This window comes from Bombyx mori, chromosome 1 (genome assembly GCF_030269925.1).
Source record: "Bombyx mori chromosome 1, ASM3026992v2".
Classification (NCBI taxonomy): Eukaryota; Metazoa; Arthropoda; class Insecta; order Lepidoptera; family Bombycidae; genus Bombyx; species Bombyx mori.
Window position 1 is genome coordinate 8,848,911 of NC_085107.1, and position 56,549 is coordinate 8,905,459.

At 32.5% G+C, this 56,549-nt stretch overlaps 4 protein-coding genes and 2 long non-coding RNA genes across 10 annotated transcripts in view; 4 read left to right on the plus strand and 2 right to left on the minus strand.

Moving 5' to 3' along the window:
- The first annotated feature begins 973 nt into the window (after positions 1–973).
- Positions 974–17,612, plus strand: LOC101741974 (uncharacterized). The gene is made up of 6 exons (XM_004929906.5): positions 974–1,401; positions 3,838–3,984; positions 4,069–5,361; positions 5,447–5,612; positions 5,695–5,893; positions 8,147–17,612. The coding sequence occupies exons 1-6, from the start codon at positions 1,276–1,278 to the stop codon at positions 8,262–8,264; spliced, it is 2,049 nt and encodes a 682-aa protein (XP_004929963.2). The 5' UTR covers positions 974–1,275; the 3' UTR covers positions 8,265–17,612.
- Positions 13,537–19,368, minus strand: LOC101737264 (uncharacterized). The gene is made up of 2 exons (XR_009973237.1): positions 19,009–19,368; positions 13,537–13,846 (listed from the first exon to the last, which is right to left on the minus strand). It is a non-coding gene; the product is annotated as an uncharacterized LOC101737264 (long non-coding RNA).
- Positions 19,369–20,282: 914 nt separating this feature from the next.
- Positions 20,283–34,097, plus strand: LOC101742114 (nuclear receptor subfamily 2 group E member 1). Of its 4 annotated transcripts, none has more exons than XM_021350450.3 (9): positions 20,299–20,358; positions 25,937–25,970; positions 26,356–26,492; positions 27,221–27,336; positions 30,687–31,133; positions 31,212–31,376; positions 31,462–31,872; positions 31,945–32,076; positions 32,205–34,097. In XM_021350450.3, exons 3-9 carry the CDS (start codon positions 26,368–26,370, stop codon positions 32,441–32,443), a joined length of 1,635 nt encoding a protein of 544 aa, XP_021206125.1. In that variant the 5' UTR covers positions 20,299–20,358; positions 25,937–25,970; positions 26,356–26,367; the 3' UTR covers positions 32,444–34,097. The 4 variants fall into 4 exon arrangements, with proteins under 4 accessions (XP_021206127.1, XP_021206125.1, XP_062527497.1 ...); XM_062671513.1 differs by having other exon boundaries at positions 20,302–20,489; XM_021350452.3 differs by lacking the exon at positions 25,937–25,970 and having other exon boundaries at positions 20,283–20,358.
- A 3,711-nt stretch (positions 34,098–37,808) lies between these two features.
- On the plus strand, positions 37,809–38,631 carry LOC134199781 (uncharacterized). Its single transcript, XR_009974403.1, has 2 exons — positions 37,809–38,204; positions 38,404–38,631. It is a non-coding gene; the product is annotated as an uncharacterized LOC134199781 (long non-coding RNA).
- A 2,465-nt stretch (positions 38,632–41,096) lies between these two features.
- Positions 41,097–52,248, plus strand: LOC101737363 (proton-coupled folate transporter). Of its 2 annotated transcripts, none has more exons than XM_004929792.4 (9): positions 41,097–41,403; positions 43,092–43,286; positions 43,880–44,054; positions 45,470–45,655; positions 45,757–46,047; positions 47,407–47,561; positions 47,761–47,929; positions 50,249–50,408; positions 51,095–52,248. In XM_004929792.4, the coding sequence occupies exons 1-9, from the start codon at positions 41,371–41,373 to the stop codon at positions 51,171–51,173; spliced, it is 1,443 nt and encodes a 480-aa protein (XP_004929849.1). In that variant the 5' UTR covers positions 41,097–41,370; the 3' UTR covers positions 51,174–52,248. The 2 variants fall into 2 exon arrangements, with proteins under 2 accessions (XP_004929849.1, XP_012548977.1); XM_012693523.4 differs by lacking the exon at positions 51,095–52,248 and adding an exon at positions 48,086–48,150 and having other exon boundaries at positions 50,249–50,392.
- A 105-nt stretch (positions 52,249–52,353) lies between these two features.
- The window catches only part of LOC101737505 (putative serine protease K12H4.7), a 9,646-nt gene continuing 5,450 nt past the window's right edge, over positions 52,354–56,549 (minus strand). The window contains exons 6-9 of the mRNA XM_062668756.1: positions 55,683–55,842; positions 55,314–55,446; positions 53,515–53,684; positions 52,354–52,865 (exon numbers count right to left, since the gene is read on the minus strand). Of these exons, the coding sequence (XP_062524740.1) occupies positions 52,759–52,865; positions 53,515–53,684; positions 55,314–55,446; positions 55,683–55,842 (570 nt within the window). The 3' untranslated portion in view covers positions 52,354–52,758. The remainder of the gene's footprint in view (positions 52,866–53,514; positions 53,685–55,313; positions 55,447–55,682; positions 55,843–56,549) is intronic.

A 56,549-nucleotide genomic window follows, 5' to 3' on the forward strand; every position in this document is an offset into this window, starting at 1 on the left:
ATACAAGTATCATAACTATATCCTATTGCATGGTAATGAATAATATCATTTTAACACGAAAGTTGTGCTCCTAAAATATTCTTAGAATAATTAGAAATCACTGAAATTTCTATATGCTTGTCAATATCATTAAAAATAACTGAATTTATTAAAACCACGCTAATCGTACTGTAACGACTAATTGGCCTTCACTGACATTTTTTTGTTGAAGTATTGTTGAAGTTTGTTGAAGTTTTCAATATTTTTTTGATCTAAATAAGAAATAATTAGACAGTATAAACGCACTTGATAACAAAACGCTAGTAAATACGGCCATTGCCAGCTGACTGACAAAACCGGCGCATGCGCAATGTAGGCTTGAGGTGATGGTTTGCTTCTTTCTTCTTCTTCTCCATCGCTCCCTCATTGCTGAGGATCGTGACTCCGTTTTAGCTTGTCGACTGTCAGCCTCCATCGGTTCCGGTCAGTTGCCTGGTGTAGTGCAGCGCTAAGTGGTCCGCTGGTTTGCTAGATATAATTTTTTTTTTTTTTTTTATATATAGCAACGAGAGGCAAACGAGCAAGACGGGTCACCTGATGGTAAGTGATTCACCGCCGCCCACGGTCACCAGCGTTAAATATAATATTAAAATAATTAATAATTGAGAATTCAATTGTTTTTATGATCGAACAATCACTAATAGTTGTCGAACAAACGATAATTGATCAAAATTAAATAATCTGAGCAATAAAATAAAAATTTCTAGTAAGGGTGATCATTTGTTTAATTAATCATAAATAGACAAAAGACGAACAAACAATTTTTACATTTGAACATTAACGAACAAACGACGAACAAATAACTAAAAATTAAAACTTTCCAAAAATCAAAAAAAGAGGGGCCAAATTCAGTAAGCCTTTCCCTACTATAAAGGTCTTTGAGGTACTTATATAAGCATTAACGTCAGTAGTGTCAATGTCTGGACTAAGGATGTTACTTCGAAAATTCATACTATACCTACCCATAATACCAAGAATTGTGTATAATCTATGATTAAGTGGTCGAATCCAGAAATGCCAGAAAGTGTGAACTTGGTGAGATTTGTAGTACGGTACCTATGTAATGTACCTATATAAAGTAATAAGAAAATACCCTAAGCTACTTGTAATATTAGACAGTGATGTGCAAAAAGGGCGCAGAAAATAAAAAAAAAATGATATATTTCATTTGCTTTTGAGATTTTCTGCATCATCTATGTTACATACAACAAATGAATTGAAAACTGCATTACGATAATGGAGTCACCACCGTTCTCGACACAGTCCGAAGCGCCTCCTTTAAGTGAAGACAGTGGATTACTGATTACAAGTGGTTCGTTTTCGAGCGACTCAGCTAGCGGATGGCATTACGTTGCTTCTGAGGTGAGCCAAGCTATTCATTAAACGTCAAATTTATCATCAGTGCTATTACAATTCATCTAACAATTATTCTTCGTATTTAAATAAATAGAAACTAAAAATTCTAAATCAATAATTACATAAAAGAAAATAGTAGAAATCAAGCTGCTTAAATAGTAATTTATTATTTACAGCTTTCTAGTAATGTACCTACTAGATATGTAATGAGAATGTAATATAATAATACAAGATCTGCATATTAATTAATTTAGAATCATTACTTACACTTGATACATTTACATAGAACTTGGTACAATATTTTTTTGTATTTCTGTATGAATTTAATCAACCCTTAAATGAGTCACTCTAAATATAGTAGTGTAGTTAGATTTATGCATGACCATTTGTGTCACTTTTTTTGTAAAATCAGCCATCAAGGAAGCTTTACCTGCTATGCATTTATGAAACAATATTCTTATTTGCCTGTACATTCCCATATTTTTTTCTTTGCTATGAGCTCAGATCGATATGTTACATGTTTTCTACACTGAGAATACTAATAGTTTTGTAAATCATGTCTGATAATTTTGATTCATCAATCAGACTGCTGATTGATTAGGATGCAAGCTTACCTTTTATTTGTTGAGTTAGTTGACTTGTAGACCTTCCTCTATTGCAATGTTAATTGATAGGGCTTTATAAATTAGAGAGTTATGAATAAATGAAGGGAATTTGTTGTTTGTCAATGGACATAGACTTATCCTCCTATTTACACTAAAGATAGCTTCTTGTCAAAACTACAAAAAACTCTTCAATTATGCTATGTAAAACCATGGAAAAAGAAATAAACTCATAATATGTGCTCAAAGCAGTCATTTACTCAAGTAAAACAAAAGATAAAAATCTCAGGAAATATAATATATTCCAAAAATATAATATTTTCTTCATTTAATTGTTTTTCAACGTTTTTAAAACATTACCGTTTGCATGTCTCATAAAAATTTATTTGTTTGATGTTGGTACCGCTAATTCGCTTTATTGGTACTGCTAATTTTGTTTGTCACTTGATCTTGACATTATTAAAAGTTAACTGAGAGATACTTTACTTAAACACATCACTGTTTTGTCATCGGACAGCAAAGTCAACACAATTACATATAAAGAGTCCAAAAAAAAAACTATAAAACTTATTTTATCAGTTCTAATGCATAAACTCACACACATAACAATAAACACGAGCTTTTGTTGCTTCTTTTCACAAAAACTACTCTGCTGTTGCACATGTACATATTAAGGGTACATATTTCTAAGTCCTACATCATGGCCAATAGTGTTGGCAAATGAATGAGACCCAAAAATGTTTTTAACAATATCCATATGTGAATAAGCAACCTTATACACATAGTATTTATAAATTTTCAAAAGTTCATTTATAAATCTTTTAAAACAGGTACCATGATAATTAATAGGGGGATAGATGAATTTGAATAATCAATTTTTAAAAACAAGATTTTTATTTTCAATTAAATTGTAAATTACTAAAATAATTATAACAATCCTTCTAAATTTAAAAAAAAATTAATAATAAAATTCAAATAATCAGCTGTCACAAGACAAAGCTATAATGTCCTTCGGACACCCATCACAAGGTTTTCTGACCATTCTCTGATTAACTACATCAAGGGCTACGCAAAGCGAATTATACTTAGTTTATTTATTTGCATTTTCAAAGCCTTTTTATTTATGTTAGAATTATTATTTTTAGTTTTATTATTGTAGTAGATAAGCAGATAAGCTTATGTTTTTATTGATGCTAAGCATGGTCCATAACACTCATCTTGTGTTTGGTTTATTATAAACCACCCAAGTAGGTACCATCAAGTTGCCTATTTTTGTAGCGAACCAGTCCTGTATTCCAGTTCGAAGGGCAGTAGTTATATAAAATACAATTTAGACATTATGTCTTAAGGTGGGCGGTGGTATTTGCATTGTGGTGTATATAGAATCTAATAGCTACTCAAGACCAGATGGGCTGTAGGCATATTAACAGATGTTTAAAATTAAAAATTTACCAGAAATATCTATAAGATCATAATAAAAGCAAAATGACAAAATTTTGTTCAGTAGAAATGACTAGATATTGATTTGACTAGTAGCAAAACTAATTCAAACCTGAAACCAAAATTTGAAACAAAAAATTAAAACTGAGGAAGCTTTTCTTCTAGTAATTCAGGCAATTAGAATAACAGATTGAATATGAATAATATTTTTCATTAATAACATATTTTCACACATGATCACAATGTTTTATGAGACTTAATGATTTGAATTTTGTAGCATTCTGTTTAGCTTCAGCGAATTTAATTCTTTCATTTTGCTCCTAGCTCCTTTATTTGAAATATAATGTGCACAACTGCGAGGTGTTATATAGCTGATATGTATTTTTATCTTGTTACACAGCTGCAAGAAAGTGACTTTGATGAAAAATCTCTGTCACTTTGTGAATCCACAGAAACATCAGAACGTATGTGTGACTTTTTTAACACTGTTAAAAAAGGTCCTGGCAAAGTAATTCTTACAACAATAGAACCACCTCCAGAGTTTCAGGTGAGCAGATTAATGTGTTAATATAGCATTATTATTAATACCATTCACAGGAATCATGTCTTTGTATTTGATTTTTGATTTTAGGATAATCCTGAAGAGAATGCTGAAGCAAAAACATGCACCACTGTCAATATACTGTCTCAACCTGCTGCATCCATTGAAAATTCCTCGAAGAATTTAAAAACTCAAAATTTAGATGTAGCTGCTAATATAAAACATGTTTCACCAATTTGCTCTAAAAAATCAAAGCCAGAAATGATGTATGAGCATCGTCAGTGCTTAAATCACAGATTTTCCAGTCCTAGGTTACTGCATCTTAGTCCATGCCGAGGAACTCGCCCTTCATCTAGAAGCTCAGTTTCCTCGCGTTTATCGAGTAGTCATAACTCACTTGTAACTCAGTTTCAAATTGACGACTCTAACTTCATAACACAAGCAATATCACATGATACACTTTCCACTGCAACTACAGATATAACAGACATGTACAATGTCCCTTTTGATAGTGATATTTACGCAGTGCCAATCGATATGATTCGTCCAGGTCAGTCAAATATAAAACATAAAAGCAAGAAAACAAACAGAAGCAATAAGAGACGAGTCAGAGTGATATCACAAAATACAAGCATCCCTCATGCTTCTATTGAAAAACATCACAAAGCAAAGGAATCCGTTAGACACAAAGAAATCAAAATTAAAAGACACAGTTTGCCCAGCTCTTCTTACAAACGAAACATTGTGGAGTCAGACACAGACTCCCTCCAACTAACTCTGCGTGAAATGAGAAAATATTTACACACACTTTATTCTAGTTCCAGTGATTCAGAATGTAGGAACACTGTAAGCAGGAAAAATAATACAGTTATAACCAGTGTTGGAGTACATGCAAAGCATGTAAACAAAGATGCAAACTCTAACATGTTTCACAAAGACAGCAATGAAATATCCAAATCTAATGATCCCTACAATCAGAGGAAATCAACTAAAAATTCTTGTGGGACTAACATGAAAAGTAAAAAGCAAAAAGATAATTTAGCAAAAGATATTGAAGTTGACAAAACTGAAAAACCAACTAAGAAAAATGCATCAAATCCAACTCAGAAACCGAAAATGTCGACAGTCAGAATCCTTTCAATTAATTTAAAACAGAGTTTCTGTAATTTATTTCGCTGGCGAAGGCAACCAGTCGTTGATAATGTGACTGAAGTAGAAAGACTTGGAAAACAAGGAAAAATTGATGAATCACCTCCAGCAGCTGTCCGTCGAGCACTGCCTCCACTGCCTCAAACACCACACACCTCCCATGCTTCTCGTAGAGCGACTAATGATGAAGAAACAATTATGGATTTTGCTAAATCCATTCAAAAAGTGAAAGATGTAAATAATTTAATATGAAATTGTGTAATTCATAAGTTTAAAATTTAAAATCACATGATTAAAAATATTCTTTTAAATATTTCAGTATGGCTGGTATTGGGGTCCTCTTTCTGTAGAAGCTGCTGAGAAAATACTGTCTAATGAACCTGATGGTTCATTCATAGTACGTGATAGTAGTGATGATCACTATATTTTTACTTTGACATTCAAATTAAATGGACTTAGGCACGTAAGAATTGAACATGATCAGGGTAAGATGAATTAGATGAATTATTTGTTTAAATATTGTAGATAATTTATTGTGATAAATAAAAATAAAAAGTTCTGTTTTAGGTAATTTTTGCTTCGGTGGTTGTACAATGTTTAAAGCACAAACGATAGTCGAATTTATTGAAAATGCTGTGGAAACATCTCGCAGTGGCCGCTATTTATTCTTCCTAAACTTGAGACCAGTTCTTGGCCCAGTTCGTGTGCAACTTCTTTACCCAGTGTCAAGATTCAAGCGAGTACAAAGCCTACAACATATGTGTAGGTAGGTAATCTAAAAAGTAGAGAATACGAGTTTATTCATTTACTTACTCTACTAGTTTAATTATAAATATTCTTTCTTTATATGAAACATTTATTACTGTGGTCTGGATTACTTTGTGTATTAATAATGAAGCTCATTCAAAATGATTTTTATCGATTGAAACCTGCATTTTCGCTATGAGAGAACTCGCCAATCTTAAGAAGTGATTTAGGGACTTAAAAGGGTCGTGGCGTTCAGAAAAAATTAAAAGAGACTATAAAGCATAATCAAGCGGCTTAAGATGGAGACGATCGCCAGTCTTCAGCTCGAATAAAAAGCCGCTCATTTCAATTCACGTTTGTGTGGATGCAGATTTATGATCCTGTATTAAGTATTTTCTGAAAGATAATCGATCATGGTTTCTTAAGAGAACTTAAGAGAACATGGTTTCTTAAGTAACCATCCACTCAAGAATCGTATATATATCACACCTGGAAACTTTTTAACGAAATATAGCTTAGTGGCTCTTTGATAACTAATGCATCAAACCATTACTGAAGCCGGATATTCCTCACTTTGTACAGACTAATTGAGACATTTACAGGCTTAAACTGGGCTGTTCTACTTATTGAATTGACGTTGATCAATAGTAGAAAATATTCTCATAGTAGTAACTACAGTCTTACTGTTAGCTCCTTTTACGTACTACTTGCCTAAGAAGTTGTTTTCATTTTACCAATATTATTTTTTTAATTATTTTGAATTATTTATTATTTTACTTAACAGTAATGAATACTTCATTTCTTTGAAGCTACAAGTACTAAGTCATATTTTTTGTCGTTTTTGTCACTGTTCTGGGTACCATATACCTACATTTACCTCTAGATAAAATATTTAGTTGCAAGACACGATTTCTTGGGATTCTTTCTGTCGCTGCTTTGATTGCCTTTAGTACGATACGGCAAGGACGGCCAAATTTTTTTTTTGTCTCTAGCAGTGAACTTTTCTTTACACTTTAATTTACACAATCGATTAATACCAAGCGAATGAGGAGGCTAAAAAATGCTCTGCTTAATGCAAAACGGTTTTCATGTTTATCTCATTCCATTTTAATATTGGAAATAAATTTAATAAGAATCAATGCGAAAGTACGAAAACAGTAAATACCTATTAATGAGTATGACAGTTTTCCGATTGCAATTGTATTTTTTATTGTAACAGTATTTATATTATTTCTTTGATGCGGCTTCACAGTTATAATCTACTTGAATTCAGTATGCTTAAATTTCAAATACAAATTTGAGTATACTTTTACACGATCGAGAAGTTAATAAACTCACACTAAGCACATAGGAGGAGGCAGGGATTCCGACCGAGTGTGCGTGATACTGACCGAGCGCATACAGATGCAATTGTAATACGTAACGAAAAGATCTAGCGTCCGCACTTTCTTTGTAAAATATCTCATTTCAATAAAGTAATAATATATTGTTCTTGATCTATTTATTACTATCTATCGAAACATTAACGTGGTCCTGCGACGCCGTGCCTAGTCCCAGTTTTAGCCCCAGCCAAACCGGAAAGAACGACCACTTCGCGGTAAATTTAGCGGTAGCCTAACCTACCCGCGTGGGATAACTTTTTTCAATAACTACGCATATTATGAATTTTCGAGCTTTATTTTTAATACATGATGTTTTTGTCATGAAAGTCGGTCGCAAACATATTGTTAAAAACAATTTTCTTGATACTGGCTTGCTGGATAAAAAAACATGTGTATAATGGGTTGCATCTGGCGTCTTATCATTAAATTCACGACGACTCCGAATATGGTACCACAAAAACGCAGATGTAAACAGGGTGGGCTCGCAGTATGCCTGAACGGTCGATTCGTTCATTTGTCGTCTATTTTATATACATATGAGAACGGTCAGTTCGTTCCTTGTCTGATTCGTGTACATACGTCTTATAGGAAGGCATTAAAAGTACTGCCTGCCGCCAATCACGTCCATCCTCGTTCCATTTCCTTCTTTTGTTTCTTTTCAAATCACCTGTCAAGTCTCTGTCTTAATCTATGTTCAGTTGTTGTAGGTTGTATGTACTGTCAAAGAGGTTACACGACACGACAATGCCCTTACTTGTAGGTTGTATGTCCTGTCAAAGAGGTTACACGCCACGACAATGCCCTTACACGCCAGTGATTACACAAATTTATAATACGTTTGCTATGTGATTTTTTTATAGCAGTATTCTAATGTACGTTTCCTATTTCAGGTTTGTGATATTGAAGTACGTACGCCGTGATCTTATTAGCAGCCTTCCACTGCCAAGGCGCCTCGTCGATTATTTGAGCGCCACTCATTATTACTCTGAGCTTCTGGCCGACATTTAAATATGTCAAATTAAAAACTAAAGTTAACCAAATCGTACGAAAATGTATTTAGATACGATCGATAATGGAATTTAATTTTTATGTTGCGCTTCAACATCACCTCAACCTTAAAAGTTGTAAAATATTTTACGCTAGTGATATTTATTTTTTGTAACGTTTTTTTTTATCGTAAATTTTGTTACTTTATTATAACGTTGAACGCGATTTTTCTGCTTTGTACTCAAAAAATAAAATGCAACTTTTGTCAATTCTCCAAAGTTAAGGTAGTTGGAAGCAATATTGAATAAACACTTTAAATCAGATTTAAATACAATTATGTATAATTTATCTGAAACGATATAAATGTCTAAAATCGTAGGTAGTAAACCGAGAAACCCGTATCTTAGTGTGAAATACGCCAAATGATAAATCTTTGGTCAGTGAAAAGATTTGTTTATGAATATGTACTTTCTCAGAGAATGTCTTTGAACTTTCGAAGTAATGAACGAGGAAGCTTCTTGAGGGTAGCGGTCCAAACTCTATTGAATGTTAGTGATAAATGTGACGGTTATATTAGTGTTTAGCGTAATCTACATCGTTCTGTCAATTTTGAAATCAAATAATATTCTTGAATATTATATTTTTACAAGCACCTTACTAGTTCTACGGAACGACAACATTCGTATAAGAGACAATTAATATAAATCACCTATGTATTTATGATACTAAAGCAGAGTCAAATTGTTTTTTACCGGCATCAATGGATTATCGTCTGTGTAAAAATTCACGAGGAATCCGTTTAGATCAAATTCATCGACAATAAGATGCTAAAGTGTAGTGTTTAAATATGTAACCTCCGTCTCGTAGACCTTCTATGAATGAGCTTGCAAAAGAAGCAATCGAGTCGTTGTAAGGCACCGGAAATCTGGGTATCGTGAATGTGACGTGCGTTGTTTTGGAAAGATTTATATGAGAATTTAGATTCGATGTATTCGTAATAAGAATGAGAACTCGTTTAAACATGAGAGTTTCATTCGCTGTGATGTTTACAAGATACAGAATAATGCGAGCGGTACTCCGTGAAATTTTCCGAAAAATTTGATTATGCTAACATTAAATTAATTTAGTTCGTGACAAGGTAAATCACCAAAATGTAAATGAATTGAATATCATACGTGGTAATAAATCAATGATCGATCCGTTTTTGATTTACGATATTTTTGACGAAAATTCACATTTTTTTAACTTTGCTTATTATTATAGCATGTATTTGAGAAAGAAAATTTTTACTTGTTTACAATATGAATATCCCCGGATGTTGAAATGCTATTTGGTTTACGCGACATTTATCGTTGTAATTAAAGGTTCGTTTTATTTGTTTTTAGTATCAACAATTCGATATTTTTAATCAAACTTCAATCAATTTTACCCCATTCAAATAGTTGAAGAATTTTTTTTGTTATGATATTTTTTTCAAATTTTAAACTTTAAATGGCTCCCCTGTAAACTTGCAAAAATGTCGGTTAAACCGAATAACTTTTCGCCCTTCGACTTGTTAAATGGTTTCAATGAAATTTCTGGAAGCGATGTTAAATTAAGAAGGAATGTAGCACGTAACATAGTTTAGGAAGTCGGATTAAATTTTTTTTTGTCCGAAAATTGAGAATGTGCGTTTCCGATTGAACGTGTCACAATTCTAGAGTCCACGCGTGTGATGCAAGCCCAGCTAGTAAGGTATTTACGAAACGGTAGAGTACCAAATCTTTTGGAAAAAAATCATAACTAAACAACAAATTGTAAGCAATATTACAACGACTGCCTTGTAAAGAAACAAATATATATTGTTGAATTGATTATTTATTTACCGTTGAACTCTACTTTTATATGAAGGTACTAGTTTTTTGAAAAATAATAATAATAATAATTAAATGAATGTGATTTAATTAGTAAGTCATACAATGGTAATTTTGCACGGTGATGACGTCGCTTTTAGGGATTTGATGTGTTTGTAATTAATATGAATTTGATCATTGAAGGTCGATGTAAAACGAATTCACCGTGCATGTACCGTAGTCGCCTTTATCTGAGTACAACTTTTTACTTATATGTCTAAATGGTTGATTGTAAACGTAAATAACGGTTAAGTAGATGTACGACCTCGCCTTTATAATTATTATTGAATTGAGAATGACTACTGGCGACGTTATCGATTTGATCACGAGACGTGATACAAATGGGAACTGAATAATGTCGTGAGGGTAGTTTCATGTCGTGTTACTTCGAAAATAGGTTATGCGTGCGAGACGCTTCATTCTAATTTTACACAAGCAATCGTCTATCACTGGTTTAACCTTAAGTATTTATTCATGATTTTGACATAATAATTGAATATTATTGAAAGAAATGAAGCGATTGAATAATTGCGAAACTTAAAAAAAAATGTCTAAAGTGCGGTCTGATTACGGGAGATTTTCGTAAAAATAATGTCACCACACTACGCGCTATATTAAAATTGGAACTAATGAAAATTAGCTTTGCCCTGTGTTAGATGAGTTAATTTTTTCGCACCAAAGATTATAGGAATAGATATATACATTAAGTAAGTTAATTACGTTGTGATTAGTACTATTTATCGATTAATAATGTCAGCTCTTATTTATTTCTAGCCACACGAACACCGATGCGACGTAGGCGATTTATGTATTTCAATGCCTTTATTACCACCGTGAATTTTTAAAAACTTTAAATACGTTATACGGCTATATTATAAGGTATTACAAATGAAAACATATCACCGTTTTGTATTTGTTGTAACGATTTAATAATTAGGATCATTGCATGAAATATTAGGTATAAACGTATAGTATGATGTGATTAACAGTAATATTTTGTGGTATAGAAAGGAATTTGTCGTGCTTGCTCACACTTTAGAAGTATAATAGCACGCTTTTTTTTTGTAGCTTGCTATTGTTGTAATAAATAAGACTACGGAACTATTCACGCGATTCAAATATTTAAATTGTTAAATATGCATCAAGCCTGGTGCTAATGTGAAATGGGATGAGCGGCGTTGTACCGTAGTTTGAGTTTTCATGCTTAAATTTGTAATGTGACGTAATAGTACAAATTCGTGTATTACGTATAAGAATGAACGCAGTGCACTTAGTATTCTATGTTTAACGGTTTAAATTATATTCTGCTCTCTTTACAATTATTGTCTAAATGGACCAATTAACGAAAACACCACTGTTTGTTGTGAAGTTCCAAGTGAGTTTATATATGAACGTGTAAATTAGCTAAAATGTACATATGAATTTGTGTATATAATTGTATAAGTAAATTATGAAATTCTTGCCAAATATTAACAAGAAATTTGGTGTAACGTAAATGTTGTTATAGAATTCTCGAAGCACTTAAACGTTAGTTGTTTCTCTACAAGAATTTAACGAAGTCCTTATTCGATTCATGAGGGCAGTATATAGTATCAATAAGTTTGTTTTCAAGATATAACAAAAAAGATCCAGTAAAAAATAACGCAATACAGGAATATATTGCAAAATATTGTGTTTTGACGACAGAAAAGTATAAAACAAAACAGTTTGGCCACGAAATTGGCAAAACAGTTTGGCCACGAAATTGGCAAAACTCTACCTATCCAATATTGCTCATAGTGTCCATTCGGATAAGTGCTTATATTATAAGATGATTTAGCGCCGGTGTGCAGATCTATGTATAGGATTGATCGAATCATAGTCCACACTGAGAAAAAAAAAATTGAAGTTTTTTTTTGATAGTTCTGATACATGAAGCAGTACGTACGTTGGCGTTTTATGAGTCACACAGAAAAAATCAAGAAATGTTGCTATGCGATCCGGACGACTCCGTGGAGTTTTATGTCGCATTGCAAAATTGCTAATCGATAATATAATCGGAAGTGTCTCATTTTTCAAACCAAATCCCAAAATTCACCACAAACGTAGTTTTTATGTGTGACGTCATTTGGGGCCAAACACGACAAGCAAGCCGTACTGCATACGTCATTACATCATCAGCAACCTACGAAAAGCGTTATTGGCGTTAGTTAGCATATTATATGCACTATAAATAGTATACGATCTAACATTATTTTATTCGTCATTTTGTAATATGTACAAAAATGTTATGAAATTTATACAATACAAAAATATCTTTTTCAAGTTCAAAGTTAAAGACGTGAAACCAAAATTCATGCAATTTTTTATTACATTTTACGCTGTTAAATAACCCGCACACCAGGATTTATGGTCTCTACTATATAATAGACATGCAAATTTTTTGGGAATGTCGAAATTTCGTACGGAAATAAAAATATTGACTAACCCTTACCATACAAACTGACCATCAAAATTAGGTATATTACGGAATAGTTTGTGGAGTTAATAATCATTAACATCTAAATAAACAAGAAAGTTTTGAAAGAAAAAGAAAAAAAACAACGAACATAATTATTGTTATTGGATTGGTATAACGCCAATCCATATAATTCGTGCAACGAAATTGTGCAAATTCGACGTAAGTTTTTTAAATGAATATGAATATTAATTGTAAAATAAATTAATATTGTAGAAAGGAATCTTAGATGTATTATTGGTGTGACCATATATTGGTTCGACGATTATCTTCGGCTATTTTTTACACCGATAAACTCACGGCCTTAATCGTTTATTAGACAATACAAATAAAACAGAGCCGTAATTAGACGCGTTTGGTGAATTTTCAATATATTTCTTCGCATTAGAAATAGACAGAGGCATTAGTACAGAGATGTGCAGGCTCACAACTTATCATAGGTAAACAAATATATCAATGTCTTGGGTTTCATTTTTATTACACTATGTATTTTTATTGCCGTTTTTGAATGTCAGAGGTATTTTCTTAGATCATTTATACCTACCTCAGAATCTTATTACGGTAAAGTCGCCTTCTAGTACACCGAGTATACAGCTTATTTAGTACAGTATACTGGGTGCTAGGAGACCGCTGCGGAAAACAAAGACAGATGATAGTACTAATGGCACTTTCGATGATGGGACGAAAAAAAATCGATCCTGATTTAAAAAAAAAAACATATTTTAAAACGATTTATTAGTATTATTTACGCTTCATCATGTTAGTACAGCTAAATGAAACGATAGTGTTATAAAAAAAACACGTGTGGCACTCGGAGACGGCCGCGGTAAAGCTATTGCATAGCATTTTTTATCAACTTATGCAATTATAAATCGACAATAATAATTTAATATTAAAACAACAATAAAATAAGATCACGCTATATTTATAAACATTAACAAAAGCAAAACATTAACTGTCCCCTTCACACTCATAACCTTGACCGCGCGAGGGAGAGATGGGCAGACCTTTTATGATGTGCATGCGGCAATGCGACGTCACGCCACGCGCTTATTCACAAACACTACACAAGCGCAACGTGTGAATGTGTTGAACGCGACCTACATAGTAGGCGTAGTGGGGGTGTCAGGTTATTTTCGTTACGGAATTTCTTGATTCAGTCGCAGCGCTCAAGGCCCGCGATAAAAGCTATGCAATAGCTTAAAAATACATTACTGAAAAAAAAAACCAGCAATGAAAAACAAAATCAAAAACAGCTTATGCTCGGATCGACGAACGCTCGGAAGCGGCGTTTCTTTTACACGCACAAAGGCACGGTGCGGCGCTGATACCGCGCTCCCCAAAATTTACAAATTGTAGGTACAAAATTTTCGTTTTCGGAAGCGGTCTCCTAATACCCAGTGTAAAATGGTAAGCTGAACTAAACCTGACCAAATGAATGATCACACTTTTATACATAGCGTAATAACAGTTATAGTGTAACGAAACGTGCGTGACCCGGTTTTGTCATTTCAAATTCACATTCAGGGGTTAGAGCCGGATTATTGACATTAATTAATGACATTGTTGACGGGAAGATATTGAAGCTCGTCTTACAAACGTGAGCACATAGAAAAATAAAACAGTAAATGCATTTAGATGACCAAAGACGTAGTGGGGCATTTTAGGAGCTTAGATCTGTGTAGTTACAGTGGAATAGATATAGTTACAGTGTTGTATGAAAATTATTAACTTCGTATAGTTCGAATAATAATATTTATAATATATATTTTCTTATCCATCTTGTTATGATCCTTCCGTTACGTACAAAATAAAAATAACCCGAGAAAACTCACGAGTTTCTTGTATTTGATACAATACAAATGTCAATTTAAGCGCATTCCCATTTTCATGTAAGAAATACTTACACTGTAGTAGAATATTTTTGTAATTGACTTACAAACACACTGACTTCGCTTTATATGTAAACAATAGTGTAACTTATAATAAAGTTGTGAAAATTTGCTGAGTGAATAGTAAACACATAATATTTAATCTGTAGGTTAATATTGTATCTTTATGTCGTATTAATATTAAGCATGATAAATATTAGGATGGTACAATTGTCTTAAAATGTAATCGCTTTTTAATTCACGTTTAGCACCAGGCTTTGAAAATTTTCTATGATTACATCGAACTTTTAGCCTTCGCGTTTGTACTCTTAATTTTCAGGAATTGATTTGTTTTAAACACGGTTTTGGCGTGGCTTTACAAGGGTTCAACTTTAATTTTAGCAGTTGAACGCGCACATGAGTACAAATAGAATTCTTGCCAGTATACATAACAATACATATATAATGCTATAATATAATAAATACTCTGTAGAAATAACGAGATACATACAGATTTTTTGCGGCAATGAGGTTCATTATAATGATTGATGTACTACTACTACCTATGTAATGATTGTTGAAACTAATAACATAATTAAACATTAGTCGCAAACATACCCATAAACAATTAATCTATAAGATTGTGCTATTTCTAAAACACAACTGAATAGATGAAATCAGAAGGATCAAAAGTCCGTCCTGAAAGAGAAAACGTCAGCAGGAGTAAGTTAAAAGAAAATAACACCGCCGTAGTACGCTGACTCTAAGCAAACCGTAAAGGTTATCAAATTAATCACATAACATATTTCATTTTATAAAATACTTATCATGGAATGCATATCACTGAAATAATTAAGAGCATCACATTGAACTATCACCGCACTGTTCGGTTTTTTATTTGCATTTTACATTAGCGTGACATACCTTATTACCACAGAAAATCTCTATGTACCTACATTTACATATAAATCGTGTTACTCGTCTAGTTAATATACGTTAGTGTATGTGTAGCATTAATTCTAGTAAATATTATATTAAAAAAAAATGACTGTGAAATAATTGTAGCGTTGATGTTTCGTATTTATTGTATCGTTTGTAACGTTTTAATGTTATGTTTTCAAATATGTACGGTGAAATGAGATTTCTCCTATCACTTTTATATATATATATATATATAGATGTTTTAGAAGTGGCTGTGGACTGACGTTATCGTTACTGCGTACATGTTATACGTTTTAGTTGAAATTGTACACCGTACGATTACGTTACGTAACGTAATCTTTGTCAGGATAATAAATATTTCACGTTCTAAACAACAAGCACGCAAATATTCATTTTATAAAAATATTTTAAAAATATAAAATGTACTCCTGCAAATATTGAGAGCTCCGAAAAAAAATAAACGTTAAGTCACAATAACGAAAGCAACAAATATATAGTTACAATAAATCATCACACAACAAACAAAACAGTTTAATTAAAATATATGTATGTAGTAAATGTACTTATTAATAATGTGTTACGTGACAAAATTTCATCTCTTATAAAAAAAGTAATGTAAATCATAAAGATATGTTATACTATTTCCGTAATCGAAACAAGTACATAACATTACTTGTAGTTACATTTTAAGTGTGCTCTTAGAATTTATTTTATCATATAAATGTCGTGTGTTGTTACACTGCGAGTGTATTTCATTATTGTCATTGTATCGTCTATCTAGTTAATTATTTCTTCTAATATGCGACATATATTTCAATAAAATAACAAATATATTCAATAAAACTGTTACAATCACCTACTTACTGTACTTATGAACTGTGCTTATGAAAAATAAAATAATAATTCTATGTATAAAACCACAATATTTACTACACAACACATCACTATTTATTTCCCCGAGTGCGAGTTTATTCAGAAGATCTAGTAAACGTTAGCTATATTTAAAATGAGTTAATGCATTTTTTAACAAATGCGGGCAAGTTTAATAATTTACATAGAAATGAAAAAGTTGAAAGTAAATGCAGTGTTGAGATGCAAATATGAATGAGGGAGCGACTTTTGGTAAGTCAAATGGACGTAGGTACACGGCCAAGCATAAGTGATTTAACCATTTTAGCAATTTAAATTAGTGGATTGAAAAATAGTACCATATAACATTAACTTTCAAAAAAAACGAAAATCAATGCTTAATGTACCTACAGCAAAATAATTTTAAATTATTATATAAACATGTTATTAAAAACGTTATACATCCGTGCGCTAAGTAAGACACATCCGTATAGATCGATATCTAATATGCCTCGGTATTCCGACGCTCCTCACTTTACACGCTTTCATAGAGTCGACTTATCGACGGTTCACGCTCAAAGGACTAATACCGAGCGCGCCTGAAAACACGTGCGTGCGTGTGCGCCGCGCCCCGCGTTTCAATGTTTACTATTGACATACATTACAGAGAGATTAGTGAAAATGAATAAATAAATAAACCGGAAACGTACCCTACACTTTTTAAATCAGCTGAAAACACTGCAATTTAACACCTTAGCCAGGGAACGGTAAAGTCGATATACGATCTTTAAAGTCGTTTACATTTTGGGTAAATTCGCACTAGGCTACACAGCCAGTAACGGAATTGTTAAAAAAGGTAGAAGTATGTCCTATGAGCAATATCGCCATCATCAATGCTAAATTGAAGGGTTTGAAAACACTAGTGAAATACTAGTATTCCTGCTGTCACTGCTGCTTGAACATCAAATTTTTCGTAACGAAAAACCAATTGCTTAGATCTGTAGTGTAGTAGATTTTGGCAGATGTACCCAAACATGACTCGAGAACAAAATGTTGTTTCCGTGAATATTTGGATTATTCATTATGCAAATATTATTATTATTATTATGCAACCTTTTCATTATTTTTGGTTCAAATAAACTTCTATTAGGATATGTACTTATTTACCATCGTTAAATATGTAAAGTATGTACCTACTTGTTATAAACATTACAATTACTTAATGCATGTAATGCACTTTTTTAATAACACTTGATTTTATTTGGGTGATTGTGTTTTACAAAATTGAACGGAGAAATAAATAGAAATAAAATACAAACGATCTTGTTTTAATTTGTTGGCTTTGTCGGCACAAAAAATTAAAATAATTGAATATACATGATTATTAATTATTGTATATGAGTTAAAAATGGGCTGTTTGTTCTTTTACTTAGTAATTAACTTTGATGTTTGACTTGACTTACGGATTGATCTTGGTGGCAACAATTGAACGAGTAGTTAGCTATGCGGTGCTCTATAAATTGTCTGACCTTCGGATATTTTTTTGGTGCTGTTGGTTGTAATACTTCATGCTATCCATATTAGTGACAAATATATAATTAACGGAACATGAGTGAGTCGTTCTTGAAAATCAATATTAGGTAACGCTTGTTACTCCCAACAGGATAACAAAGACAAAACGCACCTAAAATATTTAATTACTTTTTTAAATTTTTAACTAATTTTATTCCCATTGATCTTTCATTCAATTTCAATTTACTTTGACAGATACGCTTATCAATATATTTTTTTGCAATAAATGGATATTAATCATTAGTGGTTAAGTTGGGAGACTTCGAGACCAAGCAAATGGAACCCGGTCCCATTGGTACAGTTGACTAGATCAGTCGACCAAAAGGGTTATAAAAATAGTATTTGGAGGGTAGAGGTAAGGAGCACCAACTTGTATGGGGGACAAATTGAAACAAATTTCACATGTAAACAGTAAGTTATCCTTCGAAGACTCTCCAAAATAGCGCTGGTGTAATAAGTGGAAATAGGATGAATTTAGCAGTTTTAAACAGTGAAGTGTGTTGGACCGCAGCGAAGGCTATGTTCCGATATACGCTGAGCACTGTTCAGTGCTCTTACTGGGTAAAAATTCGTTCCTTAACATTAGTTTCACGCAAATTTAATTTATGTAAAGTTAGGATTTAAAGGGGGTTTTGGGTTCAAGTCTAAAGGATTCGGTAAATTGGAATTGTTACCCGATTGCCTAAAGAAGAGCTTCCGAGCTTCCGAAGAGGTTCGAAAGAACCAGGAACATTATCGTGGAGTAACAACACGCCTAATACTTATTGCTGCTTTTGGTTTATTTGTATTTATTGTTTTAATCGTTTCGTATATTTCTCAGAATAAATAAAAGATCCGGAAGGTTTCTTTACTCAGATCAACTAGGACATTTACGAAATATTTAGAAATGCTTGTATATAATATTTATATAGATCAATTAAAAACAGAGCATATTTTTGCAGGATCCTAGTGTCTGTCGGGACACACAGACGGACTAAGATACACATTCCGGTTGTATATAAGGAACAGACTACTGATTAGAACAACTTAGAACCCAACAGCTCTGTAGTTTATTAACACGCTCTGTACAGTTTTCATAAACCATAAAAGCAGCATGTTTACATCAGCCGAAGATAATATTATTTAAAAATTTATGTACCTACCTACGCGCTGTTCTGTTTCAACATTAAACTTTGAAACTGAAGCCGCAAAATATTATGATAAAGTAATATAGTTCTCAGTTGGACTTGCTACCGTTATTCGTTTGTGATTCGAACTATATTATCTTTTTTTTTTATTCTGTTCCTTAACGCAAGAAATACCATCCTGAATCGAACAGCTGCAACGCGTCAAACACTTTTCTCGATATAGAATTACTTAAAAAAAATTAAACAAATAAATGGGAACTAAGCTTGAAAGAACCCATGTCAAACAAAAACAAATGCACCTCTAATAGCTTTTCTTCATTTTCGCATTGGTTCATTTTGACCTCAGTCTATTCGTGAATAGCATCCTACATAAAAACTGACCTTTTTGATAACTTATGTTGATAGACTATTTTAGTAATTTAACCGTGAAATCCATTGCAAATAGCCAATCAACAGATACCGCTGATGTATTGAAATTATAATAAGTATCAGCAATTGAGCAATTGGTAGGCGTCTCGAACTTGCGACCGGCGATTTTCACAACATGAACTTAAGCCCATTGAAATTAAAGAAATGTCTATCTTATTTCAAAATTTGTAAGCGTGTGCTGTAATATAACAAACATAAAAAACATCGCTAGAATTTAATAATAATTTAATTATAAATTGGATAATATCGTTTTTCGTTAAGGGATTGGGGAAATATTATACGTGCAAAAGGAAAATGTCCTGTTACTTTAGAATATAAACGTCTTTATTCGAACAAAGGCTTACTTTACTATTGAAGATCCTGATTTATCGTTATGGTTTAATGAGCCTGAAGTTGACGAAGAATCGTCACGCCCACACTTTTAACCGTCCAATGGATAAATACGAAAATAGGGGTTGAAATAACGCTCCGCCTTCTTGAGGTTTCCCACCCACCTTGTCGTCCTTACCCTGACAGTAATATCAGTGCAGTCAGAATAATCATTTAGTGTCGACTCAATGAGGAAGGAAAATCAATTTTCTTTGTCATCAGGAATAGGTAAGTTCTATAACTATATTGTTGTAATTTACATACGTTGTCAGATTTCTATTATGTAAAAATATAATTGATTATTGTTTAAAATATACTAGCCTAAAATTTGCCATGCAGCTATTTTCGAAATCTTAGTTAATTACAATCTCCGCCAATTTCCGGGGCTTATCCAAATTTATAACGACCCTAAATGGAGGACGCTTGTCGGTTAGGAGTGCATGTTTTATGGCTAAGTTTATTAAAGCAGTAAATAAAACCTTTGTTTTATAAATGAATACAACTGTCAAAACAACGACATTTTGAGCATGTTTGAACATTTTGCGGCAGCAGTGAAGCGAATTTAAGGTCTGTGTTTTTACTGCTTGGGTTGAGTTTTCAATATATAATTGTATCATGTGCTGAATATCGTAATTTATAAGTTTTGTTTAATTGTAAGTAGGTTCACCCACGGCTTATTTCTTCCGGAAATAATTCAGGTATGCCTAAGGAAATTGCTATCAAACATAACAAACACTGCCCAACTTGAATAATGCAGTAAAGGTTCCAACAATTGGACAATAGAATAAGCTTATTACATATAAGTAAAAGCCAAATAAAAACCATTGGAGTTTGAGTCAATGCTGTTTTATATAAGTACTAAAATTTAGTGTCACAGACCATTCCCTTTACTGTTTAATCAGACAATTTAATTAGTTAAAAATAGTCTAAAATTAATTAAAAATCATTTCACATTACCTATTTAGAAGAAGAAAAAAGGATTTTATATATTTTAGGGATTTCGAATTTTGGAAGAACTGTTAAGTTGCTTAAAGTAGGTAAAAAAGTATATCTCAAAATAAAAATAGCTCCGAACCTTAACCGCAGTAAAAGGGGAACACTAAATATTGTTATTAGACTAACAAAATTAATTAATCTATTATCGTATTGCGAACATTTGTTACCTACTAGGAATGCGATATCTGAGGCTGTAAAAAACTGCATGTGAATAAAAATTAATTAAAAATTAAGTTAATAATTACAATTCACGATAGAAAAATTCAAATGTTATGGATCGATAAGTAGCTATAACATTAAATAGGTATTACTTTCGTCATAAAAAAACTTTTGGGTTAACTTTGAATTGAATGTGAGTAGCTGTTTATAGCTTTTGTAACTAAAATGCCAAATTTATGAAATCTCTAGTAAGTAAATGCAGAAAATGATTAGTTTCTAGAAAATGAGCATTTGAATTGTGTTAATGATACTTATTCAAGTTTTATATAATTAGAGAGCTTTGATTTGCCGAGTAAAAAAGTTATTCCTAGCTTCGATGTTGTTTTTTTTTTACTTCCGTCCTTTTTCAATTTAAATACCGTTTAGATGATAAGAGAAGTATTTTGCATTGAAAATTTCATTCCGAATGACTGTAAGCTCAACTGTCTCCATCAGACTTTGCCAGCAGAAAATAATTTGAACATGAACTCTAACCTTCTGTAATAACGTCTGAAGCTAATAAAAGCGCATTAAAAATAAGAACTAGTAAGTTACTTTGAAGGAAACTAACTTCTTTAATGGCTTAGTCCACAATGCACAGTTGAAAGATTTAGTCAATAACATCCGAAAAATATTGCTTACTAGCTAACCCGGCAGAATTCGTAGTGCCTCAATCGATAAATAAAAGACCTAAACTTTTGTATAAAATAAACTTAAAACAAACAAAAGGAATCCGCCGACGGGGGACGCATCAAAGGGAAAATAAGTTGTTATTTTTATTAAATTCCGAACATTTTCACATTTATCTACCTTTTAAACCTTCTCTGGACTTCCACAAATAATTCAAGACCAAAATTAGTCAAATCGGTCCAGCCGTTCTCGAGTTTTAGTGAGATTAACGAACAGCAATTCATTTTTATATATGTAGATGGATATTGCTGCCTATTCTGGAATGGTTTTAATTCATAAATTGTTAAAGTTATGTAGACGATTCGAGAAATGTTGTAAAAGAGCGTTTGAAAAAAATTCTATTAATTTTTTACAAAACAATGAAATGGCTTCATTATTTCTTCAAATATACCAAGTTTATAGTCAGAGTTTTGAAAATTTGCACACAATTGAAAATCTGACACCATGTAGGTATTTGGGTGATAGATCTGTAGGCTCCAAAATTCTCCCTTTCCCCAAAATTCTTTTGTGATTCCTAGCTTAGAAAGTAGCAGAGTCTTCGACTGATCTCTAGCCTTCAATATTCGGTCCACCCAGTTGCCACGCATAGTGTGAATAGTGACTAAGGACATCCAAGCATCCGGGTGATAGAAGTACACAAATTTGTCCGTTCTAGAACGAGACTTGGGGCATGTATTTTTACAATTGACTGTCCAATTTTGTGGACAGTAAAACAATAACAAAACGCTCTAACGATATAGCAAAATATTAATCTCATATCTCAAGGAGCAGTGTGGCTTATCAAACATTCATGAGTAAAATGCTTAATAACGATTATTTATGGCAAACGATAATAGAAATTCTATCTCCAGCTCAAGTAGGTACACTATATCGTAGAAGAATTAGATGGAAATGAATCGGAACTGGAGAAAGCATATTTCTTTGCGGGCCTTCTTTGCTGTCGAACCAGTCTTCGTCTGTCATACTGAATTTCACTTTTTATAACTCATGGTATTTCTAAGCTTGGCACTCAGTATGCACATGTCTAACACAAAAAACTAGGTGACGGAAAGCTCTATTGCCGGTTCTTGCTTTAGCTAAAGTTGGTACCACAGCGACTACCGATGCAGTTTCCTATGGAGTGTGAAAACTAAAAATACTCCTTGAGGTTCATTTAAAACAGCGTTACTTCATCACCGCTACTTCATCAATTGCAAAACAGAATGGCCACTAAATTGTTAAAGGTATTTTCAATTGTGGCCTGATAAGACAATACAAGAAATAATTATCAAAGTTCATTACAAAATGTTTTTATCTAAATTTTGTAATTCTTTCCATATTTATCATTCAAACAATCTCATGTCCATCGAAACTAAGCAAACATTTAAAAAGTCAGTTCAAACGTGTAGGTACTTTTTTTAAATCGTAATTTGATTTACTTTTTTCTCGTTCCCCTAATTCCACTAGACTCAGGTCAGAGTTCAAATGTCATAGAAACATACCGCCTGCCGCCCTTTCTACAAGGCACGCGACTTCACGCAACAACCGTGGGGTTCTCGTAATAGAATAATTGTATACTACTTTAATAATTTCAACAATATGTTCTACAAACGACACAGGTACGTTTCGAGGGTTTTAGATTTGAGAGTAGAGGCATAATGTAAAATAATTGTAAAAACTTGACAAAAACTCTTCTACTTCAAATAGAAAAAAAAAGATATTCCAAAACAAATTAATATACACTAAAAACAATAATTATCGAAATCGGTTGGCGTGATATTGTGTTATTCATCTATTTGTCGCGCACGTACTTAATGCAAATTTAAGACTTATATGGTTTTCTCATGGATACCATTATCAGAACTGGACCACACGGAAAACGTTAGCTTTCTAATAAAAAAAGACTCATCAAAATCGCCTCACCCAGTCAAAAGTTATGAAGTAACAAACATAAAAAAAGCATACAGGCCAACTGAGAACCTCCTCCTTTTTTGAAGTCGGTTAATTATGACTATTAACAATAAATTACGCCTTTTAAAATTAACTCGTAACATGACTGTTAGTAAAATTGGTTTACATTTAAATAACAATTAAATTAATCATACTGCCATAATATTAATGCATAATTACTTAGTGTTGAATCTAACGGCGACATTACTGCACAAATCTACCGTGAATATTACTGCAAACCTGTTATATTTGTCAATAATGAATAATTCGACTCAAGACCCCGATAATTTTCACCGCACATTTGGTGTAATTGTGACCTGTAACGTCACGCCATCCACAATTACGAAAATATGTCAATGTTTTGCCGGCAGTTACATTTTTCATCGATAGTATTGTTGATGGCTTTGAAAATGATACTATTATTTTCTTTTCAAACTCATAATTATGTATGGATGAATTATTTAAGATAAGAAAATGATATTCTTTGGAACTAATATAATTTAGTAGCTCAATCGGTGTTCGTATTTATGTCTTTATGTAGGTGGTACATAGGCTTCGAAATTATCGTAAGCAAAAAAGTCAAATGTTTTTAAAAATACGTTTTATAATCCTGATACAGGTATTTATTTAACGTCGTAAGTCGTGCGGTAGATGAATTCTTTTAAGGAAAAATAATAATATACGTATATTATACAAACACACAGTACTTATGTTTCATGCTTGACTGACCTACCATGGATATGCATCAAACGAAATATTGGCCTGTCAACTTACAAGGATTAAGGTATCACATCCGAAGCCGACACAGGAATTAGCCAGAATATAAACGGAAAATATGTTTTTTTGTAATTTTGTGAAACCAATGTACAGTATTAAGATTCAGCCGAGCTGCTGCTATTTTAGTCCATAAAAAAACAAAAACAAATTGTTAATTTGAGTTACGCCTTTACATACATAGGTATTTAACACTGTAAGAAGCTTGACTATAATATTATACATAGATTCAATATTATTAAACCCTGTTAAACCTCAAAAAGTCACCTTCCCTAGTTGTGAGTTTCGTGAGAATTAAAGCACCTGTCCCATAACAATTACCCAACAGCCGAACGGTGCCGATTCGTAAAAGCTCTCTAATAACTTAGATAGACGTAGAACATTTTTTAACAAATGGGAAAGTAAACGTTACCTATGAGCTTATATTATGTTATTTAGTTTTGATACTTACTGTTAAAATGTGTTAAACCTTAACATTGAATCATAATATTGAATATTTATTTCTAATTTTATAACAATAATATACCTAATATAGGAGCATAAGTCAGATATTTGTACAGATTTGTATAAATTTAAGTTTTATTATATTGAATAATAAATAGATCTTAATAATTTTACTTTGATTTCATATACCATCTTTTATACTAAAATAAACATTTTGATCAATGAAATATTGTTTGAAATCTCTCTGTATTACGTAAACTTAATAAATACTATTCGTTATGGTATAAACCTTAAAATATATCATAATAAGCGTAACCATTACAATTTATTATAAATACTAATGTTAGTGCAGGTGACAGTACATGTTCGTTGGGATTATCTAAAATATAAAGATCTAAGATAAACCGTACTTTATGTATATCTTCAAGTGTATTTTATCTAGAGACAAAGTAAAGGTAAAAATTTCCAAAAGAACCGCAATATTTGTAGATTACATACGCTAGAAAGAGTAATATGGTAATCTGATAAAACTGCTATCTAAGTCCCATTTATCCCAGCTGACACTGAGAAGTTATTTTCATGTTACGCCCCAGTCGCCTTATTATAATAATCAATCGATTATTAATATCCATAGTCGATGATATAGCAATATTTTTTTAAAACCATATTGTTTCCTAGCTTTTGAGAAGGGTGCCCTATTTCCAAATTTGATTGAGCTATTGTGTTTGAAATTGTATGCAAATATTTAACACTGTTTCACAAATTTTAATGGTTTTACTTTAAGTAAATTACGTTAGTCTAAAAATGTACAAACTTCTAATACGTACTGCCTCAATCGTGTGTCGTTGTTCCTATGTATCCTGACTGTCTATATTATTTCTAACAACTAGGAGAAGTCCAATTAGAATCTCGCGTACTGGTGGTCCTGATGAAAATCCTAATAACACAATTTTATTTTTGTAGCTCTAGTATATTTTCAATGATTTCTTATGTTACTTTTAGAGAATGAGATCTGGGAATTTTTTATTTATTTAAAACGTATTTTTAAAGTTCCGTAATATGAAAAATCGTTATGTCTTCCAAAAAGAAAATTAATTGTTTTATTATTTTACAGAATCCATCAAGGCTTATTGGTAAAAAAAAATTTGGTAATTGTAGTTCATACCACAAGTTAAAACGTATTTAAAATGATATTAATCGTAGAAATTTAACATTTCATAAATTGTAGATATGGTTTCTTTGATAAGTTTGTTCTGACTTAGTAAACGACAAACGGCTTTACCTATTATAAAGCAGTTAAATTAAATTTGAAATCTAATTTAATCGATATAGTAGTAATGTTTCTTGCATGGAGAATAAAACCCTTCATAGTTTCTTGGATATGTTTAATGAAAATCAATCGAGGGCTTTCAATTTCATCGAGTCATTTCTAAGTTGTGGCAGAGTTCTCGGACAACGCATATGGTCGTTTTTTTTCGGTTGATGTATTTTCCCTTTTTTTTTTTTAATTCATATCATATTATTCTAATTCAGCCCGAAACTATCATGGAAATAGGAAATTGTAAACCGGAAGCGTTTTGTCGAGTTTGCGGCGACAAGGCCTCAGGGAAACACTACGGCGTACCTTCATGCGACGGCTGCAGAGGTTTCTTTAAAAGGAGCATCAGACGGTATTAATGCATGTTATTTATATAATACAGGTAACCCTCCTGTACGGTAGATACGTTCCTACAAATTCCCGTGTTGTGCGAGACCGTGTTATATGAGACTAGAAGCTAGTACAAAAATGCGAATATTTATTCTGAATGAAACATCTCAGTTATGCCTGTATGTATTTTTTACCTATTATACATACAAAATATGCAGTAAAAGTTCGGTTATTCCCATATATTGTGTCTTCATGGTATATAATGTAATTTCGTAAATACTTTTTAACATAATCTCGTTATAGTGTTGTTGAAGTACCTAGGTACTGTATTGTAAGATGGTTTTGGGGAATTTTTCTTTTCGTGTTAGAGTGGAATCGGGTTGTAAAATACCATATTATAGGAGGGTTATCTGTATATCACAAATTAGGTAAACACATTTCGCAAAAATCTTTTTATATAAAAAAAGATAACGAATTGATTTAAGCTTTCGCAGCTATTTCGCAGCTTTCGCGCACATTACACATACATATATTATAATATTATTACACATTTAACGGGCTATCTTCACGATTTTTATATTTCATGAGTTCTCAATATTTTGGCGCTATTGCAATTGTCATGATCACTGGTGGTAGACAACCCTAGTAAAGTAAAAACCCGTTAAATAATAGTCCATAATAATATTGAACTAATATTATCATTTAATGTTATATATGGTAAAATAACCAACTACAATCTTCTTCTTTTAGTAATTTAGATTACGTGTGTAAGGAAAGCGGTCGTTGCATTGTAGACGTGACGAGAAGAAACCAGTGCCAAGCATGTCGTTTCTCAAAATGCCTCAGAGTAAACATGAAAAAAGAAGGTAAGTCCTATATTTTTCTTTTCTTCTATTGGCTATACCCAAATCAACGATGGAATCAAATATCAATTTAAACCAATATCTTAAACAATGAACAATGTAGGTACTTATTGGATGATCTGATTTTATTTTATATCCAATTCAATATTGTTGTTTTTTAAAGTTGAGCTAAAGATGTACAAAAACCGTGTCATTAGTAGTTCTCTGATTACTTGGTCGTTAAAGAAAACTTGATTCGAAAGTATTAAGAAATCGAGAAACTTGTTAGCCTGTCCCTTGAATATAAATAATTGGAACTAGCTTTCGAAAAATACAGATTTCTTAATTTCCCAAAAAACATATTGTTGATTTTATCAAAAACCTGCAGATCCTGCAAATAAAATTCCAAATTTAATTAAATTTAGTTTAAAGCTGAATCATACTAAGCTAATACAAATCATTTATTTTATTCATACTTGTCGAATGTCAAAATGTGATGGCCTCGAATAAGTGTTAACTCTATAGTTGGTTCCAAAAAGAACCACAATCCGAAGTAGAGCCAGCGAAACAAACTCAGCAGGCTTCACACGTCATTACGAATCCTCAACGGTGCTTGTAGGTACCTCAAGCACCGGTCACCGTTCTCGCCGAACCCGTCGCTCGCGACGAAGGGCTCGACGAGTTAATTAACCCATAGACACAGCTCACTGAGTTTCTCGCCGGATCTTCTCAGTGGGGTCGCGTTTCCGATCCAGTGGTAGATTTGACAAAGCGCTGCTCTTGCTAGGGCCAGTGTTAGCAACACTTCGATTTGAGCCCCGTGAGCTCACCTACACGTCAAGGCGAAATAGCCTCTCAAGTTATCAGCTTAGGAAGGGAAAAAAATGCAGGCTTGTCTATTTTATTGTGATAACTTTTCTTTTTCTTTTTATGTTAATATGTATGTGTAGAAAACCAGCCATTTTTACCATTATTTTTGGCACTTTAGTAGCATTTTATAACGGGTAAAAAAGACAAGTATTATAAATAAAACGTAGACGGAGATGGATGTGTTACGTTCGGCTTACAATAGTAGTTTGCCCGAAGCAACATAATACTGGTACGATGTTCAAGTCCGCGTTGTTTCATTCATAGGAAGAACGCCAACGTCACAAATTGACGCGATGCCTGTGCGATGTGAAAATAGCTTATAACTGTTTACGTGTTAAAATATGTATTATTCCATTAATATTAAATGTAAAAAACTGTATTATATGTAATTAACTGAGCGTAAGTATATTAAAGCCGTACGCGTAGGAATCACTATTCTTCTTATTTCTGTCGCGAATCATGCATTCCGGCTTGAAACCCTTCAACCCAACAACTTCAACAATACAGTTGAGGGTTCGATCTCGTGTCTTAGGCGGACGAGCATACCCACCTGATGGTGAGCAGTTACTGTCGCTAATGGACGTCAGCAAATCCAGCGGCAGAGCCAAGGCGCCACCTACCGGAGTATGTACTCTCCTCAAGCCTCGTTTTATGAAGGACATTTCATAGCGCATAGGGTGGTGGTAATCACGTTGTAAAGTCTATAGCCTCCGGTAATCACGTACCAGATGGACAGTCACGTCAGAAAATCTACGCAATGAATTTTTTTAGGTCTAATTAACAAAGTGCCTAGATGAAAGATGTTTGCACACCTGAAATCAGTCTAAGTTCGTCACATTTCACACAGTAAATAAAAAGCAAATAACTACTTGCCTACAGGATCTATAAAATATATAACTACATCAAAATGTTGAACGGTAATCGATGACGGACACGACCAAGCACTTGTCTATAAAGTATTTATCCAGAGTTCCTCTTTCGTAGCATGTCTTTTCCATTAGGAAACATTTCAAGTATTTGCCGTACACGAGTGGCAGTTAAGTGGTGAATCAGAAAAACCTGGGGTTATATTTTCATTCCATTTGGCATTTCAACAGCCAGGCTTCCGTTCACACGGAAATGTTAGATTGTATTGATTATGAGGCTACTGTGGAATTATTGATTTATGTACGTAACGAAAAAGAATTTAACTTGACGTATATTATTTGAAACGCTTTATATCATCGCCATGCCATAATTACTTTATGTAACTTTGTTGGTTAAAGTATATGTATATAATTGACAGTATTCAATAAATTTATAATTAAATATAAAACAGATGCTATTAATATTGTATTAAATAGTTATAAGACTTTCGATAAAAATGATATGCAAACTCTTTAATTGTCATGATGATATTCAGATTTGCTTATTTATGTTCAAGTTAAATAGATGGCCTTTGTTATTATATTTCTGCGTTCGACTTCTAATGTAAGATCAATTTACTAGTGGCGTTAAAGTAAAGCTTGGTAAACCGAAGCTGTCAGAAACAGCCGTTATTCACACAGATATTTATTTACATACAAAATTGATTGCGCCCTAACACTCGACAGTGTTGATGATAGGGTGTCTTTTATAACAACGTGAGCACACTGGCCGCCCTAATGTATTTACTGTAGGTTGCTTGTAGATAGAACACAAGGTTTACTCAAAGTCAGGATAATAGATATTTCAGTTTATTGACCGATATTATTATTTCAGGACCAGGGCAGATATTTGCTTGCGACTCTTCGAAACTTGAAGCTCTTTTGTGTCAGTCCTCTAATCTCAACTATTCACCTTTGAACAGCGACACTCTCAATTGTCTAGGGTATTTCGAAATAAAAAAGGATACACATTTTTGTCCAAATATGCGTTGCAAAATATGTCCTTACAAAATATTTGATGGATACATTCTGTTAGCTAAATTCTAATTGCATAGCTGTATTTTTATAAAATGAATAAAGCCTGAAGCAAATATCAGAATTGATTTCTATTTAAGCGTCAATACAGAATCTACTCTTGCCAAGTAATGCTTTGGAGGTACATAGCTTTGTTATCACTAAAAATGTAGGTTGTCTTATTCATTTTGTTCCTCCACAATCACAAGCGCGCTCGTGTTGATAGTGCAAGCTCTGCTAAGAAGTATAAACTATGAAATTATACCTAACGTCCAAAACTATAGCAATTGCAAACGTATATATATATATATATGTATAAGAAACTCCGAAGGTCCTCTAATTGTAACCCTTGGATAGTAAGACCTAGTTTCCACCTAAATTTTTATATGTACCTAGGTACCTACATATGTACCAATGTAGGATTTCAGTTGAAAATAAATTTAGACCGTACTACTGAGTAATCTATGTATCATGTACCTTTTACCCAATTTTTAATGTTACACTTAATCAAAATCTAAATGTTTTTGAAGTGTTCTTTCATGAATGACTGAATGAACTAAATTTTCTTGTAATACCTGCTTTTAGCTGTGCAACACGAACGAGCTCCCCGTCCAGCGGTAACAATACAACATCAATTGGCATTGCAGAAACTCGGATATAGTTTTTCACGGCAACAAAACTTTATTCCCACTCCGTCCCCTTTAAGTTTCCCTACTTTTCCGTCTATACACTCATATAGCGGAATTGTACCAACCCTTGCCGATCCAAATGTACACAACTCTTTTTTGGAACGAACGCCATATCAAGAATTTACTACGTCCAGAATACCGGGGACTATTGGTTCGGAAACATCGCACATGTGCCCCCTTTTAAGTCCACAAGTCGGTACACTTAATCCTCTTAGTCCGTTCAAAATTCCGCTATTTTCTACTTCCTTGCATTACCCTGTGACACATCCAGGATATTTATCGACAAACATATTTTATCCCTCTGTAATATCTTCAGACGTTTCTGCTTCGTCCAGCTTACAAAGTAAGTTGCGTTATAAAGAAATAAAGCTGTAAAAAACTTCTCAGATATTAAGTGAATAAATAATTTACTGTGTTTCAGAATCTGTAAATTTGAAAGATAATAATGCGTTACCTTGCTCTTCAAATGAAATTAATTTATCAGATAAGCCTGATTCACAACACTTGGATAAAAACAAAGAAGATGAAGTTACCAGTTCTGAAGAAGCATTACGTACAAACTGTCAAGCCGAAGGAAAGCCTGAAGGTAAAGCGTTGGGTAGCGTTTATATTATTTATCAGTGCTTTTATGGCATGACGGGCATGACCTAATTATGCTATAACTTCTATAGATTCCAAGAAGATATCTCATCATTCACTAAGCCATTTCGAACCACCAATTCATCTGGTACCCAAACATACTGAAAAACTGCATTCAACTGTCTGTCAAAAAATGTTAGAAGTATCAAAAAATTTTAACGACCGGCAAACACCGCTAAAGCCGAAAGAGGATATAAAAACTTGTCTCGAAGATATTGTTTGCACGAGAGTAACAAACGTATCATTTTATGATGATGGGTTACTATTGGGACATGCTCACTATGATTCCGCTGTAAGATTATTAGTAGCCGCTGTGAAATGGTTACATACGCTTATAGCGTTTAATGAAATGAAGAACACGGAACAAGTTATTCTTTTACAGAACAATTGGAAGGAATTATTTATTCTTACGGCTGCTCAGTGCACCTTTTGTTTTGATCAAGGTATATATTAGTTTAAGTTTTTTCATTTATTTTATTGTGACGAACCGAATTAATGTCAATTTTTGTTCTTAGAAATTACGGCAAAAACCAAACGTAACAACGTTGATTTAAAAAAAATCTCAGGTTTTTTAAGAAGAATCATAAATCACTGCCTGGATTTAACAGAATATGACTGTTTGAAAACTGCTTTACTATATCGCAAAGGTAAATCTGTAATTAAACACATTATAATTAAATTACTCTAGCGTAAAATTATAAAAAATTATCTTAATATTATAGTCCTACAAAAATTGTAAGGGTATTTATTATTCCATAACTTTCTATCTCCACAGAACTATTGGATGATTCTCCAGCATTGCAATTAGAAAATTTGCAAGATCAAGCATTGCTACTTTTACAGAAACATTGTGCTACAAAGAAGCCTAATCGTTTTGGAAAAATAATGCTTCTACTTTCTAATGTGTGTTGTTTTGCAAGCCAAAACATCATAGAACAGATACTCTTTCCGGATTCTACTCCTTATGAGATTAATACAACATTATCACGCATTTTATTTTATACTTCAATGTGAATAAACCCATTCCGATTTTTAATTTATTATCATAAGATTTTAAGAGGAGTACCTAATTGTAAGGAGGTTCTAATGTATCTAGAACGAAATCGCAAATTGATTTAGATTTATTCTTCTGTGTCAATTTGTGACTGTTATCCACAATGCTTACATACTGTCATGTAATATTATCACAGCTGTAAATTCTGTCATGCCTTTTTATTGAATGCAATAATGTTTTCTTTGTGATGATAACTTGTTTTTTTTTGAACAGCTGACTTGTACTTCATATGTGATTGTTTTTGCAATCACATTTATATTAAAAAAAATTTTTTTGTAAAATTTTTAAATAATAGATAATAATTCCGCTCAATCCTAGAGTAATGTAATTTTCCGATAATAAAATTACTGAGCTCAATACAAAGTTAAGAACTCTAATACAAGTAGAATATTACTTCAACTAAGTATTCAATAACCAAAAGATTTGACACAAAAATCATTATTGAACTATTGCGTAAAATATTTAGATAATACTTAATTTAAAATTTAATTTGCCCACTATTTTAAAACTAGGTTTGGTTTGATGGATACCTACTAATTTAGGAAAATTCAATTAACTTAATAATTCGAAAATACTTTTGCAATAAAACACTACCAACTACATAATAAGATAGTAAGTAGGTACCTATAAATTTTTTTGATTATCTTAACATATTACGTTCAACAACCTCGCAATGACAAGGATGAATACATTAGTATGCTTGCTTCTAAATTCTTTATTTATGCTTCTAAATAACTAAACAACTAAATAAAATTATACTTGAATCTTGAAAAATGTAAAGGAGTTGCTCTCGCCTTCTAAACATACAAGTAGATTCAAGTGCTTTTTCTGTTTCTTGTGGTAATTTTAGTATTGCTATCCTACATCTAAAATTAGACATGATAATAAATGAAAAAAAAAACATAAAAAAGTATGAAGAAACTGAAGAAAATTAACAAATATCGCAAGACACGTATAATGTAGAAGATACATCAATGATACATGGTGTTCCATAACACAACTATGTTGCCGCATTTGAGAGAAAAGTCCTATGTGTAAATCTTAGTTATTAAGCCAATCAATCATTGTAGTGAAAATTAAAAAACAATACCTATGTAGGTACCGATTCTACCGATTTACTTCACACAATTTACGTGTCTGCGCTTAGTTTCAAGCCATCTGGGTGTCCCGCCTACCATAGTGTTGTAAGCTTATTCTTTAATTTTTAGTAAACATTTTTAAGGCGGTTCCGACTTCTGTTTTGTTTTATTTCATAATTTGTTTAATTATTTTATTAAATTTAACTCAATTATTTAAATTGAAAAATAATAGCGAGATGGAACTGCAAAGCTTATCGATTTAAATGTATGACTCACTAGTGGATGGGAAATACTAGGTATCAATTTATCTTACTTATTCACATGGGACGGCTATGCAAAAAACCATTACTAAAATCACTCGTTCAAATAAAAAAAACATTCATTTTTCAAATGAACTAAGAATATACTTACATTACATTAGTTTACATTTACGCAGTAGAGAGTACATAAAAAATATAATGATATTTTAGAATTTTATAATAGAATCTTGTCTATCAATTCTAACTTTACTAAAATATACAAACATAACAATAGACTTAGTAGTTTCTTTTTGTCTAATTTGATCAGCTATAGCTAAGAAAAAAAGATTATCAAAAATAAAATATTCAAATTCGAGACACATTCGTTGCCTCAAAATTGGAAATATTTATTTTCAGCTTTTCTTGTGATTAGGTAAGTTATTTAAATATTCACTTATCTAACATTAAATTTTAACGACTGCTAAATTGACAAATTATTAAAATCTCTGGTATCATTTGCTTGATATGGTTTTTCTGAGTAATCATTTTTTGGACAAAATAAAAAAATGACATGACTACTACGAATAAATAATAAGCATGACTATGACTATGGAACATACATATTAAGCTGTTGATTTTGCTTTTTACAGAGACCGCAGAGCGAACTCTAGTTGCCAACTTACTAGTAGCATTGGCATGGATCCATTGACTATGACAAGTAGACTAACATTTTATACGAACAAACCATGCTTCGTGTGTTTAAAAAGAATGATTAAGCCAAAACAATGACAATTGTGTGTATATTTTTTCTATAGCCATTTATAACTGGGAAAACATAAAAATACAAAAACAACCAGTACAAAATAAAACACAGAAACAAAATGATTCCAGATACAACCATACCTTTGAGTATTGCTGATATGCTCACAAACGTTACCGCTAATGAATCTAAAAAAAAATATATTAATGCAAACCACAAATAAAGTAGTATCAACTCTTCATTATAAGTCAGAGCAGCGGACAGAAGAACAACATGCAATGCACACAAAACTATCCCGATCACAGCGAAATAGTGCACGATAATTACAGCCGCCCATTGTCCAACGCCGAATTTTTCTAATATTGTCTGACCATAAAAGTACATGGCTGTTATAGTAACACTTAGCACAAAGCCATTGAGTGCTATTATTATAGTTCCACTTTTTAAAGAAATGCAGAAGCAGCAAGATTTTACTGTTAAACAATAGTTATTTAACAAACTCTGTCCCATTTTAAATTTATATTAATTCAGAAGGAAATTATTAATAAGAAAATTGACATTTATGTTATATGAATAAATAGATAGATAACAACCACTGAGTATTCATAACTATAGAACGTACTCTTTAGGTAAAAATAAGTGGAGGCAATGGACTAGCTACCATTTCATAAATATTATAAAATATGTAGAGTTTTATAAAAACAACTTTATGAGTCGTTTAAACAAATTTCCGGAATCTAATATGCTGCATAAACAGATCTCCGCAACGCCCATTAACATGAAATCGCCAAAGCATTATGTGCTGCTAAAAGTCGGCACCGACGGAAGAACACGGAGGGACAGAAGCTGATGCCATGGTTTGTCACAGCACCAGTGATGGAGTAACTGTGCAAAAACGAGGAAATAAATCTAAAAAGCTAAGCCCAGTGAGCTTACTAGCCGCACTTCACGGAAACTGCTATTTTCCTCATAACTCAATAAGAAGACCAACTATATTTTATAAAACGATACTTAGGCCTCTTTACTTTCTCGAGAAATAAAAAAACTATTCAGTTTCATGACCAAAACGGCAACTTTTGGAGTGGGCCAAGACTTAATATTTTACTTTATTTTCTTATCTTTGCTGGTAACCTAGGGGGCTATGCCAACGTAGCCGGGCGAGTAGGTGAGCTCAGGGGGCACTAACCCGTCGCTTGCGACCAAGGGCTCGGTGAGGAAATCAACCCACAGACACAGCCCACTGAGTTTCTCGCCGGATTTTCTCAGTGGGTTGCGTTTCCGATCTTGTGAGCTCACCTACTTGTTAGGTTACGCTGTCGTCGAACGAAGTCGTCGTGGCCTAAAGGATATGACGTCCGGTGCATTCGTGTTGAGCGATGCACCGGTGTGCGAATCCCAGGCGGGTACCAATTTTTCTAATTAAATACGTACTCAACAAATGTTCTCGATTGACTTCCACGGTGAAGGAATAACATCGTGTAATAAAAATCAAACCCGCAAATTTTAATTTGCGTAATTACTGGTGGTAGGACCTCTATGAGTCCGCGCGGGTAGGTACCACTACCCCGCCTATTTCTGCCGGGCAGAAGCAGTTTCAGTTTGAAAGGTGGGGCAGCCGTTGTAACTATACTTGAGACCTTAGAACTGATATCTCAAGGTCGGTGGCGCATTTACGTCGTAGATGTCTATGGGCTCCAGTAACCACGTAATACCAGGTGGGCTGTGAGCTCGTCCACCCATCTAAGCAATAAAAAAAAAACAAAAAAAAAGTATGCTCTCAAGGATATCAGCTTAGGTAGGATTAAAAAAGTACATATACTTAACAAACGAATAAACAACGTATGAAAAAGTAGTAATAATCTAAAAATATGTCTAAAAATGTCTATGTCTAAAAATATTTATACTTATTTGTCATCGTCACAATATTTTTAACAACCGCAAAATTTCCCTAAGCAGTTCCTACACCTACAGTGTTACCAAATACATAATAATTAACGTAGATGCAAGGTATTTCTATCAAAGCATGATCTATCTATCTATCTATCATGATCCCTGTCGTTTTCTACGGTACCTGTTCTTTAATTTTAATTACTATCTAAATTAAAGATAGTGAATTTATATTTAATTGTCCACAGTAGCTTTTTGTAAGCACCGGGAAGAGGTACAATCTGAATGATCAAATTATGAACGCTATTTCAAAATTAAAACCAGAAATATGCAACTCAACAACATATAGCGAAAGGCTTGCAATATTACCAAAGGAATTGGGTTATCGACAAACATTTATGTTGGATGACAAGGAGAGTTGGATTTCTTACTACATATAACTGTTCCTTGCTGGATGTCTTGTTGTTCTCTTCAATGAAACGATTTGGCTCGTATTTACAGGTTTATTAAAAGATAAAAAACTGAAGAACAAATAATAATGAGGTTGAATATTGTAGTAGATAATGTATGTAATCGTTAAAGATGTATATGATATGCGTTCGCGATCACTCGATGAAGTGAAGCTCGGTGGTGGGCGAGAATAAAAACTTGTTTGGAGGGGGATTTAGAGATCCTTAACAATAACTAACTTATAGAATTTGTACTGCAATTTCATACTTCGTACTATATACTATCCATATCTAAGGATATTACGAAATAGTACTTTAATTTCAATACCTTGCCTATATGACTAATATAAGTAGTATTTAAATACCATTCGGGGCTAACCCAACATTAAAAAAAAAGTTCATTAGATGAAATCACACACAGGCCACACAGGCTAACCACACACCACAGGCCACTTAAAAAAATAGCGAAATTTGTCCTAGATTGCGTAGTACTTCCCCATGCTGACTGCGAGTTAATATTCAGTAAAGTGAACCTTATTTAGACCACGATAAGGAACAAACTGGCAACACAATCCAAGGCGCCATCTTGCTTGTGACACTATCAAAGAGAGTAGCAAAAGTGGGAATTGTACTGATTTTATTCCTACTGAGGATATTTTAATAAGATTAAATTCTAAGATTTCAGAGGATGAAACTAATATTGAAGAACTGATAAACTTGGAAGAGGACTAAATTTTATGTAAACTCCTGTTGATTTAATGTTTCGCTATTTTTAATTCAAAATAATAAAGCGTACTATAATTTTTTACAAATACTATCTTTTGAAATTTTGATGCTATCTTTTTCAGCTTATCCAAATTCAACCCTGGTGACAAGTGCGGGATTTCTCATTAATTATGTTTCAAGAGGAGTGTTTACCCACAATTGACAAAGCTGAACAGTCTTGTCACTTTATTGGTTTTAAATAATTTTAATCGCCTCTTTCTTTCTTACAAATTAAGTAATATTTTAATGGTTCACAGATTGCACAGCTATAAGACCAAGTGGAGTAAATATCTTTAAATTTCTGCTCAAGTTTATGTTGAACATTCTGTCTTTGCCCCACTCAAATGCCGCATGCGAGTGTCTATTCAGTCAAGTAAGCGACGTTAAAACAAAGCAAAGAAGCCAACTGATTACGAAGACTATAAAGGGAAACATTTTGGTTCGACAGTCTATTGACCAACATACAAATTGAGTTAATATCGCATCACGCACCAACGGAAGATATGATTTAAAAAATGATTTCCTCTATGCATGACCAAGAAGTACGTTTTTATTTTACTTATTTTTATTTTAAGTATTTTACAATTTCAACCTTTCTTATATTTATTAATTAAAAAAAAATCTTGCATTCTACATAACATTGACACTAATTACAAAAAAATATATAAGTATTTAAAACACAGCAATTTGAACCTGTTCTAGCGTATTGTTATTCATTTTCTATAACTTGCACATTTTCAGAACGGTTAACGGTTAACCATCATTATTATTCGTATAAACCTAAAGAAACATAACTCAAAAACTAAAACAATTTAAGTTTCATGCCCCCACCGCAAAAAGTCTAAACTTGCCTAAATTCACAGTAGGTTTTGCGAAGAATTGTTCGAAGAGAAGAAGAGAGAATTGTTCGCCGGATTGGAATTATTTTGTGGTCAAGAAAGTTCTGAATGTAATAAAAATTAAACCATGCTTAATCTTTAAATAATAAACTACTTCATAGTAGTGTTCAAGGTATTTTTCTGGTTTTGGCCAGATAACAGTGTATTGGTAGGCAGCGGCTTGGCTCTGCCCCTGGCATTGCTGACGTCCATGAGCGACGGTAACCACTCACCATCAGGTGGGCCGTATGCTCGTCTGCCTGTACGGCAATAAAAAAATAAATCACAGATTAATATATTCGCTGTGGACTATAGACTCAGGTAAATTAAGTTAGCCCCTCAAAAAAATTTTTTTTTCCTATTTTATACTTATTTTCTATTAATTCGTTTGTTCATCATTTGTTCATGATTGTTCACTGTTAATAATTGTTTGTTCTGCAGTTATTTATTTAAAAAAAATATTTAAAAATATACCTACAAGTTAGCCCCTCTAATGCAATTTTTAATATTTTTTCATCCTTAAATCCCAAAATCTGTTTTTGTTGAAATGATAATTATTTATAAGTTCAAGAAATATATTACCGGGACATTTCGTAGAAATTCATTTAATATGGAAAAATAAACTTGGTTTAAATATACTGTATAAACAGGATGTTATTTAAAAAATATATTTATTTACGTCTATATTAACTTAATTATTATTATCGAGACGTATCTTGATTGATACTATATTACAAGGCTTCATTTTTTTTAATTTAATTGTTTTTATGATCGATCAATCACCAATAGTCGTCGAACAAACGATAATTGATCAAAATTAATTAATCTAAGGGATAAAAATAAAGATATCTAGTAAGGAGGGGCAACTTAAGGGAGATCATTTGTTTAATTAATTATAAATAAATAAAATATGAACAAATAATTAAATTAAAAAACCGAAAATCAAAAAAATGGTGGCGTGAGGTGATGGTTTGCTTATTAGATATAAAATAATTAAGAATTGGGAATTTGTTTTTATGATCGAACAATCACCAATAGTCATCGAACAAACGATAATTGACCAAAATTAATTAATCTGAGCGATAAAAATAAAGATATATAGTAAAAGGGGCCCACTTAAGGGTGAACATTTGGTTATTAATTTTAAATAAATAAAAGACGAACAAACAGTTTTTACATTCGAAAATTAACGAACAAACGACGAACAAATAATTAAAACAAAAAAAACTGAAAATCAAAAAAAGGGGGCCAAATTTGCTGAGCCATTTTCCTATTGATCTACTGTAATTTTTCAATCCAACCTGGCAACACTGAGCGTGCTGCAACTTGCTGTATTTTATCAGGTGAATGAAGTTAGCCCCTCAAAAAAATTTTTTTTTCCTATTTTATACTTATTTTCTATTAATTCGTTTGTTCATCATTTGTTCATAATTGTTCACTGTTAATAAATGTTTGTTCAGCATTTATTTATTTAAAAAAAATATTTAAAAATATACCTACAAGTTAGCCCCTCTAATGCAATTTTTAATATTTTTTCATCCTTAATGACTCGTAAATATTCATTTTCGATTGTTCTTACACAAAACACGTTTGTTCTCTTTCGAAATTACTCGTTTTTTGTTTAATTTACTATTTTTATTAGTTGAATAAATGTATGCAAAATATGTGTACTGCGCATGCGTCAACTATAATGCCTAAACTTTCTACGCGGTTTTAATGCTGAAAAAAAAAAACAAATATAAATCCTGAAGGAGCAATTAATTGAAATACAGTTTAATTAAAAAAATTAAAAAATAAATAAATGAAATAATGTGCATTGGCGTTAAGTTAGACCAAATACATTTTTTCCATCCTCTTACCTATCGTATTAACATGTTATTTTACTAATGTTAGGAATATAATTTCGACTGTGTAAAAAAGTTATTATAATGTATACCTATATTATCTCTTGAAAGATAAATAATGGACATATTTACTTATTTGTTTATATTACCTATGTGAACTCCCTATCTTTTTTATACCTTCATAACGATAAGTAGGAGGATGGAAAAAATGTATTTGGTCTAACTTAACGCCAATGCACATTATTTCATTTATTTATTTTTTAATTTTTTTATTAAACTGTATACCAATTAATTGCTCCTTCAGGATTTATATTTGTTTTTTTTTTCACGATTAAAACCGCGTAGAAAGTTTAGGCATTATAGTTGACGCATGCGCAGTACACATATTTTGCATACATTTATTCAACTAATAAAAATAGTAAATTAAACAAAAAACGAGTAATTTCGAAAGAGAACAAACGTGTTTTGTATAAGAACAATCGAAAATGAATATTTACGAGTCATTAAGGATGAAAAAATATTAAAAATTGCAATAGAGGGGCTAACTTGTAGGTATATTTTTAAATATATTTTTTAAATAAATAAATGCAGAACAAACAATTATTAACAGTGAACAATCATGAACAAATGATGAACAAACGAATTAATAGAAAATAAGTATAAAATAGGAAAAAAAAATTTTTTTGAGGGGCTAACTTCATTCACCTTATTTTATCTGTGACTGAAGTGCAGTACAGTGGTGATTACTGGTGATGAATATGAGTCCCGCGCGCGTAAAATTCACAACTTTTCGAGTTTAGTGAATGTTGGGTGTTTGATCAACAGCATTGTTAAGTTTAAAAAAATGCATGTTTCATGTCGCATTTAACATTCACTTGCAGATCACGTTATAAAACTGTGTTGGTAAAATCTCCAAAATATAATACGCTTGCAATATAAATAAAATCGTATTATTTTACCCATATTTACTATAAAAAAAATTAAAAATGTCAACTACAAGCAAAGAAAATATAGGCATGGTAAGTAAACATTCTACTAGAACTAAGTAAAAATATTTTACACAGTTTAAAAAAAATCACAAAAAAACGAGAGGATAAAAAAGAAAATATATTCTTAAAATTTAACCATAACATGTTTACACTGTAAAGTGAATACTTGTTTGTTCAACTTTAATGTGCCTAAGAATTCAAGTCTCCTGTGCAATACTTAACTTTGGTTCAATAGTGTTTTTAAAAATACCAGTTTTTATTAAATACACTTTTTTATTCTATTATATAATTTTATCAAAAAGTTTCCGTTCATAACTAATATCCTTAACTTATATAATATCTAAAACATTTACTAATATCCATAACTAATATCTTCTATATTGACCTCTGGTCAAATTCTTCCTGATATTTTATCTTATGATAATAGTGTAATATTAAGAGGTAAATTATGAGTTGTAAAAAAACCACAGATAAAGGGCCTCATTGTGAAGACAACATTCAACAATAACTTGAAATAAATTTCCTCAATTTAATGAATTCTCATTGAACCACTGCAATTTTATAAAAACAGGCTCACATGAGTGAAATATTTTCAGAAACTGCTCAATCTTCAAACTTGAATACATGACTGTTTGCGGCATAAATAGGCAGGATAATCGTATTTATTCATTTACAACTTTTAAATAGGTTATTTTAAGATGTTTATAATTTTTATCAAGACAACAGACTGGAATAAAAAGACTAATTGACAAATTTTACATATTGAATATACAAAATGAATCAAACTACCTTAAAACAGCCAAGCTGTTGCCTATCGCTGAAGACAAACTCACAGATCAATGGCCTAGCCAATCTGAAAATTCCTTGAACATTTCATAAATATATATTTGAACAAACATACATACTCACATCACATTTTATAAATAAACTAGCCATTATCGCTGGGCATTTAAAATTAACATGGATACCAAGTTTCAAGTGAATTGGATACATTCTTCAGTAGTTATAATGGAACATCCATAAAAACCACTAGATTTATATATTAGTATAGATAAATAGAACTGTTTCTTTTTAATGTGTATTAATTTCTGTATGGAATAGTTATAAATGATGTATCCTTTTACATTAGATACAAGACTTAATGTAAATATTTGTTTTATTTATTTATTGTTTTTTTTTGTACGACTTTCCCATCACTAAAAATGCCACAGATGTCACAGAACACATATATTTAAACAAACTCGTTTTAATGACAGTTTAAATGAATTTCTTGAAATTTTTAATATGTCTTTATAATTGTATTATTTTAATATAAACAGATAAACAGATAAAATTAAAAAATAAAAGAACTTTTTAAATTCTATAGCTTTCCTTGAACTCCTAATAATAAAACTAAACTTGACATCCTAATGTGTGAGCATTGCTAAGCATGTTCTAAATCTGTCAACAATAGCAACATAAATTTCAAATAGATCTTAAAAAAATGTGTCTTTTGATATTAATCTTATAGCTAATAATTGGCTGAACTGTCCTAATTTTTTGTAAAACCTGGTGGATTGTTGATAGTACTGTAAATTTCTAAGACTGTTATTGTGGCAAAGTAAGCACTATGAATGTATTATGATAAAACCGCTAATTGTAATTTAAATTAATTTACAAGTTTTTCCTGCAATTATAGTGCTTTTTTTTCGCAATCAAGAATGCTAAATTGTTTACAGATTCAACCAAGGATGCCATGGTACAAATATATAACGGTGGAACCAACAATGTTCTTCTACATGATGGCATATATGATCACAAATGTAATAGAGCAAACATTTTATGTCTTTCAAACGTGTCATATTAATCATGGCTATAGTACAGAAATATGTTACAACATTAGCAAACATGCAGATATCAATAAAGAAGTACAGGTATGCTTAGATACATTAAAATATTTTTGCCATCCCACCTATTACAAATTTCAATAATTGTCTAATTTTTAACAAGAACTTATTTATTATAATCATTTTAATTCTTATGTATGTACATGCATCTTCAATAATAGTTCACATAACATGAAAAGTTCTAAATTTATCTAATGCATTGCATGTCCATCGAATATATATATATAAATCCCGTAACTCTTTTAATATAACATATAACATAACATAATATAATATATATGTACCGTATAATATACGGTATATACACCAAAATAACATTTTTTACAATTTTTCTCTGTCTGTCTGTTTGTTCTGGCTAATCTCTGGAACGGCTGGACCGATTTTGACGAGACTTTCACTGATAGGTAGCTGATGATATAAGGAGTAACTTAGGCAACTTTTTTTATATTAGCTTCGCCCCGCGGCCTCACCTGCGGCACGATAATAACTGCGGGTATCATCGCGGGACTCAGCTATCAATAATAAAATTTAATGTTTCCGAAGCGAAGCGAGGGCGGCTCGCTAGTCATTAATATAGTTGGTAATCAAAAAATGGTTATGTAATCAAATTATTTTTGAAGGTGACAGTATCAACATTCCATCAATGGAACGGTATAGCAAGTCATGTTGTTCCTCTATTTCTAGCCTTTTTCTTGGGCTCATACAGTGATAAAAGAGGACGAAAAATTGTATTATTGGCTGGGCTACTGGGAAAATTATATTTTTCCATCATGATTACTGTGAATACAATGAATGGTAAGATCTAGCTATACTTCTGGACACCTTATTCTTGTACTGTAGTTTTAATTATTAATAAACATCAAGACTAATCAGCGCACACATTGAGTAGGTAACGCGGTAATAATATGTTACCGTGTCGAACTTTACAGAAATGAAATCATTTTATTCCATAGATATTTTATGTACCTACGTAGGTACTGTTTTTGTGACATACTAAATTAAACACTTAATTTTCTGGCTTAACTTCAAGCTTTGTGCAGTTGCTATTGGCATAGTGTGGAAATTTTCAAAAATTTTACCGAAAATAGTACAGGGGTTGAGCCGACTTAACCTAATAGGTGTATGGCTCTAACAAAGAATAAAAAAAAATAGTACAGGGGTTGTTTAATTTAATAAAAATGTATTTCAGATTAAGTGATAAAGCGAAACGTGGACTAAATCCACTAGAAGGAATAGCGATATAATTACGGTACCTGAGTATGAAATCATAATTATCTTTGTGTACAAACAGACTGCATTGGGTTAGTTAAATCAGTGCTTAATCCAAAAAAAGTAATAAACAAACATCTGCTTTTATCTACAATTAATAAATGTACATGAGAGAATGAAAATCTCAAAGGCGCATATGATACATTAACGTTTCACGCAAACAACACACGTCATTTCGGATCGTTCCAATCTACTAATGGTGCTTTTACCTACCTCAAGCACCGGTCACCGTTCTCGTCGAAACCGTCACTTGCGACGAAGAATTCGGCGAGCAAATTAACCCTCAAACACAGCCCACTGTGTTTCTCGACGGGTCTTTTCAGTGAGTCGTGCTTCCCGTCCGATGGTAGATTCTGCGAAGCACTACTCTTGCTAGGGCTAGTGTCAGCAACGTCCTCTGATTACGAGCCTCGTGAGCTCACCTACTCGCCCGGTTACGCTGGCATAATTAGCGATTTTCTTAATAGCAAATCTAACAAAATTTTTCAATAATAAATCCTGTGTGCTTAGTGCGCGTTTTTTAACGTTCTCGATAACGTTAAAGTTAACCCAATTTTGTATGCACTTGGAACAGCGCCCCTAGCGGCAAACGTAGGCAAACGTTCCAACTGCATACAAATTTGAGTCACTTTTACGCTATCGAGAACGTTATCTCGCACTAAGCACATTGTTCCTAGTCATGTTATCAACACAAAGTGATTGAGCTATTATATTGCAATCACACCTCTTGAATATGGTAATAATTACATTTAAATATTCCGTTATATAGATAGATATGTAAGATATAATACATACAAGATAAGCTACTAAAGATTTATTGGAAAGCTACCACCGAGCAAATATTATAGGTGGTTTTGATACTGTACGATTCTACGGAAACGATTACAATTATTATTTATAAAATGACAGAATAATCTTTGGGTCTTTTATATATTTTTTAGATTGGCCTGTAGAATATGTGATATACACGGCTGCTCTACCAAGTGCACTGACCGGTGCTGACTTGGCTATATTTGCCGGATGTTTTGCTTACATAGCAGATGTATCTTCAGTAAAAAATAGAACATTGCGTGTTGGAATATTAGACGTAACTTATTTAAGCACATTGCCCATGGGTATAGCTATAGGTAAGCCTCACAAATATATTTTATTTCTCAGGTTTTTAAGCCGTAATTATTTACAAGTTTTCGTTTTATAGAAGTGTTACTGAGAAAAAAAATTGTTTCAGGAAATTTATTATACAATAAGGTAGTAAATAAGTCGTTCACGTCAATGTTTGCAATCAATACATTTCTAATGGTTCTGGCGACGTTACATTGTTTAATATTTCTCGATTGGCAAACACGTCAAGAACAGAAGTCTCTAAAAGAAGCCGGCGTAAAGAACCCGTTTACTGATTTCTTCGACACAAATAATATCGTTCAGACTGTTGTTACGTTAACAAGAAGACGATCGAACAATAAAAGACTATTTTTGTGGCTTTTGCTTACATCGATGGCATTCTATACATTTCAAAGAGGTAACAAATTTAGTAATTTAACTACATTACCATTTCCGTTTTTCATACTTTTCAATATATTATTATTGAAACAATTTTGTTAGAATTATTTGAATCTTATGATTTAGTGCCGAGAACTCAACCAAAAGATCTTATGCTATGTATATGCTTAATAATTTAAATGATTAAAAAACAAAGAAAAGTAACTTAAACAATGAAAAATCCTAAATCCTTAAATGATAGCATTTACCTGGCGACCTTTGTGTTTTAATTTTAATATTCTTAAAACAAGGAAAAGGACCTAGGCCGTACTACGGTTAAACCGCAGCAGTTTAAATCCGTGTGAGTTTCTGAAATAGGAAAACGAATATAAGCGGCCGTACTTGCAGTTTTTTCCGCGAATTATTACAAAATTATCTATATATATATATATATAAAAAAACCGCAGCAAAATGTGTAATCCATAGAACTAAGTGGGTGTACCCGCACTATGCGTAACCGCGAGCTGTTTTCGTATCCATGAAGGTGATGTATGGATACACAACGAGCACAACTGACATGTTTTCTTAAAATTTCATATTCCTTATGAAAGAAATCTTTCTCAAATCTACGATGGCTATTTAGTATGCTGATAGACCCGATATTTGCGGAGTTTTAATTGACGTTTTTTTTGTATTATTTAGTACCAGAGCAACAATACGTACTGCTCTTTTGAAATTCATCTACAAAATGTGAAAACCGCGGGCGGTTTCGCGGTTTTTAATTGTACCGTGTGCGTCTTCAAAACCATAGTACGACCTAGGCTTAAGTTTGGGTAGTAACATTATAATACTCGAGATGTCAATATTAGAATTGATATGAAAACAGCAATAGTTCTGGATCTTTAAGATTATCGTTGTAAGATATTCAAACACCTAAAATTTGATATATATGTCACGCGATAATTTATCACAAAATCATCGTCCGAAACTATTATCAAGTCCAAATACGTAACAAAATATAAAAAACGCGAGATTTATGTTTTGAAATAAATATTCAGTGTAAATTAATTTGTTTCAAGTTGTTAGCGGTTTGAATATGTTGTTGTTTTTTTTGTTTATTTATTGCCCACTTTTAGGCATAAGATTCTAGAGACAATTGCACTGGTTATGGTATAATTTCTCTCACATCCTTTCAATGCTGGGTACACGATTTATTCGGCCGAAGAAACGTAACTGGTTGTCGCTTCCACTTATGCGGGTTCAAAACATGTCCCAATAAATTTATGCACTAATTGTGGGTTTTTTTCTATACATTACAATCGTATAGTCATTCTTTCTGTCATAAAATCTAGAAATACTTTCGGATATGAATTCTAAATGAAGTCATTTTAAATTTCAGATGAAAAACAAGTGATGTACTTATATGCACAGACCGTCTTCAAATGGAACGAAACCACATATAGCAACTTTAAAACGTACTTGAGCACATTGTATGTGATTGCTATGTTGTTTGGTATACCTTTAATGACTAAACTACTGAAGTGGAGGGACACGGTTAGTATTTCAGATTAATTGATATAAAGAGATGCGTTTTTGCTTTTAGAATAATGTTACCTACTGACTGAAATGTTCGAAGTTTTTATTTATTTTTTAAGCAATGGGTTTTTTTGTAAAGCAATTTTAGCTTAACAGCTACTTTAAATAATAACCTTTTTTTTTAAGTGAAAGATAAATCTAATAATGAGTTGTTTAGTTAATAGTGATGCTTGGTGCCGCAGCCCACATAACCGGGCATCTAGTGTATGCTCACACCACAGTTGGAAAGATGATGTACGTGGGTGCTACGGCGGCGGCATTAGGACCCATTGTGGCACCACTCATACGTTCCATTACTTCAAAACTGTTACCGCCTGATGAAAGAGGTAGTATAAAAAACAAATTTTTTTTTCACGTTCAATCTTTTTATAGTTTAGTTTTGCTCATGTAATACTTAAATTCACTGATAGTTTTCATTGCGCCATTAAAATGTTATACATAAACGGTTCCTAAGTGAAATTATGCTGTTTCATGCTGGCCAGAAAGTGCACTACTTGAAACAAGATATGACGTCACAACACGTTTTTGTACTAGCAATCGATTTGCGGTAAGCAATATTCCATTCAATTTTTTTCAATTTAAATTTTCGAAGTCGTCGTGGCCCTAAGGATAAAACGTCCGGTGCATTCGTATATAGTGATGCACCGGTGTTCGAATCCCGCAGGCGGGTACCAATTTTTCTAATGAAATACGTACTCAATAAATGTTCACGATTGACTTCCACGGTGAAGGAATAACATCGTGTAATAAAAATCAAACCCGCAAAATTATAATTTGCGTAATCACTGGTGGTAGGACCTCTTGGGAGTCTGCACGGGTAGGTACCACCACTCCGCCTGTTTCCGCCGTGAAGCAGTAATTCGAAGGGTAGGGTAGCCGTTGTAACTATACTGAGACCTCAGAACTTATATCTCAAGGTAGGTGGTGCGTTTACATTGTAGATGTCTATGGGCTCCAGTAACCACTTAACATCAGGTGGGCTGTGAGCTCGTCCATCCATCTAAGCAATAAAAAAAATTAAAAAAATCTCCAGACTAACCATAACACTCACATCTTAACTGCTTCATTAATGGATTCAAGTTTTTTTTTTCGGAGCGAAGTACCTAGACTCTAGGCCAGGGGTCGGCAACCTGTTTGTCCTTAAGGGCGCAATACTAAATTTGAAAATCACCGAGGGCGCATATTTTACAGATAATCAACAGGTATCAATAGGCATTAAAAAAATAGATTTTTATAACTTTATTTTGTTGGTGTCACATAATGATACATATAATTCAGCGTGAAACTTGGGTGTCCATATTTTCAGCTAATTTCTTATAATTGGGGATATATTTAGAGTTCCCGGTCCTTAAACAATTATCTAAATGTGAGTCATTACGCTTTGTTCGGTATTGAAAGAAAATAATTGTTTCGGATTACTTGGTAGTTTTAAATACACGGTCTACGCGTGGTCTATTCGAAATACGATCATACACTAACAAAAAATACGTGCGTGTTATTAGATACGCTCAAGGTTAGCAAACTGCTAATCTATGCACAATCCTAACCTCAACTGACTACTTGCTGTATATCGCCGTTTGACAAGATTAAGTAAATCGCTCTGTCTGTCATACATTTACATTTGTCCAGCGAGGGCGCATTAAAAAATCGATCGGGGGCGCCGCGTTGCCGACCCCTGCTCTAGACGGTCTGCTCGTAGAGGTAGTAGTAGTAACAATGATAATATTTGATTTTTAATCTATGAACATAAATTTTATTATAAAAATATATAACTATATCTCGTAGTTTTGATGTGCCAGTATATTAATATCCAATTGCAACATTTCAAGTACCATATATGTACAATGCACCTTAGAGATTTACGAAATACCATGAAATATTTCATTTTGGTTCAAAATCACGTGTTTCTACTCATTATTCTGTACATGAAACATGATTCAAGTCGTTTTCTAGATTTATATGTATAATTGCTAGTTTAAAGATAAATACCTCAATTAACCTTATGCTTTTTTAAAATATGTTCGACGCAAGTCAACTAAACCACCTAAACTTCATATTTATAGCCATTAAGAGAATGGTATTAATTTTTACTAAAGAAATCTAATTTTAATTGTCAGTGTAAATTGGGATCGCCCAAAACGGAAAAAGCTCAGTAGTATTAAATCTACAATTCCCAGTTTCTTATTTACCTACATGTTTTTAGTTTTACGAGGTCACAATAAAATAAATGGCTTTTTAGGCTTACGCATAATCCCTAAAAAAATTTAGATTAATCTCTTATTCAATTCTGAAAGTGTTTTCGTTATTGTCTACAGCTTTATTTAGATAATAATTACCTACTTTTGCTATTTTTATACTGGCTTAGAAATAGAATCTTAGAATTTCGTCATTTACAAAATTGTCATATAAATTACATTAAAATCGGGGTCAGTTCTTTGGCTATTTAAATTAAAAATATTTGGATACATAAATTATAAATATTTGAAGCGATGAACAGATAAAAGTTTGATTTTTACTGCATTTAATTGATGTAACTAAACTATGATGTTATTGACGTTACTTATACGAAACTATCGAATTCAGTTTTTAAATATTTTTTTTATTATATCTTATTAATGTTTCTTATTAATATGTTTACTTTACAGGTGTAGCATACGCTTTCTTATCTGTCATGGAGAACGCAGTAGCTATATTCGCGTCGATCGTGTATACGCAGATTTATAATGCTACCATCGGCACGGAATACATAAATTCAATATTTTATTTTACTATATCGACGCAAGTTATAGTTTTTCTAAGTGCTTTGTAAGTATTTCAGTGGATAAAACATACTTATTTTATGTAATAAAAAAAAACGTGCTTATGTAATAAAGTACTAAAGAGCGATTTTACACCGACATACACGATATACTACAGCGACGTCGGTTAACGACACGAATTACAACTGTCGAATAACGACACGAATTACAGTTACTCGGAAATTACGGAAATTCTGTGCGTCATATTATCATACACATTTATACAATACACGTTAAACATTATTAAAAGGAACTTTATACATTCATTTATGATTATTATTTAATTTTATTATAATTTATAGACTTGTAGACATTCATAGAACTAATATCAAAGATAACTTCAGATATTTTGAAAAATGAATGACATTGGTAATGAGACCTAGATTTCAATTGGGGGTTTAATTTAAAAAAAAATTAAATTGACAGTAATTAACAATTTAAAGTATAAAATTTAATGTAGTCTCTCAGTGGGTCGATTCGGCGGTAGATTCAGCGAAGCACTGTTCTTGTTACCACAACCCTTCTAGGTTATTAGCAATAGTTAGGGAAAAAAAACAAAAATTGGACGTATTCACTCCAACGATGTTAATGTCTATTCGGTATCGTGTCGGTCGGAACAAAAATATTAAATTTAATGACAATACGCACTTATCACCCATTTGCAAATGAAATGTTTTTTTTCTTTCTTTTCAGCACAATGGATATATTGTTAAAAGGCAAAAAATTTGATGATATTAGTAACGAAGAAGAGAAAAGTATTGCCATGAGTTAAATGTTATCCATGTTGATTTGATATGTAAAATAGCAAGTAATTATTTTATTATTAGAACTAAATTTGCAAAAAGACGTCCCTTTCGTGTCTTATTGTTAAGTGTTGAATTATATCAGTTCCTATTTCTTCTGTAGTTTTTATGTGTACTTTTAAATAAAAAGACTAATACAAAAAATGTAACAATCCATAGAATCGGACATCAACTATAAGTCCTAATGTCTTATTTAAGTTTCTAATCAAATCTGTATTGGTGTAATTTTGTTTTGTCTGTTTCTGCTAAGTGTAGTAAAATAATAATTATGTATTTAATAAACTAAGCTTGGTGATTTATAGAAATATTTTGCTACAAAAGTTGCACATGATAAAATAAAACAAAACAATTTGAGGTGCAACAATTTTTATCAATGTGTATGTACAGATTAGATCCGCGAATATAAGAATTGGGTCGCATATTTTAAATCCGCGAATAAGGAGCTTTTATTGTACTAAGAAGCGTTTACTGTACCTACCAAAGCATCCTAAGAGCATAAGATGATTTTCTGTTACAAAGCGAAATATTATATACATCATATTTACGGTTGTGTTATCATTTAGTTATATGGCTGTTATGAAACGTTCTTACTGTGATTACAAATTATTTATACATACGACGTACAAATACGGGTGTGCATTTGTGATACTGGGTGATAAAAATAATATTATGTAACTCTGACAATTTTATTCGATATTTATTGAGCGTGATCAGATAAGATTATAATATCAAATCTAGCTAAATTTTTATTGATTTAATAGAAAAGACAAGATTTTATTAAAATCTGTTCAATACCAGGTGTTAAGTTTCAATTCTTAATAATAATTAAAAATATATAAATATTCAATCAAAAATAGTAGAAACTATACTTTAGATGTAAGATAACAAGCATTTTTTAACATCTTCCAATTGGTGTATTTTATAATTTGTAATACACATAGTAATTATATATTTAAATGTTATAAAAAGCAACATTATTTGGGGTATACATAATGTTTTGTATTAGAATATTGTTATTTGAATATACTTCTGTTAAAATATGAATTTCGTTCTTTTTTCTTAGCGTTAATATATTTTCCCGTGTTTCAACAGTTTAATTTAAATCAATTTAAAATACTTTAAAATTAGATTAATAAAATAATGCAGTACTATTGCTATAATTGATCATTTATTTACAAAAAGCTAACAAAATATTTAGGCACATCAAAACAAGTGATATTGTTGTCGTAAATATCTCAAAACAGGCTAAAGATAACAGTGATTGTTTTAGTTCTTTATATTTAGGGCTTATATCTTCTTAATTCCTTTAAGAGTTTCGAGTCCACCATTCCGTAATATTCCATAAAGCGTTTGAAAAGCGAGAAAGATAATCCGATACTGCTTGACTCTCATATTTATGTTTTTTAAAGTTAATATTTACTATGTAGTCGTTAAAAATTGCTATTGGGCGGTTAGATGATACTTCAGTATAATGATTCAGGCGATCTGTTGTTGTAATTTGAGATTCAAATTGAAAATTAAAACTAGAAACATTGTTATCGAAGGTTTGTTGAATCAATCAAGCCATTTGGATAGATATTTTTCAATTTCGATTCTTGCTTGTTTCAGTTCAGCTAAATCATTATCGCTGGCTGGATACATATTGGCACAGTGTGCGGTTCCTGTGAAAACAGATAGTCAGTGAAAAATATAATAAATTTCTAGGTTTCAAGAATTGCCCTGAATCACTAAAATACGGGTGTTGGCAGCATCATCAGGTAATAGAAAATATTTTTAAATTTCAAAGGAAAAATCAATAACAATAATCATTGTAGTTTCGCGCAAGCTAGCCCACAAACAACCCACTGAGTATCTAACCAGATCTTCTCAGTGGGTCGCTATTTCGATCCGGTAGTAGAAACAGCGAAGCACTGCTTTTGCTAGGACCAGTATTAGCAACTTCTCTCACCGATTCAGTCCGTGAGCTTGTAGTTTAAAATGTTAAAGCAGTTTGTAGTAACAGTTATCGATTTAAAATAATAACACTTATTTCACTATATTGTGGAGAATATATAGTGAAATAAAGATCATCATGTCAAGTCATGTCAAGAGGGTTAGAATTGTTTTTGGTAATCAAGATTATGGTGACAAACAATAATCATATTGATAATATCGAACTGAAAACTGGTCTTTATACTGAAGACCGCTCAATATTGTTTTATCTATAGTAACGATTGAATATCGCCTTTCAATATAAGGATGTATTTTAGTGCACGAGGACGAAGTCGGAACTGGATTTTAATAATATAATAATTACAGATATGACATTACCGTGTATGAAAATAGCAGGGGAATCGTTATCCTTCGTCTCGGTTATACCCAGAGCGTGCCACGGATCTATGGAACCGTGTACGAACACTATCCGACCCACAGCTATTTTTAGAGCACCATAGTAATTGTTAGTCCATGCAGCGGAGTTCGAAACGAAATTGAGATTGTACCTGAAAATTGTAAGATTTATTTCGTACAGAAATTAAGAAGACACAATTAAAACTTTTATAATTTTACTGTTCAATCTCGCGTTTATTATTTTCAATACAAGTCTGCGTTTTGTCAACAGGCACCGGACAGTAGAGGGAATCGTCTTATGAAATTTGAGAAAATCAAAATACATTAAAGAAATCAAGCGAATCGTACAAATGTTGCACGAGGACGTTGAAATAATTAAAAAAAACTAACTACTAGTTCTTTTTCGCGACGAAAAGCGTAAAGGTTATGAAATATTTTTTATAGAAAATTTGTTGGTAGCACAACATTCAAAGGTTGGAAAGAATAAAATGAACACAAAAACGCGAAATTCGAAGTGTAAAAAGTAGTTTTAGATAAATTAAGAAAAATATGCTTTAAGGTAAAAAAAATATTGCATAAATAAATACGATCTCTCGGCCAACCCAGTGTTAGTTGTTACACGATTTTTTTTTTATTGCTGAGTTGTGTGGATGAGCTCACAGCCCACCTGGTGTTAAGTGGTTACTGGAGCCCATAGACATAAACAACGTAAATGCGCCACACACCTTGAAATATAAGTTCTAAGGTCTCAGTATAGTTACAACAGTAAGTATAGCAGTAAAAATCAAACCCGCAAAATTATAATTTCCGTAATTACTGGTGGTAGGACCTCTTGTGAGTCCGCACGGGTAGGTACCACCGCCCCGCCTATTTCTGCCGTGAAGCAGTAATGCGTTTCGGTTTGAAGGGTGGGGCAGCCGTTGTTCTGCTTCACGGCAGAAATAGACGGGGCGGTGGTACCTACTACCACCAGTAATTACGCAAATTATAATTTTGCGGGTTTGATTTTTATTACACAATTTTATTCCTTCACCGTATTTGTTAAGTACATATTTCATTAGAAAAATTGGTAGCCGCCTGCGAGATTCGGACACCGGGGCATCGCTACATACGAATGCACCGGACGTCTTATCCTTGAGGCCACGACGACTTTATTTTACGGTTAATTTACTCGTCGAGCCCTTCGTCGCAAGCGACGGGTTCGACGCGAACGATGACCGGTGCTTGAGGTACCTAAAAGCACCGTTAGTGGATCGGGAGGATCCGAAATGACGTGTTTGGGGCGACGTCGACTGCTTTCCATTCTTTCCGCAGGATCGGGAATATAGTTACCGGCAGCCACGATAAGAGAGTTCTCGTGTCGTGCGGCTTTATCGAAGTGGCGCATCGACACCGACTGCAGATACTTACTGATGGACTCTAAGTCCAGGTCGTCATGGAGGTCGACGTTCCTGACGAACCACGGGGCTCCGACGGCTATCCTGCAAAAATGGGATTGAATAACTTGGAATGATTTGAAGTGAGTGCGGACCGCGTGAGCGAAAACTACACTTGCATAGGTCATGACGGGGATAAATAAGTGAGAGACATCCTACTATGCAATTGAAACTCAGACCTCATACTTCGAGTAATGGTGTTCACGTTGTTATATCTAAGCTCCAGTGAAAACTTCACATCCGTCTACGCCTTATTTTCGTTCGAATTTTGTTCCAAACATGGCTTTTTCAGAATGTTTAGTAGTTTATAGTAAAGTTTTTTTAGGCCATATCTAATATACATACTTTTGTCCAAACACATCTTGACATTGCTGGATGAAGAAATCGACATCGAAATTATTTCCAAAGACATCCATTTCGGCAGATGACGTTTGATAGAATCCGAATTCTGTACACGTTTGATACATCCATTGCCGAGCTACAAAATATAACCAACCATGAGAAATGAGAAAAAAGACAAGCGAAAGTTTTTTATGCACTAGGTAGGTCTGTCTGGTGGTTAAGTGGTTACTGGAAGTCACAGACATGAGGGCGAAGTCTGAATAGGACTGTTTCGCGGCATAAATTTGCCTGTGGTACCTACCCATGCGAGTTTACAATACACCCTAAAATCACTTTTTTGAAAAGCATTCTCAGTATACTCAGTATTCGTACCTCCATTAGAGCTCCATGTTATATTCCTGAGATCTGAGATCATATTATCGTAGCTATAATCCATACAAGTTTCGTTAGATTTAGCTAGAACAATATCATTGAACGCAGCTAGTTTCTTGTAAGCAGGTAAGCCTCCAGTTGCTGTTAGCATGTCGCAAACCTAAAAATGTATGTACATTGATTGACATAATTTGCACAGGCAAAATTAATATAACAGCCGGAATGAAATGTCTATTATACAACAAAGTAACAATGTTCTGATTACACGGGTCAACACCAAATTTGACTTTGATTGCAAAGCATAAAATTTTAAATCGTAATTAGACGAAAAAAAAATACATGGCATGAAACAGTTTGCGTTTGAACTTTAGTGCCATCTAGTGTGTAAACTGTGTAAACGTAAACACCCCACTCTCATAGCGCGGTTTTTTTTCAAGTATTAAAATTATTTAAATTAATAAAAAAAATTGAAAAATGAGTATTATTACTATAACTATCACGATAGCAAACTTCATACAAAAAAAGGGTATTTTATTTTCGTTTTTGTGAATTATTAACCGAAAAAATGTAGTATAAACTTTAGGACAAAGAACGAAATTTTTTTTGTAGAGTTGTGTTGTTTTATAATGTTAAAGCGAGGCATCAGTTAATGTCACTACCGTTATCATCAGGATGGTCATGCTTGTAAAGTATAAAAACAAACTTGTTTATGTAGTAGTTTTTTTCCCATTTACAAATACTTTAAGAGTTCCGACTACTTTGGCAATTCATTTTCGACTCTGCGTGCCTTTTTTTGGGATGGAAAAACAACCGATGGTCCGATGGCTTTTCCAGCGTCACAAAGAGAGGTGAGCCAGCGGGGACTCA

Excerpts from the sequence above, each read along its gene's own strand:
- LOC101741974 (XM_004929906.5), top strand. The coding sequence starts at position 1,276 with ATGGAGTCACCACCGTTCTCGACACAGTCCGAAGCGCCTCCTTTAAGT. Across the intron at positions 5,362-5,446 it reads CCATTCAAAAAGTGAAAGAT|TATGGCTGGTATTGGGGTCC; the intron begins GTAAATAATTTA and ends TAAATATTTCAG. Across the intron at positions 5,894-8,146 it reads AGCCTACAACATATGTGTAG|GTTTGTGATATTGAAGTACG; the intron begins GTAGGTAATCTA and ends TTCCTATTTCAG.
- LOC101742114 (XM_021350452.3), top strand. The coding sequence starts at position 26,368 with ATGGAAATAGGAAATTGTAAACCGGAAGCGTTTTGTCGAGTTTGCGGC. Across the intron at positions 31,377-31,461 it reads AGCCGAAGGAAAGCCTGAAG|ATTCCAAGAAGATATCTCAT; the intron begins GTAAAGCGTTGG and ends TAACTTCTATAG. Across the intron at positions 31,873-31,944 it reads CACCTTTTGTTTTGATCAAG|AAATTACGGCAAAAACCAAA; the intron begins GTATATATTAGT and ends TTTTGTTCTTAG.
- LOC101737363 (XM_004929792.4), top strand. The coding sequence starts at position 41,371 with ATGTCAACTACAAGCAAAGAAAATATAGGCATG. Across the intron at positions 43,287-43,879 it reads ATATCAATAAAGAAGTACAG|GTGACAGTATCAACATTCCA; the intron begins GTATGCTTAGAT and ends TTATTTTTGAAG. Across the intron at positions 47,562-47,760 it reads TACTGAAGTGGAGGGACACG|TTAATAGTGATGCTTGGTGC; the intron begins GTTAGTATTTCA and ends TGAGTTGTTTAG.